At 35.3% G+C, this 69,141-nt stretch overlaps 4 protein-coding genes and 1 long non-coding RNA gene across 5 annotated transcripts; 2 read left to right on the plus strand and 3 right to left on the minus strand.

The window, feature by feature from the left end:
- The first annotated feature begins 16,229 nt into the window (after positions 1-16,229).
- On the plus strand, positions 16,230-19,712 carry LOC146943057 (uncharacterized). The gene is made up of 2 exons (XR_015032950.1): positions 16,230-17,633; positions 19,408-19,712. It is a non-coding gene; the product is annotated as an uncharacterized LOC146943057 (long non-coding RNA).
- A 7,707-nt stretch (positions 19,713-27,419) lies between these two features.
- On the plus strand, positions 27,420-33,092 carry LOC146943058 (uncharacterized). Its single transcript, XM_085757138.1, has 12 exons — positions 27,420-27,554; positions 27,630-27,849; positions 28,356-28,556; positions 28,639-28,709; positions 28,970-29,132; positions 29,749-30,342; positions 30,557-30,937; positions 31,037-31,112; positions 31,186-31,249; positions 32,229-32,364; positions 32,612-32,725; positions 32,808-33,092. The coding sequence occupies exons 1-12, from the start codon at positions 27,454-27,456 to the stop codon at positions 32,871-32,873; spliced, it is 2,187 nt and encodes a 728-aa protein (XP_085613264.1). The 5' UTR covers positions 27,420-27,453; the 3' UTR covers positions 32,874-33,092.
- A 2,979-nt stretch (positions 33,093-36,071) lies between these two features.
- ECH2 (enoyl-CoA hydratase 2) lies at positions 36,072-39,983 on the minus strand. The gene is made up of 12 exons (XM_085757139.1): positions 39,942-39,983; positions 39,755-39,820; positions 39,381-39,403; positions 39,163-39,268; positions 38,814-38,884; positions 38,559-38,631; positions 37,913-37,952; positions 37,668-37,740; positions 37,445-37,595; positions 36,959-37,029; positions 36,536-36,709; positions 36,072-36,357 (listed from the first exon to the last, which is right to left on the minus strand). Exons 2-12 carry the CDS (start codon positions 39,809-39,811, stop codon positions 36,270-36,272), a joined length of 927 nt encoding a protein of 308 aa, XP_085613265.1. The 5' UTR covers positions 39,812-39,820; positions 39,942-39,983; the 3' UTR covers positions 36,072-36,269.
- Positions 39,984-41,251: 1,268 nt separating this feature from the next.
- LOC146943060 (protein SKU5 SIMILAR 14-like) lies at positions 41,252-47,980 on the minus strand. Its single transcript, XM_085757140.1, has 8 exons — positions 47,801-47,980; positions 47,565-47,674; positions 45,965-46,235; positions 43,649-43,751; positions 43,207-43,552; positions 42,506-42,871; positions 42,130-42,208; positions 41,252-41,848 (listed from the first exon to the last, which is right to left on the minus strand). Exons 1-8 carry the CDS (start codon positions 47,945-47,947, stop codon positions 41,636-41,638), a joined length of 1,635 nt encoding a protein of 544 aa, XP_085613266.1. The 5' UTR covers positions 47,948-47,980; the 3' UTR covers positions 41,252-41,635.
- A 9,001-nt stretch (positions 47,981-56,981) lies between these two features.
- Positions 56,982-57,598, minus strand: LOC146943061 (uncharacterized). The gene has a single exon (XM_085757141.1). It carries the CDS (start codon positions 57,596-57,598, stop codon positions 57,275-57,277), a length of 324 nt encoding a protein of 107 aa, XP_085613267.1. The 3' UTR covers positions 56,982-57,274.
- Positions 57,599-69,141: the final 11,543 nt, after the last annotated feature.

Raw genomic sequence — 69,141 nt, forward strand, 5'->3', positions numbered from 1 at the left:
AATTCATGAAAAAGGGTATTTTAGTCATTTCCTGCATTCAACTCATTTTAATCTTTGAAAATTGTTTGAGTTTTTTAAATTGATTTGTATAAGTCTTTGTTTCAATCTCATGTCAAAATTCATTTCAAAAAATATCAGTTGTGTCATTTTTTTAGTCAGTTTAGCCCCTAGGGGCATTTTGGTCATTTCCCATGATAAAATCTCTTCCAATCTTTTAGAACTTGTTTGAGTCCTCTCAAATAGTTTGAATAAGTCTTCATTTCAATTCTATGTCAAAATCCATTTTTAATTTGCATTTGAAGTCATTTTGAGTCAGTTTTGCCCCTAGGGGCATTTTAGTCTTTTCATGTGTCAAAAACTCTGTTTAAATTCTAAAAATTGTCTCTGAGTCTTTTAATTCGCTTGTATAAACTCTTGCTTTAATCCCTTGTTTAAAAATCATGTTTAAAATTGCATCTGAGTCATTTTTAGTCGTTTTAGTCCCTAGGGGCGTTTTGGTCATTTCACATAAGATCTCGTATCTGCTTTGTTGTTTTTAATCGTCTCGCTTTACGTTAATTTTCGATTTACTTTTTTAATTCAATTTTAGTTTTAATTTTCATTTTAGTCCTCGCACTTTTGTTATTTACATTTTAATCCCTTTTAAGTTTGTTAGAGTCCAAGTGACATGTGTCCAAATGCTATTGGTCCTTAAGAGTTTGTTACAAGTCCAAGTCCATGTGGCATTTCCTCATTGGTCCAAGCATCCCTTACATCACCTATATAAGTCAAACTTGTGGTCAATTTTCAAGGACTAATCATTTTTTACACTAATTATTTTTCAATCATTTTCACAAAAACACAACTTTTTCTCTCAATTTTCCCTCCACCTCTAACAAACTTTAACCACCTCCATCACCACCCTAACTAACTCCAACCACCACATCCTCCAACATAACAAACTCCCTCAACCTTCAACCACTACAAATCTTCATCTACAACAACCTTCCACCATAGCCAAAAAGCTCCAAAAATCTCCATAACCAAACCTTCGACATCCACCTTCATCTTCAACCTTCAACTTCACTATCATTAACCTCCACTAATCCTCAAATTCTCATCCAAATTCTGAAATTCATCAATATCCTAAATCGAATTAATCAAATTCTTAACCAAATCCGATCCATTCATCATCACAACGTCAAGCTCAACCAATTCACACAATCGGAAGCGGAACGACGCCGATCGGAACGAAGGAGGGAATTCCAGATCGAACGAGGAAGCAAAAGAACATAGCAGAGCTGTAACGGAATCGAAGCAGGGAAGAATCAGGCCGGCTCAAGCTCCAAAGGTTCCACGCATCAGAATTGTATACAAGAGTCTCAGGTTCGTAACAGAAAGAAGAATGAAGTCGCAAACCAGAGATGAAGAAAACGTGTGGATTGCAATTCCATCTACGAACGCAAAGGATTAACCAAAGGGAATCCGAGTTCAACGAACCTGAATCCTAATTCCAATTCCAAAATCCAAGACGTCGAAGGAAGGTTTCGCCGTCGCCGTAACCACCGTGCTTCCTGCTTTATGCGACTCATGCTGCGAGATTCAAGACTCAGGCTCACAACAACAATTCTCAACGGGACAAATCCAACACGCACACAGAAGAAGAAGGCGAAGAAAGTAGCAAAGGAATCCACACCTGAGAAAGCTTCCAAACCACAAGACTCTGGTTCAATTGTGTCGCTGAAAGAGAGGACTGGTTCAAGCCAATACGAATTGCAAAATTCATCGAAGAGAAGCACAAACGGATTCCTTCAAATTTCAAAAGGTTATTGCTTCACAATTTTGAAGAAGAATGTTGCTCCTGGAAAACGTGTTAAGTTGAAAGATTCATTCAAGCCTTCATCGGCTGCCACCAAGCCAAAATCTGCTGCCGCAAAAGCCCAACTGCTATGTGTTTTGCTACTTGCACCCCCCTGTCTGAGTGTTTTTGGTAAGTTCTTGCTGTTCATACCCCCCTGTTGTGTTAGATTTTCATAGTAAAAATCCCAAATAATTTTCTATGTGTTTCTTTAACTTTTTTCTTAGTGTTTTTGTGGTTTCTTGCACGTTAAAAAAATTGTGAGGAGCACGTGAAAAATATTTTACAATGTGATCTAATACTTTTGTTTAATTTTTGTGCGAATTTTGTTAAAGGATTTCTAAATTCTTGTGAACCTTTGCTCGTGGTAATTTTGGCACTTGAAACCTGCCCTTTGGGATGTGGTTTCCTGCCAAAATTCACTTCAAGAGTATGTGCAACATTTTGATGCTTTTGGCTCACTTTCTTTTGTAATACTTTGTGTCATTTTGAAGTGATTTTGGATCTCGAATTTGATGCATAATTGTGGCTTTGGACATGCACTTTTTTGAAGTGAATTTTCCTTTGGTTGGTGTATGCTTGCTGTTTCAATATGGTCTTTTGTGAGTTTTGTGTTTAGTAAGTAATGCGAAACTATCTTGTGAAACAAGGTGTATAAAGAACTTGCAATCCTTATGATCTTTGGTATAGTTAATAATCTTAATTCTCATGTTTTTTTTTCTTCTTGAACTAAGTCACTCAAAATTTCTCTAATATCATGAGGATTTAGGCCTTTAACTATACCTTAGAATGGTTTTAAGAATGTCAAGTCTCTTTCACCACTTTTTGGCTAATTTCTCTTGTTACTTCACTCCCAAGTTACCTTTACTTTGCTATGTCTTTAGTATGTTGTTTCTATTTCACTCATGCTACTAACTTTTCTTGTTCCATGTCTCCTTTCCATAGCATTTCACACCTTATATTCATCTTTATTTTTCTTGCAATTTAATTTTTCGCCAAGATTAGAATGTAACATTTAGGATTTTTTGTAATATTTTACTTCATGCAATTTTTAATTTCTTGCAAGACCATAGAATGTATCTAGGCCAATGATGTAAAGGACAATGGACTCTAATGATGTACACCGACACAAGCACCGACACATGCACACACATCACTTTAGATATAGCTAGAATATGCATGTTTAGATGTATGTTTAGGATTGTATGTTTAGATGAATGTTTAGGCTTTAAACTTAGAAAAAACCCATTTTCCAAAAAAAAAATATGAACAAACTTCACTCAAACCATTTTCCAAATAAACCTTGGGATCCAAAATCCCATTGTATTTTCTTTTTCATTTTCTTAATCAAATTTCAATGAAAATAATCAAACTTGGACCACATTTTGCAAATGACTAATTCAACCTCACAATTTCCCAATCTCATGCCCTCGAGGCCTCTTTCTATTCTTCAAATTCCAATTTTCAAACTTAAAATCAACCAACAAAAACAAAAACATTTTTGATAGAGAACTACGGTGGATTTGATCCCTTGAACGGGTACGTAGGCAAGGAATCAAAATTCCTTCAATTCAACTAAAATAAAAATTCAAACACATCATTCTCCCTCCAATTCTTCACTTAGAGACTCTTAGGTTCAAATAATCACTTTCAAATAGCATTTAAAAATAAAGCGCGCGCGTAGAAATTAAAGACGGTTCCTATAGGATACTATAGTCGTTATGGGTGCCTAACACCTTCCCGTAGCGAAAACAACTCCCGGACCTCGATTCTCAAGGGTTTTGCTTACTTTTTCCCTTCCCAAGAAAAAATAAGATATCACCGGTTTAAAAGGTTCAAACGTAATCAATGTTTGACACCCGAAAACCAAGATAAAACAGCTGGCGACTTCACTGGGGAGATTCGAGAGTTACGCCTAGTCTTTATTTCCACGCTTGCGCTCTTTTTACTTATTTCTTTTACTTGCTTTCTTATGTGAATAAATGTTTAAATTCTTGCAAACGTGTGGGGTGAGAATATCAAAAGTCCTGCACCCGGGCTGAGTGAACTTAGGATTTAGGAGGGATATAATCGACAATTCATTCCGGGGGTTGCCTCGTGTTTTGGATTATGCGATCAATCCCACATAGCTAAGGCATTTTGGAGGTGATGTTGTCGGCGCGTGTTGTCGCGTTTAGGCACTTTACTTCTAATTGTTCTATGACGCTATGAACCGTAGATAACCGAACCCATCCATGGCCATTTTCTAGGACGTAGTGCGGAGACTAAACCGAGTATTGTCTCGAGTTTTAGTTGTCACGCGATACTACACTCAAGTTAGACCTTCCGCGGATAATCTTGGAGCGAGTGTTGTCTCGTGGCACCATGATATACGTCGGAGAGGTTGCAACTTGAGAACCTTGTTAGAACCCGATTACTATTTCCTAAAGCCCTAGATTCACCGGACACCGTGTCCACCCATGACTCCTCGACTTTGAATTTCAAACCCTCCATGTTTTCTCCGAACTTGAACATAACCATGCATTCATGCATACATGCATACATGCATAAACTTTTTTCCATGCATTTATCGGAGGACTTAGACGAGTCATCTTTTGAACATCACTGATGTGAACACCAAGTGATACCATCTCAACTAAACTTCTAGTTTTGCTCAAGATCTTCAAATAAAACGGTGTTTCTCCGTGATGTTCACAACTACTTTGATAAGTCTTCTGACAAAAAAAAAAAAGAGTCTTTTTGCATTTGCATATCATACATCATATGCATCATTCATCGGTCACAAATGGCTTCCCGTGCTCATTGTCTCCTGGTTTTTCTGCCGCAGTCTGAAAAGTGGCTCGTGCTCGCAAGATTCACCAACCAGATAGAGTTCAGCAGACAAGATGGTACAAGAGAAGAAACATGGCTAACCTTGAGGAAGAGAATGCCAGCCCCTCGGGCCAGCTCGTTGAAGAGTCTAATCTGGATGAAATTCTGAGGCTTATCAAAAAGAGTGACTATAAAATTGTTGACCAGCTGCTGCAAACTCCGTCAAAGATATCCATCTTGTCTCTGCTCTTGAGCTCAGAAGCTCACATGAAAGTGTTAATGAAAGTACTTGAGCAAGCATATGTTGATCATGAAGTCTCTGTGGATCAGTTCAATGGAATAGTGGGTAACATTACTGCTTGCAATAACTTGGGGTTTGGTGACGACGAACTCCCCGAAGCAGGGAAACACCACAATTTAGCTCTGCATATCTCGGTACACTGCAAGTCTGACATGATATCCAATGTGCTGGTGGACACTGGATCATCCTTGAATGTAATGCCCGAATCTACACTAAGATAGTTGAGTCATCATGGAATCTCTCTGAGGGGAAGCAGCTACTTGGTTAAAGCTTTTGACGGGTCTCGCAAAGATGTTCTCGGGGAAGTAGACTTGCCAATAACTATTGGTCCTGAGACATTCCAAATCACTTTCCAAGTCATGGACATCAACGCTTCGTACAGCTGTCTCCTCGGAAGACCGTGGATTCATGACGCTGGGGCAGTCACTTCTACTTTGCATCAAAAGCTCAAGTTCATGAGGAACGGTAAGATTGTCACTGTACATGGTGAAGACGCATTTCTGGTTAGCCAAGTATCATCTTTATCTTGTGTTGAAGCAGGGTCCGCTGAAGGGACATCGTTTCAAGGCTTGACCGTTGAGGGTGCAGAACCCCGGAGGGCTGGTACTAGCATGGCTTCACTAAAGGACGCCCAGAAGGCTGTTCAAGCAGGGCAAGCTGCTGGCTGGGGCAGGGTAATTCAGATTCTGGAAAACAAGCGTAAAGAGGGCCTTGGATTCTCCCCAACCTCTGGCGTTTCAACTGGAACTTTCTACAGTGCTGGGTTCATTAACGCTATTACTGAAGATGCTGCTGAAGGAAGTCACGTGCCTACATTTGTTGTACCAGGAGGCACTGTGAGAAATTGGGAGGCCATTGATGTTCCTTTAGTCATGCATGCTTCCATGTAATGTGTCTTGTTGCTCATGTTTTCTTCGTTTTCAAAATAACAATCCTTTCGCTCTGCCCAAGGCGAAAGTGATATCATTGTAAGGGCGTGTTTGTTTCGGCATTGCCGTTATCAATAAAAGTTGTCGTTTTTCTCACGACTCTTTGTTTTTTACTTTTTAGTGCCTTTTTCTTGGAAATAATGGTAATGCCAGAAAAAACCAAAACATCTGTATTTTCTTATTAATTTTAAAAATCTGCATGAAAAAAAATACATTTTTCTAAAATCATCCCAATCATATTATGCAGATTGAACCATAATAAACCCGTTGAACACAGTGACCCTACGGTTCCTCCAAATTTTGAATTCCCTGTATATGAAGCTGAAGATGAGGATGATGATGAAGAGATACCGTATGAGATCACTCGACTGCTTGAGCAAGAAAGAAGAGCCATTCAGCCTCACCAGGAAGAGATTGAGCTTATCAACCTGGGTACTGAAGAGAACAAGCGAGAGATCAAAATCGGTGCTGCACTTGAGCCAGAGGTGAAGAGGAAGATCATTCAGCTCCTCCATGATTATCCAGATGTCTTTGCATGGTCCTATGAAGATATGCCGGGTCTAGATCCCAAGATTGTGGAACACCGGATACCGACAAGGCCTGAATGTCCTCCTGTCAAACAGAAATTGAGAAGGTCTCGTTCAGACATGGCTCTTAAGATCAAGGCTGAAGTGCAGAAGCAAATTGATGCGGGTTTCCTCATGACAGCTGAATACCCTGAGTGGATTGCCAACATCGTACCAGTACCAAAGAAAGATGGGAAAGTTCGAATGTGTGTTGATTACAGAGATTTGAATAAAGCCAGTCCAAAAGATAACTTCCCATTGCCTCATATTGATGTGCTTGTTGACAGTACTGCTCAATCCAAAGTGTTCTCTTTCATGGATGGTTTCTCTGGTTATAATCAGATACGAATGTCTCCTGAAGATAGAGAAAAGACGTCCTTCATCACTCCGTGGGGAACGTTCTGTTATAAAGTGATGCCGTTCGGCTTGATAAATGCTGGTGCTACCTATCAAAGAGGTATGACAACTCTGTTTCATGATATGATTCACAAAGAGATTGAAGTATATGTTGATGATATGATTGTGAAGTCAAGTGATGAAGAGCAGCATGTTGTGTATTTGAAAAAGATGTTTGAAAGATTGAGAAAGTACAAGCTGCGGTTGAATCCTAACAAGTGTACATTTGGTGTAAGATCTGGAAAGTTGCTAGGCTTCATTGTCAGTCAAAGAGGCATTGAAGTTGATCCCGACAAAGTCCGAGCCATCAGAGAGATGCCGGCCCCTCAAACTGAGAAGCAAGTCAGAGGTTTCCTCGGACGTCTGAATTACATTTCAAGATTCATATCTCACATGACTACTACCTGTGGACCAATTTTCAAATTGCTCAGAAAGAATCAGCCTGTTGTATGGAATGATGAATGTCAGGAAGCTTTTGATAGCATTAAAGAATACCTGTTGGAGCCACCTATCCTTGTCCCACCAGTGGAAGGAAGGCCTTTGATTATGTATCTGTCAGTGCTAGATGATTCAGTGGGTTGTGTTCTCGGTCAACAAGACGAGACTGGTAAGAAAGAACATGATATCTACTATCTGAGCAAGAAGTTCACCGACTGTGAGACTCGGTATACAATGCTTGAAAAGACTTGTTGTGCTTTAGCTTGGGCTGCCAAACGCCTGCGCCATTATATGGTGAATCATACAACTTGGTTGATATCCCGAATGGATCCAATCAAGTACATCTTCGAAAAGCCTGCTGTTACTGGAAAGATCGCACGTTGGCAAATGTTGTTGTCTGAATATGATATTATGTACAAAGCTCAGAAAGCAATCAAAGGAAGTGTCCTTGCTGAACATCTTGCTTGTCAACCTCTTGATGATTACCAGCCGATTAAATTTGATTTCCCTGATGAAGAGATTATGTATCTAAAAGCAAAAGACTGTGAAGAACCACTGATCAATGAAGGGCCGGACCCCAATAGCAAATGGGGATTGGTGTTTGATGGTGCTGTTAATACTTATGGTAAAGGGATTGGGGCCATCATTGTAACTCCACAGGGGCACCACATTTCTTTCACCGCTCGAATAACTTTTGAATGCACAAACAACATAGCTGAGTATGAAGCATGCATCTTGGGCATTGAAGAAGCCCTTGATCTGAGAATCAAACACCTTGACATCTATGGAGATTCTGCACTTGTTATTAATCAGATAAAGGGTGAATGGGAGACTCATCATGAGAAGCTGATCCCTTACCGTGACTACGCAAGACGTCTGTTGACATACTTTACCAAGGTTGAGCTGCACCACATCCCTCGGGATGAAAATCAAATGGCTGATGCTCTTGCTACTCTGTCTTCCATGTTTCGTGTCAATCACTGGAATGATGTGCCCGTAATCAAAGTGCAGCGGCTTGATAGACCCGCTCATGTGTTTACTATTGAAAATATGCCAGATCAAGCCGACAAAGATGTGAATGACAAAAAGCCTTGGTATTACAACATCAAGCAATTCTTGTAGAATCGTGAATATCCACCTGGTGCTTCCAACAGGGATAAAAAGACTTTAAGAAGATGGGCTAGCAAATTCCTTCTGGATGGAGAAATCCTATACAAGAGGAACTATGACATGGTCTTGTTGAGATGTGTTGACAAACAAGAAGCTGAGAAGTTGATGCATGATGTACATGACGGTACCTTTGGGACCCATGCTTCGGGTCACACCATGTCTAGGAAACTGTTAAGAGCCGGCTATTACTGGATAACTATGGAGCGTGATTGCCACAAACATGCTAAGAGATGCCACAAGTGTCAAATTTATGCTGACAAGATTCATGTGCCTCCACACGCTCTCAATGTTATATCTTCCCCATGGCCTTTCTCTATGTGGGGAATTGACATGATCGGAAGAATTGAACCAAAAGCTTCCAATGGACACCGTTTCATCCTAGTGGCAATTGACTATTTCACCAAGTGGGTTGAAGCTGCCTCCTATGCCAATGTGACCAAGCAAGTGGTTGTCAAGTTTATCAAGAATAACATCATCTGTCGATATGGTGTTCCCAACAAAATTATCACTGACAATGGTTCCAATCTGAACAATAGTATGATGCAAGCTTTATGTGAAGAATTCAAAATTGAACATCACAACTCTTCTCCTTATAGACCTCAGATGAATGGTGCAGTTGAGGCCGCTAACAAGAACATCAAGAAGATTGTTCAAAAGATGGTCACTACTTACAAAGACTGGCATGAGATGCTACCGTTTGCCTTGCATGGTTACCGTACTACAGTGCGCAGTTCAACCGGGGCAACTCCTTTCTCTCTGGTATATGGCATGGAAGCAGTTCTCCCTCTAGAAGTGGAGATTCCATCTCTCCGAGTGATCATGGAAGCAAAGTTAACTGAGGCTGAATGGTGTCAAAGTCGGTATGATCAACTGAATCTGATTGAAGAGAAACGTATGGATGCCATGGCTCATGGACAGTTGTATCAAGTGCGTATGAAGAATGCTTTTGACAAGAAAGTCCGACCTCGAGAATTCAAGGAAGGCGAACTTGTATTGAAAAGAAGAATAAGTCAGCAACCCGACCCAAGGGGCAAGTGGACACCTAACTATGAAGGTCCTTATGTTGTCAAGAAGGCTTTCTCTGGTGGTGCTTTGATTCTTACACACATGGATGGTGTTGAACTTCCAAATCCTGTTAATGCCGATATAGTCAAGAAATACTTTGTCTAGAAAGAAAAGAACAGCGTGGTAGGTCGAAAACCCGAAAGGGCGGCCTAGGCAAAAATGCGCTTCCCGGTGGATCGAAAACCCGAAAGGGCGATCCAGGCAAAAGTTAGGGACAAAAAATGAATATGAAAGAGCTCGCTGAGATTGTACGCAACTCAGGCAAGAATGAGCGCCTCGATGAGCCGAAAACCCGAAAGGGCGGTTCATGCAAAAATGAGGTTGACAATAAAAGACAAGTAAATATATCTGGCAAATCACCATCACCCCTTGGGGCATCTGCAACTGTCAATGATCGTCTTCATCAGAGGCTTCTGTACTTGTGAATTCCAAATTTCTATGAAATGTAGTGGTCATCGTGTTCAATGTATCACCAACCAATAAAATTACCATTTTCCAAGCTTTGTAAATCCGTGAAGTCATGCCTTTGGCTGACTTTCACTCTTCTACATCAATTTGAGTCTTTCTACTGTTTGAAATTCTGTTTTCTTTCTACTTTCAATGCTATATACAAAACATTTTCTTTCTATTTGATAGTGTCAATGTCTGAAACAAACATCTTTGAAAATTGAAAAATCTTTTTCTGTCTATTTTGAAAGCAAACCTGAGCAATAAGGTACATTTCAATGAAACATGCATGAATGAATGAGTGTCAATGTCTATTTCAATACATGATTACAAGCAGGTTACTCCCCAGGATGATCTGTGGTCAATGGCAAGAATGAAAAAACAGAATGAAAATGAAAGTGAAAAAATGAAAAAATACGAATGAAAAGCTCGCTAAGTTGAAAACCCGAAAGGGCGGCTTAGGCAAAAATGAGCACCCCGCTGATTGACAACCTATGAAGGCAATTCAGGCAAAAATGGGGCAACGAAAAGAATTTTATTCCCCGGTGAATCGAAAACCCGAAAGGGCGGTTCAGGCAAAAATGGGGTTTGAAAACGAAAAATGAAAGAATGAAATATTGAAAAAGCATTGACCACAGATGCGAACATCCAATGTTTATCCAGCACTGACACGCCTAGCAACGGCGACCGGTATTCAAGAACCTTCCAAGGGTCCCTCCTTTACAAGTTTTATTGCCCTCAGCCATGGTTTTGATACGTCTCAATGACGGTATCTCCAAAGAGGCTTTCCCCTGTGAATATGTTGCAGCGCGAGCCACTACGTGCCCAATCTTCCAATGTTTCGTCTTCCTTTGTGAAATTTCTCTGTCAAACTGCCAATCAATCATGCATTTCAAGCATTCATACATGCATAATCATGCATTTTATGTGCTCATACATCCAATAACCTTGCTATACCATACATACATGCTGCATTTCCAACTTCAAATTTCAATCCAACTCAAAACCCAATTTCAATTCAATCCAAATTGCAACTGTCAAGCTCAATTTCAATCTCTATTTCAATTCCAACTGTCAAATTCAATTCAATTTCAACTGTCAAATTCGATGCAATCTCAACTTTCCAATCTCAATTCCAATCATTTCAACTGTCAAATTCGAAGCAATCTCAATTCCAATTCCAATCCAATGTCAATTCGAAGCAATCTCCAATTTCAATTCCAATTTCAATGACAATATCCAATGTCAATGTCAATGTCAATGTCAATATCCAATGTCAATGTCAATGTCAATATCCAATGCCAATGTTAATTTTCAATCCAATTTCAATCCAATTTCAATGTCAATTGCAACTCTCCAATCCAATGTCAATGTCTATGCCTCAATCCAATTCCAATTTCCAATGTCTTTTTCAATTTCAACTCTCAATCCGATGTCTATGTCTATGTCTCTGCTCAATCTCAATTCTCAACCCCTCTTTCAACGTCAACTTTCAATTCAAATCAATGTCAATTTACTCCCAATTTACTCTTGGGCCAACAAAAATGGTCATGTCTATTTGCAAATCAGGTCAATGACAATTTACCCTCAATTGGTATCTTGTTAAACCAGACTTTCAACTTGTATCTTGTTATTGGTCAAACGCCAAGTTCGATCTAAAAAGAACAGTTTGTACCCAGATTATGCTTTGTTATCGGTCAAACGGCAAGTTCGATCTAAAAAGAACAGTTTGTACCCAGATTATGCTTTGTTATCGGTCAAACGGCAAGTTCGATCTAAAAAGAACAGTTTGTACCCAGCGTATGCTTTGTTATCGGTCAAACGGCAAGTTCGATCTAAAAGAACAGTTTGCACCTACCGACATGATAAGGTGATGATCCAGCAGCAAGTTCGATCCAAAGAACAGTTTGTATCTACCCTTTTGTCTATATCTCCAGCCAAACGGCCAGTTCGATCCAAAGAACAGTTTGTGTCTGTCTGTTTGTTTGTATTTTCAATCAAGTGTCAAGTTCGATCCAAAGAACAGCTTGTATCTGCCTATATGTCTATGTTTCCGGTCAAGTGCCAAGTTCGATCCCAAGAACAGCTTGCACCTATCTCTTGCTTTGTATTCCTTGGTCAAGTGTCAAGTTCGATCCAAAGAACAACTTGTACCTTATTTTCTATCCCCTGGTTTGTCTACCCTGTCAATGTCCACCTGATTCCCCAGTGACACGACAGGCTCCATAGACTCCAGTTTGTTTGTCTTGCATTCATAATCAAAATATTGCCTGGCATTCATATTTTCAACTCTGAAAACGTATTTTTATGTCCAAAAGCAGTGCAAATGTTAATATTTAAGTATCTTCGTCCCGTCAACTCTAAGACTTCGTCTCTTGACTCTCCGGACAAAGAAACTTAAATAGGGGCAGTTGTTATACCCTAATTTTGGACCTAAAAATACTAATTCAATCCTTTTTTCTTGCATTACAAGCTATTTGAACTGTCTCTGATCAATTGCATCTTTCTCTGCATTTTATTTCAATATTGTTTGCAAAATTCATGAAAAAGGGTATTTTAGTCATTTCCTGCATTCAACTCATTTTAATCTTTGAAAATTGTTTGAGTTTTTTAAATTGATTTGTATAAGTCTTTGTTTCAATCTCATGTCAAAATTCATTTCAAAAAATATCAGTTGTGTCATTTTTTTAGTCAGTTTAGCCCCTAGGGGCATTTTGGTCATTTCCCATGATAAAATCTCTTCCAATCTTTTAGAACTTGTTTGAGTCCTCTCAAATAGTTTGAATAAGTCTTCATTTCAATTCTATGTCAAAATCCATTTTTAATTTGCATTTGAAGTCATTTTGAGTCAGTTTTGCCCCTAGGGGCATTTTAGTCTTTTCATGTGTCAAAAACTCTATTTAAATTCTAAAAATTGTCTCTGAGTCTTTTAATTCGCTTGTATAAACTCTTGCTTTAATCCCTTGTTTAAAAATCATGTTTAAAATTGCATCTGAGTCATTTTTAGACGTTTTAGTCCCTAGGGGCGTTTTGGTCATTTCACATAAGATCTCGTATCTGCTTTGTTGTTTTTAATCGTCTCGCTTTACGTTAATTTTCGATTTACTTTTTTAATTCAATTTTAGTTTTAATTTTCATTTTAGTCCTCGCACTTTTGTTATTTACATTTTAATCCCTTTTAAGTTTGTTAGAGTCCAAGTGCCATGTGTCCAAATGCTATTGGTCCTTAAGAGTTTGTTACAAGTCCAAGTCCATGTGGCATTTCCTCATTGGTCCAAGCATCCCTTACATCACCTATATAAGTCAAACTTGTGGTCAATTTTCAAGGACTAATCATTTTTTACACTAATTATTTTTCAATCATTTTCACAAAAACACAACTTTTTCTCTCAATTTTCCCTCCACCTCTAACAAACTTTAACCACCTCCATCACCACCCTAACTAACTCCAACCACCACATCCTCCAACATAACAAACTCCCTCAACCTTCAACCACTACAAATCTTCATCTACAACAACCTTCCACCATAGCCAAAAAGCTCCAAAAATCTCCATAACCAAACCTTCGACATCCACCTTCATCTTCAACCTTCAACTTCACTATCATTAACCTCCACTAATCCTCAAATTCTCATCCAAATTCTGAAATTCATCAATATCCTAAATCGAATTAATCAAATTCTTAACCAAATCCGATCCATTCATCATCACAACGTCAAGCTCAACCAATTCACACAATCGGAAGCGGAACGACGCCGATCAGAACGAAGGAGGGAATTCCAGATCGAACGAGGAAGCAAAAGAACATAGCAGAGCTGTAACGGAATCGAAGCAGGGAAGAATCAGGCCGGCTCAAGCTCCAAAGGTTCCACGCATCAGAATTGTATACAAGAGTCTCAGGTTCGTAACAGAAAGAAGAATGAAGTCGCAAACCAGAGATGAAGAAAACGTGTGGATTGCAATTCCATCTACGAACGCAAAGGATCAACCAAAGGGAATCCGAGTTCAACGAACCTGAATCCTAATTCCAATTCCAAAATCCAAGACGTCGAAGGAAGGTTTCGCCGTCGCCGTAACCACCGTGCTTCCTGCTTTATGCGACTCATGCTGCGAGATTCAAGACTCAGGCTCACAACAACAATTCTCAACGGGACAAATCCAACACGCACACAGAAGAAGAAGGCGAAGAAAGTAGCAAAGGAATCCACACCTGAGAAAGCTTCCAAACCACAAGACTCTGGTTCAATTGTGTCGCTGAAAGAGAGGACTGGTTCAAGCCAATACGAATTGCAAAATTCATCGAAGAGAAGCACAAACGGATTCCTTCAAATTTCAAAAGGTTATTGCTTCACAATTTTGAAGAAGAATGTTGCTCCTGGAAAACGTGTTAAGTTGAAAGATTCATTCAAGCCTTCATCGGCTGCCACCAAGCCAAAATCTGCTGCCGCAAAAGCCCAACTGCTATGTGTTTTGCTACTTGCACCCCCCTGTCTGAGTGTTTTTGGTAAGTTCTTGCTGTTCATACCCCCCTGTTGTGTTAGATTTTCATAGTAAAAATCCCAAATAATTTTCTATGTGTTTCTTTAACTTTTTTCTTAGTGTTTTTGTGGTTTCTTGCACGTTAAAAAAATTGTGAGGAGCACGTGAAAAATATTTTACAATGTGATCTAATACTTTTGTTTAATTTTTGTGCGAATTTTGTTAAAGGATTTCTAAATTCTTGTGAACCTTTGCTCGTGGTAATTTTGGCACTTGAAACCTGCCCTTTGGGATGTGGTTTCCTGCCAAAATTCACTTCAAGAGTATGTGCAACATTTTGATGCTTTTGGCTCACTTTCTTTTGTAATACTTTGTGTCATTTTGAAGTGATTTTGGATCTCGAATTTGATGCATAATTGTGGCTTTGGACATGCACTTTTTTGAAGTGAATTTTCCTTTGGTTGGTGTATGCTTGCTGTTTCAATATGGTCTTTTGTGAGTTTTGTGTTTAGTAAGTAATGCGAAACTATCTTGTGAAACAAGGTGTATAAAGAACTTGCAATCCTTATGATCTTTGGTATAGTTAATAATCTTAATTCTCATGTTTTTTTTTCTTCTTGAACTAAGTCACTCAAAATTTCTCTAATATCATGAGGATTTAGGCCTTTAACTATACCTTAGAATGGTTTTAAGAATGTCAAGTCTCTTTCACCACTTTTTGGCTAATTTCTCTTGTTACTTCACTCCCAAGTTACCTTTACTTTGCTATGTCTTTAGTATGTTGTTTCTATTTCACTCATGCTACTAACTTTTCTTGTTCCATGTCTCCTTTCCATAGCATTTCACACCTTATATTCATCTTTATTTTTCTTGCAATTTAATTTTTCGCCAAGATTAGAATGTAACATTTAGGATTTTTTGTAATATTTTACTTCATGCAATTTTTAATTTCTTGCAAGACCATAGAATGTATCTAGGCCAATGATGTAAAGGACAATGGACTCTAATGATGTACACCGACACAAGCACCGACACATGCACACACATCACTTTAGATATAGCTAGAATATGCATGTTTAGATGTATGTTTAGGATTGTATGTTTAGATGAATGTTTAGGCTTTAAACTTAGAAAAAACCCATTTTCCAAAAAAAAAATATGAACAAACTTCACTCAAACCATTTTCCAAATAAACCTTGGGATCCAAAATCCCATTGTATTTTCTTTTTCATTTTCTTAATCAAATTTCAATGAAAATAATCAAACTTGGACCACATTTTGCAAATGACTAATTCAACCTCACAATTTCCCAATCTCATGCCCTCGAGGCCTCTTTCTATTCTTCAAATTCCAATTTTCAAACTTAAAATCAACCAACAAAAACAAAAACATTTTTGAAAGAGAACTACAGTGGATTTGATCCCTTGAACGGGTACGTAGGCAAGGAATCAAAATTCCTTCAATTCAACTAAAATAAAAATTCAAACACATCCTTCTCCCTCCAATTCTTCACTTAGAGACTCTTAGGTTCAAATAATCACTTTCAAATAGCATTTAAAAATAAAGCGCGCGCGTAGAAATTAAAGACGGTTCCTATAGGATACTATAGTCGTTATGGGTGCCTAACACCTTCCCGTAGCGAAAACAACTCCCGGACCTCGATTCTCAAGGGTTTTGCTTACTTTTTCCCTTCCCAAGAAAAAATAAGATATCACCGGTTTAAAAGGTTCAAACGTAATCAATGTTTGACACCCGAAAACCAAGATAAAACAGGCGGCACTTGAAAGTATGTACATGTTATGGAAACGACAATGTTCATATGAAGTCAATATCAGGTAGGATACACTGAAATGTTTTAAGAATGATTGAGATATGTGCAAGTAGATTTGCTAGAAAGTTTCAAGAGCATGTGAACCACGACGGTGGTGATTAATTATCAGATGAAGTGGTGAGTTGATTTCACTTTTTCATGTCAGGCAATATGAGTTATCCCTTAGTACGGGTGATAAGATGCAATAAGATTGCAATGAGATCGAAGGTTTCCTAAGACTCGGAAAGAGATAAGTGATCTGTGGAATTGTTATATGAGTAGTACAAGTAAGAAGCATGTGTCACAAGGTACAGTAAGATTATGTATTCATGATAAGACGTATGTATGAAATATGTTTTATGTTGCAAGTAAGCACTGCAGGGCGCAAACCTGGGTTCCGGTAAGATTCCAGTTAAAAGGCAAATCCTGAGTGTACATGTTTATGATAAGACACCGTTATGAATGGTTTATGTTAAGCGGGTAAAATACGAGTCCGAGACATTACGTTTATGTGTAGCAAGGTAAGTTCTAAATCATGATGTAACAAGTTAACTCTAAATTTTGAGTGATAATAAGATTAAGAAGTCTATATGTTTACGTATGTGAAATATGAAACCAAACGAAACACAAGCAATGATGAACTTCTTGAGAATGTATGATTAGAATATGTATGGCTTAGACCATGAATAGTAAGTTTTGTCATGATGATCGATAGTCGATCTCTAAATTTCTTTAAGGGGGGTAGAGTGTAACATCCCGCTCGTCAGCTAATGGAAATTTTACCTGTTAAATGTATCAGAGGAATGATATTCATGGAAAGTAAGTTAAGGGATAATATTTTTATGAGATGTCATCTTTATACGGAAGAGTATCAGTGTCGGATTAAATGCTAAAGGCAGGGGCATAATTGTATTTTCACACGAAAGGGGTATTTATTTGGTTTTGGTACCAAAATAACTCATTTCCCATTTTCTTTCTCTCTCTAGGGTTGAGAGAAAGAGTTTTGCTCTTCCTTCCCTCTCATCTCCATCGCCCCCTTCCCTCAAACTTCCTCTCTCAAACCTTCACAATCATTTCAAGTGGTGACCAAGCATGAAATTGTTGTTCTCTTGTTCAAGAAACAAATATTGACATTGGAATCATGTTTGAGCTTCAATTCTCTTCTCCTTCATGAATCTAGGGTTTGGTTTTGATCAAGAAGCTAGGGCTTTGGGTTATTGATTTGGGAGCTCTTGATGAATATGTTACATGGGTTTACTTAGAAAGCAAGAGACAACCATGGGTTTGAAATGAAGATTGAAAGCTATTTTGGAATCAAGATCAAGAGCTAGAGTTTTGGTGGTTGGAGCTTGGGACTTGTTGATGCTTCAAGTTTGTTGATAGGTGAGTTCCATAGATAGATTACCCACCTTTGGGATTGATTAATCTTGTAGAAAATCATGATTTATGTTAGTTTAGTATTTATGGAACTTTAGTACCCCAAGCCAATCCTAGGTGATTATATGTTAAAATTGCCATGAGTTATGTTTAAATAAGTCTATATATGTTGTTGGATGTATTTGGTGCATTACAGGGTCGAATTGGACGAGTTTTGGGTCGAAAATGGCGAAAACCCGTAGCCAAAAGCACCGAAAACGCAAAAGTTCGCAGCGCTGCGCCTGTACAAGGGCGCTAGGCGCCCACACACAGGGAGCCAGCGCTAGGCGCCCCACTCCTGGCGCCAGGCGCCCCAGACAGGACAACGTCCGCGTTGTCTTGCGCTCGGGTGCTTGGGGGCAGTCGTGTGGGGGTCCGAGGCGATCGTTTCGAAGCATTCTTTGACTGTTTTCACTTATTTTTCAACTGGAACAAACTTGGCTTTATGAAATCATAGAATTTTCTAAATGGCTTAAGTCTTGGGTTTTGGCATTTTCGGTCTTTACAATTATTGGAAATTTGCACACGTCGTCCATTGATCCTTGCATCATTAGTCGTGGCAATCTTAGCATGTATTACAAGGATGGCTCAAGAAAGTTTAAGCATGATGGGGTAGCAAGTTATTCATTAAGCAAGGGAAAACTAGAGCCTCGACATAGTTGTCGAGAACTAGCTAGTTAGCATGAATTCTTAGAATGACAAGACCCGAAGTATAAACTCTTCGCTTATGTTTAAGAGTGTTTAGCAAGCATGATAAGTCGTGGGTTGATTAGTTAATCACTCCACCATGTTTAAGAATCTACAAGCATGAACAAGCAAGAGTTTACCACTAAACGGTTCGATTAAGGTTTCGAGGTAAACAATCAAGTATGTACGTGTTTAACTTATGTATACGACAAGACTATGATTAATATGTGTAGGTGACATGTCTCTTGCTATCCACATCAGGGGGATACAAGGGGTTCTCGTAATGAGAACGATTTAAGCCGTAAGGGACCCGCATGTCACTGAGTAAACAAGATGTAGGTGTTCGTGTCTCTTGATATCCACGTCAGGGGGATACAAGAGGTTCTCGACCTAAGGGGAACGATTCAAGCCGCAAGGGACCCGCACGACACCGAGGGAGTCCGATGTACGTACATCGGTCATGTATGGGATTGATCTCGGGGTTACTCCACCCGGGACTATCCGTAAAATGAATCAAGATAATAACTGTATGTTCAACGCTAACCCATGAATGAACTTAGATACGTTATGCACGATATGACTATGATTATGTTTCTTGATTATGCAAGAATGAACCTATGCACAATTATGATTAAGAACAAGAGCACTAGATGCTACATGATAAGTACAAGGCATGGATTAGAACAAGTAAAGAACATGATACCGATGACGATCTTAGGTTTCCCCTTATCGTTCGGTTTAGAAGCGTGCCATGACTATGTTATGTTTAGGCCTTGATACGTAGATCGTATTCTTGGCAATGCGGTTCTAGGTTCCCTTTCGACCGCCATGACACGTATAGGATGAGAAGCCTATAACAAGTAAGATATGATTATGACGGCTCTAGTATGCACTACCGTCTAAGAATGCAAGTCCCCACACACGTATAATCAACCGTCAGGTTGTAATGTAGACACGTGGTGACCGTAGGTTTTCCCTTGAGGTTGCCTATAGCCTAGGATTTAGGGGAACTCACTGAGACATTATGTCTCATCCCAATCCTTATTTATTTCAGATAAACAGGTTGGATTTGCAAGCTTGAAGTCGGATGGATATTTCAACAAGTATGCGTTCGTGTCGCTGCAGGATGCTTTGGAATTTAAGGATGAATTATTTATGTATGGTTGAGATGTTTATGTTATTTATGTTCGAACGCAATTTGTTGTATAAATATTCATTCGTGTGTAGTTTATGTTGTAAGTTTTACTGTATCAGTACTAATATTAACGCACGTGCTAGACTTTCTAGATACGTCTGGTATGGGTGTTACATAATGCCTAAAAATACAATAAACAACCCCTAAAAAAAATATTAAAAAAATAAGCAAGTGGGGTCGACTGTCCCCACACTCTATCCGTGCCTGCCTTTAGTTAACATATATTTTGGCAGCCTGGTTCTTTGTTAGGCTTGCCCTTTTTGCTTAAAAAAGAAAAAAAATTATTCCAATTATACCCTTAAATTCTTTAATAATAATATTGTATTGTTGATTTCATTGAAAAAATAAAATTGTATAATGTATTTTTTTTATATCGTTTGTGTGGTTTAAAAAGACAAACATGTTGTTACAATTTGAAATCGCAAACATTTATACGTATAATTTTAATTAAAAAAATTTCACGCATTACCATAATAAAAAAGAGCGGACAGACAGCACAGGGTGCCTGTATGAACTCTAGTAGCAGTAATAATAATAATAATAAAGAGAAGTTGATGCACTAGTATTTTGTTAAAAATAATAAAACTTTACATTTATTTGAACTATTTTTAAATATTGATATTTTGTTAAAAATAATAAAACTTTACATTTATTTGAGCTATTTTTAAATTTCTATATTTCATGCATCAACGCGAGGATTTTAAAAAATCTTATTTGTTGGGTGTCTGTATGAACTCTAGTAGCAGTAGTAATAATAATAATAATAATAATAATAATAATAATAATAATAATAATAATAATAATAATAATAATAATAATAATAATAATAATAATAATAATAATAATAATAATAATAATAATAATAATAATAAAGAGAAGTTGATGCACTAGTATTTTATTAAAAATAATAAAACTTTACATTTATTTGAACTATTTTTAAATATTGATATTTTGTTAAAAATAATAAAACTTTACATTTATTTGAGCTATTTTTAAATTTCTATAATTGATGCATCAACACGAGGATTTTAAAAAATCTTATTTGTAAATTTAAGTCTTTTTTTTGGTAGTGGCCGAGGTTCGAACCCCGGACATTGATGCATCAACGCGAGGATTTTAAAAAATCTTATTTGTAAATGTAATTTTTTTTTTGTAGTGGCCGAGGTTCGAACCCCGGACCTTTGCATATTTTATGCATTGTCCATACCAACTGAGTTAAGTTCACGAGGACTTGTAAATTTAAGTCTACAAATATAATATAACTATGTATATATATATGAATTGGATACAATTTTTTTCCCTCTCATTTAGTCATATCCTTAATCACAAGTAATACATTTTTATTATGTATTAGTTTTTAATGTTCAATTACTTTGTTTATTGTCCTACATACATGTGAGACCCTCGGAGAGAGCTTATGAAAAGAAAAAAAAGTATGACATGTAAATACACTATTTTCAGAAACTATGGTCAATGGAAATTGGTTCAGTGAGGGCTTGACTCGTATTCTGCAAACGTGAGTTCAACCCCCGCTTCAAACTTACTTGTTTGAGTTTATCTATTGATGCAAACATTTCTGAAATTATTTTAGAGAACTTATGAAAATATCTTTTGACATTTTCATAAGTTGTTTTCAGCTTATTTTTTTAAGTTTCCAACTTATCGATACAATGTACAACTTATATGAAAACAAGTTAACTTTTTTTAAGCAAGTGTGGTGCACGTAAGAGTGCAACATCCTAACTAGAATAAAATAAAAGTAAACGGTGCATAAAATAATTTGTTATGGATATGTTATGTTGTACAAAATATTTGATATGTGCATCTAGCTTAATAGCTTGCTATTGTGTATTTCTTTTACCTAATAATAAATAATAATAATAAGAAGAAGAAGAAGAAAAGGCCAATCTTTTGGCCCATTAAAATGTTTTTAAAATCATACTAGCTTCCCAATAGAAAGGCGGTAGTGGACGCAGGATGGTGATGAATCATAATTTGAAGCACAATTGTTTCGCTCGTGCTACAAGGACAAATGTGAAGATTTGTGAAAATATAACAATTTTAATAGATGAATATGATCATATGATAAATGACGATACAAATAAAGACTAAGAAATACTTTTGGGTGTACTTACAAGTGACAATGATGAAGTGGATGCATATTACATATCCTTGTTGGCTTAATATAATCATGTTATTGAACTTACGATGATGAAGTGGATTCAAGTTATGGATCCTTTCTGGCTACATGTGTTCCAATTACTGAAGTCGACAGTGCTAGTAATCATAGCAGTGTTTCAAACACCGACGTCGACTTTGGTAACAAAATTGGCAGTGATGAAGTGGATGCAAGTTACAAATCCTTTTTGGCTACGTATGATATGGTCATTGAAATCGACAATGTTAGTAGTCATTATGGGTGTTCAAATCCAATTTGATCTAAATTAAAACCGCAAACCGATCCAGAAACCCAAAAATCGCACAAAACTGAATATTATTGAATGTGTTTGGATGCGGTTTTGTAAAAACCACTCAGATCGGATTGGGTTTTGGATTGATTTATTTAAACTGAACCGCGTGTGTATTATTCCTAGGTTTATATGTTTTTTTTTAATTCTACTTATTAATTTAATTTATTCAATTTTTTTTACTATTTCATATGTTTGAAACACAAATGACGATTTTCATCCGTTAATATTAATTTTTAACATATTATATATTATATTTTGCATCAAACGTATTATTTACATTGTCCTTATAATATTTCAACAAAAAAATACAATTTGAAACCCGAATATCAAAAAACCGATAAAAAACACATTAAATTGGATCATTTCAAATCATATTTTTCAAACAAGTCATCCAAAATCAGAACGCGTAAAATTTCATCTTCAAAACAAATGAGTTATTGCCTTAAAACTTATCTAAATTGCACGGTGAATACCACTGGTACTGGTGGTTCAAACATTGACGTTGACTTTGGTAAGAAAAATGACATCTGATGTATTCACTTCTTTATAATGCATATGATCTATTGAAGTATTAATATTGTGTTTACTTTATGATATTTTTGTTAAAATGTTCAAATATAACTTGTTTTCTTTTTCCCTTGTGCAACAACTAATTCAATTTTAGAAGGTTCATATGCATAATATACGGCGTGGATGACTATATTTAAGTTTATTGAACTGTAATTAATGTTTATTGCATGTGTTGGTGTTGTATATATTACTTGTGATGTTAAACTGTTAATGTTGCACGCTTGATTTGCCCAAACATCGTGGTGTACGGGCTTCTAGGCATCGTCCTTGTTGGTTTTATCGAACAACATTTTTCAGACCAATGCTGCCATATTCATTTGTGTTGATACGACTGGGTATTGTTTATGTTTTAGAATGTCATTATTAGTCATGTTGTGGGTATGTTATGTTGACCAAATTTTTTTTATACATGCATTTGGATTAATATCTCGCTACTATGTATTTTCTTTATTTTTTTAATAGAAAAATAATTGGATTTATTTTCCTATGAAATATGTGAAAGCCAGGAAAAGCAAGCACAAAAAAACTCTTTGCCCAATAAAATGTTTTTAAAATACGTCTGAATCTTATATAAATTATAAAATTTTATGCATTGCAAAACTCAATTTACCTTTTGATATCTCTTTGACAACTCAACATCTTTTGGGGTAATTTTTGAAAAACAAGGGAATTTATAACACTTGACCTCTAAAATTTTGGTTAATAGCTCTACACACTACAACAACCGTCGCAAAAATCCTACTCGGACGAAGGAGTAGCACCCTATGGATATCGTGAGAAAACGTTATATTGTGTATGTGTGAGTGGGCGCGCGTGTGAAATTGTATGTATTAATTTTTTTTCCCGCAGTTTGCTATGTGTTCAATTTTCTATATTTATTTGAATATTTATGCATGTAGGGGTGTTCAAAACTGAACCAACCCAATAGAAAAACCGCAAACCAAACCAATCCAAATCGAAACCGCAAAAAACCGCACTTGGTTCGGATGAATTCGGATGACTTTTGCACTAAACCGCACGGTTCGATTCGGTTCGGTTTGCGGTTTGCATCTCAGCAACCGAACCAAACCAAACCAAACTGCAAGAATAATGAATATTACTTAAAAATGTACTAGCCCAATTACATAGCTCAAGAATAATCTCTTTTGATTCGATTTTTCCATTGTTGCACCATCAGGTTCGATTCTAATTCCTTTCCATCTCTTTCAATTCATTTCCCGTGATGAATTTGTTTTCTTTACTTCCCAATAATTTGTTTCATGCTTATGTTTCTTCTTAACTTTACCTATTTTGATATAAGTTTTACCTAATATTTTATCATATAAACAACAAAATAAAATGTCCTATGTTTATTTTGTAATAAGTTGGCAATATTATAGTTAATGTAATATTTTTTTATCTCACGATAAACCGCACAAACCGAACCAATCCAAACCGCATTGGTTTGGTTTGGATGACTTTTTAAAAATCAACCGAACCAAACCAAACCGCATGCTTTTTTATCTCGCAGTTTGGATGACTTTTATGCTCAAAACCGAACCAAACCGCACCGGGAACACCCCTATATGCATGTATAGACTTTATATTTGTGTATGTTTTGTAAACAATATATGCTTGTGATTGTGATAACTTTTATTTTAATTTGATTTTTTTAAAATAAAAATTAAAAGGTCAGAAATATATTTCTTAATGTTTTGATACAAAGAAGATTTATTTGAATTATCATCTAGTGAATAGGCAAAAAAAACCCCTGAAATTGTAACTTTTGTCAAAAACCTCCCTGATTTTTGCAAAACTTCAAAAACCCCCATGAAATTGTTAAACGTTAGTCAATTACCCCCCTCCGTCTGTTTTGGCTGTTACACCCTGTGACATGGCAGTTAACTGTACACGTGGCACCTCCATGTGGACTGAAAGTTATGCCACGTCATAGGGGGGTAATTGACTCTTTTTTTAATTTTTTATGTTGCTTTTTTTTTGGTTTAAAATCTATGTGATTATAAAAATAGGCAAATACCCCCCTTAACTTTAATACTTATGTGCAAATACCCCTCTCAACTTTAAAACTTATGTACCAATTATCCCCCTCAAATTTAACACTTACGTGCAAATACCCCCTTTAAATTTAAAAAGTATTTGCAAATTGAATTAAATATTATGTTCAAAGATTACTTCAAATGTTTAAAGACTAGTTTTAACAAAGATTTTTCAAATATGAGACTTTTTGGTATAAAATTTGTCACAAAACAATAATTCCAAACTGTGGTAGAGAACTTAAAGGTGTGAAAAATAAGGAACTCATGCCATGCCCTCCTGCTATTGAAATAGTGTTGATGAACAACCAACAAAGAAGATTCATTTCAAGAGATACAGTTTATACAATTAAAAACTTTTATACAAAATGAATTTAAAACTTTTGCAAACTGAGTTTGAAACTAAATCCCTTTACTGTATCATATATAGCATGAATTAAATCCATTTACACCAAATAAAACATAGAAAGAAAGCTATTATTCTTTTATTTTATACCAAACATCTATTTAGGCTTGGTAGATTATCATAACATTAATTAATTCATATGATATGATTACTGGCCAGCAGGAAAAGCTTCATCAGGGAAAGTCTGGTGATACCCGCAAGACTCTTGAAATGAATCTTCCCAGTTGGTTGTTCATCAACAGTATCTCAATAACAGGAGGGCATGGCATGAGTTCCTTAGCTTACATACCTTTAAGTTCTCTAGCAAAGTTTGGAATTATTGTTTTGTGACAAATCTTTGTTAAAACTAATCTTCAAATATTTGAAGTAATCTTTGCACATAAGATTTAATTCAATTTGCAAATAAGTTTTAAATTTGAAGGGGGTATTTGCATGTAATTGTTAAATTTGAGGGGGGATAATTGGCACATAAGTATTAAAGTTTAGGGGGGTATTTGCACATAAGTATTAAAGTTGAGGGGGGTATTTGTCTATTTTTATAATCACATAGATTTTAAAAAAAAGTAAAAAAAAATGAAAAAAAGAGTCAATTACCCCCCTATGACGTGGCATAACTTTCAGTCCACGTGTACAGTTAAATGCCATGTCACAGGGTGTAACAGCCAAAACAGACGGAGGGGGGTAATTGACTAACGTTTAACAATTTCAGGGGGGTTTTTGAAGTTTTGCAAAAATCAGGGGGGTTTTTGACAAAAGTTACAATTTCAGGGGGGTTTTTGCCTATTCACTCAATTATCATCCGATGGATAGACTTCCAGATTTGACGAGAACATTGAATTTCCCTCCGTGAAATCCAGACCACTAATTATTAAGAGAAATCTCCTCGATAAAGATCATAACCAACTAATCGTAAAGATTATCATAAATTAATTGGTATCTTAACTGAAATTTATCTCATTTCTTCTTGATAAACTAGCATCTAGAAATACTAACAAATGCCCCCAAAGTATTATTTAAAAATCTTAAATGATAAATTTGTATGAAATTTTTTGCATTCAATACATTGAAAATTGAATATTTGACTTTTTAAAGGATAATTCATTGATTTAAAATCCTTGAAGATTGCCCTGAAGATACTAGTAGTTAGGAAGATCCACTGACATTTATTCAAGGAAAATGATAAGGTGTGCCCCAAGGGCACATGATAAGAAATTTAAAATAGAAACAACTATCTCAAAAGTTGTTCATTCAACTTTTAAAATTCAAAATTTTGTTGTTTTCTATGAAAAGTTTCTAATTTAAATTTCCTTAACTTGTGGCCTAAGCACAAGATAACAAGAGAGGAATACATGATCCGACAATGTTGATCACAACCATTTACCTTCGAGCATCTCTTATGGTGGAATTCATTTTGGTTTTCACATAGCACCAATAAATAGCCTCACAATAATGCATCATATTTATCTAACTCATACATATTTTGCTCTAATGGTGAATAATTGTACAATTCTTAATCTTTCAAAAAAAAAATTGTACAATTCTTAAGTAATCTACATTTCTACTCAACGATGTCTCAAATTCAAGTATTACTTGATTAATTTCTACGGTATCTTGTTTAAAATACTTCAAAAATATTACAATACTCGTTTTGTCACATCAAATTTCTCAAACAAAGTGAAGAATTAAAATACAAGTTCATCAACTTACGAAATCTTCTATAACTTTTCCATTGGATATGCCATTATGCATTCAAGAATGAAAATAATTGCTACTATCAATTTAACATCTAAATTCTAAACTACAACTTTATCTTAATTTGTCTTTAAATTATATACAAATTCAATAATTAGTCTTTACAATATATACCTTTTCAATGACAAGTATTATTAGTTAGTTGTTAGATTAATAATTACTCATTTATCCGAGTTTAAACACAAAATCTTAAACTCCTTACTTCTTATTCCTTAATTCAAACTAGTTGAGGTACCATCCTCCAGCTGCAATTTTGTTGAAAACATTCCATGCCGGGTTAAAATTTGAACTCCGAATTCTTCTCTTTTCGACACTTGTAACGTACGAGTCTAACCATTAGACTATTTAAATAAAACAAAAACAAAAATAAAATCACTTAATTCAATCAATGCTATTAAGCAGTTAGAGAATAATAAATAAATTGACATACGTTTATATACATGTTGCATTGTATAAACTACTTTTTCTTAAGGAAACTTAAGAAACTATTCAAGACTCCTTCAGTCTCATTATATTATAACTGTCCAATTTGTGTCATGCGTTGTTCTTGAGAAAATATATTAACGACTTGTTTGTTACTACTACTCCTTGATAATAATTAACGAGTATTTAACCTTCTTTCACATTTCAACATCTTTTATCTCCTTTCTTCGGCATAGAACAGAACAATAGCATGGGTGCCCTAAACGAACCTCTGCAATATCCCGCGGCTCGCAGAGACGACTCTGTCATTGACGATTACCATGGCGTCAAAATCGCCGACCCTTATCGATGGTAACAACCACTAACTCAAATTCATTCAATCAATCATTCTTTTTCGTTCTTCAATTTTTCTTTTCTTTTTTGAAGGCTGGAAGATCCTGATGCTGAAGAAGTGAAAGGGTTTGTTGAGAAACAGGTTCAATTGACGAATTCGGTGATTCAGCAATGCGAAACAAGATCCAAACTTAACGAAACAATCACAAAGCTATTTGATCATCCTCGTTATGATGCTCCTTTTAGAAGAGCCGATAAGTACTTTTACTTCCATAACACTGGCCTTCAAGCACAGGACATTCTCTATGTCCAGGTTTGCTTTCACTTTTACATCATTTGTTTTTGTTGAATTGTTAATGCTATGCTTTGTTTTTTTAATTAGTCGGATTTAGGGTCTGTTTGGATTAACTTATTTACTGACATAAACACTAATGAGATTGTTTGGTTTGAGAGAACTTATGGAAACAACTTATGACATGTACATAAGTTGTTTTCAGCCAATTTATTTAACTTAAATTTTCAGAAGCTGTTCAGTATATGTTTTGAATTCATCTGATTCAGGGCCTTTTGGATAGACATATTGAGCCCATTTAGTGAAACTGTTTGAGAGAGCTTCTGGAACCGCTTATGAGTTATGACATTTCATATGTTGCTTCCGGCTTATTTTCATAAACTCTTTAGTATAGGTTATGAAAACAACTTATATGAAAATCGTTTGACATTATTTGATCATTTGTTATAGAAATAACTCATATGTAAGCACTTAATTAATTAAGTTGTTTATCCAAACAGGTTCTAAGTTATCTTTTCATTTTACAGGATAGTTTGGAGGGAGAACCACAGGTTTTGCTTGACCCAAATGCCTTGAGTGAAGATGGAACTGTATCATTGAACACATTTTCGGTGAGTGAAGATGCCAAGTACTTGGCTTATGCGCTTAGTTCCAGTGGTAGTGATTGGGCGACTATAAAAGTGTTGCGTATCGAGGACAAGAATGCTGAGCCCGATACTTTATCATGGGTGAGTATCGCCTCGTGCCTTTGCTAGAAATTAAAACAGGCATAAAAAGAGACCATTGATGATTTTTAATGTTTTGTTTCAGGTTAAATTTTCCTCCATTAGCTGGACACATGATAACAAAGGTTTCTTTTATAGCCGCTATCCAGCACCCAAGTAAGTGATGTCCTTTGCTCACATTCTTTCCGGAAAGTGCATGTTTTGCAATTGCATTTGACTTACAAATTTAACAAAGTATAAATATGGAGTGTGTGCTTTTCAATTTGATAGCTTTCATCAAAGATGATTTGAATTGGTATTATCTATATGGAGATCTTGTAGATAACTTATGTATGATTGTTCTTGGTACTGGTAGGATTATTTTTATGTTGTGTTGATATGATATATGAATTTATTATTCTGCTTTTATACTGTAGAGATGGAGAAGTGGTAGATGCTGGGACTGAAACGAACTCTAACCTTTATCATATGCTTTATTATCATTTTTTGGGCACGGATCAATCAGGAGATATTTTGTGCTGGAAAGATCATGAAAACCCTAAATATTCGTTTGGAGGAATTGTTACTGATGATGGGAAGGTGCTTTATTATTGTCGTTAATTTAGAATTATCTGATATTGTCTTTATTTTTTTATGTGCATATAAAATAAGAAAACATGCAACGGATGTCTCTGCGCTTTTAGTGATTTTACCAACGTCAATGTATTTGATGATTTGCTGTTTTATGCCCTGCCCCGTATTTGTTTTCTAGGAGGCATCTATTTAGATCTTCCTGATTGAACATTAGAATTTCTTGCTTAGTAATCTCCTATGGGATCAGTAGAGAAACTCTCTACTATATTGCTTTGCATAACTTCCATTTCAGCACTTTGGTTATTAAGTGACCGAGTTTTTTTTAGGCAAGTGACTTAGTATTATAGTACAACTTTGAAAAAATGTGTTTGGTCAATAGAATCTCCCTTTCTTGAAGTGTTGCCATAAAACCTGAATAGTTTTGAATTCTTATTCTTATGTAACAACATATCAAGGTAAGCAACTCATTGTTATGTAACTTTAGTACATCTAATTCCACGGAAGATATATTCATCACAGTATAATGTTAAATTCACGACCTTTGCAACTCACTGTTATGTAATTTTATGCATATGGTTTTAAATTTCCCATGAATCTGATTCTGTTTTTACTTGTGATGCAGTATCTCCTCCTCTATATTAGCGAAGGGTGTGATCCAGTTAACAAACTGTACTACTGTGACATGTCTGATCTTCACAGCATATTCATAAGTTTTCATAGTGCAAATTCTCCCCTCCCTTTTGTCAAACTTATTGATAATTTTGATGCAAAGTATGATTACATTGCAAATGATGACAGCGTGTTTACATTTTTAACTAATAAGGATGCTCCAAAATATAAACTAGTCCGAGTAGATTTGGAGAAACCAAACACATGGGCTGATGTTCTGCCAGAGTCTGACAAAGATGTACTTGAGTCCGCATGTGCTGTAAATGGTAACCAACTGATAGTAAGTTACTTGAGTGATGTGAAGCATCTTATACAAGTAAGAGACTTAAAATCAGGTTCCTTGTTGCATCAACTGCCAATTGACATTGGCACAGTTTATGATATTTCTGCACGGCGTGAAGATAATGTGGTTTTCATTAGCTTTACAAGCTTTCTGTCTCCCGGTATCGTCTATCAGTGCAACCTGGGAACAGGGACTCCTGATCTGAAGATATTACGTGAAATTGCAGTCCCTGGGTTTGATCGCTCCGAGTTTCAAGTCAATCAGGTACTTAAAAAATCTCCGATGCTGCATGTCCTCACTGTTAAATTGCCTGTTTTGAATTCCAGTATTTGGTATGAAAACAGGCAGCAAAGTTGTTACATTGTTAAATAGGCTGTTTTGAATTCCTTTAGTCTGCATGGGTACAGGCATGCTATTTCTTTGAGTCTGTATCATTGTTGCTTGACTTGGCCTTTTTTATGTGCTTTCCACATTTCAGGTTTTTGTCCCCAGTAAAGATGGTACCAAGATCCCAATGTTCATTGTTGCGAAAAAGGATATTGTTTTGGATGGTTCACACCCGTGTCTGTTATATGGATATGGTGGTTTTAACATCAGTATTACACCATCCTTCAGTGTTAGTCGCATTGTACTCACAAAACATTTAGGTTTTGTTTACTGCATTGCGAATATTCGTGGTGGTGGAGAATATGGGGAAGAATGGCATAAAGCAGGTTCCCTTGCTAAAAAACAGAATTGCTTTGATGACTTCATTTCTGCTGGTGAATACCTTGTGTCCACGGGTTATACCCAACCCAGAAAGTTATGCATCGAAGGTGGAAGCAATGGTGGACTTCTTGTTGGTGCTTGCATAAATCAGGTCTGGTTCATTTGCTTTGTTTTTCCATTTCTAGGCCACACTTCCCATTCAACAGCTCTCTATTTATGCTAGATTTTTTCCTTTCCTTTATCTGTACAGAGACCTGAGCTCTTTGGCTGTGCATTGGCTCATGTTGGCGTTATGGACATGCTACGGTTCCACAAATTTACCATAGGTTTGTTTAGATTCATTATGTCCAGTAGTTTGTTTAAAGAAATGTCACTTGCTGATTCTTAATTGTTACTCAGGTCATGCTTGGACCTCAGATTATGGTTGTGCAGACAAAGAGGAAGAGTTTCATTGGCTAATCAAGTGAGTTTTATCCTGGCCTGAAATATTAAGGATAAATTTCAATATGTTAGGAAAGAAGTTCTATACTTAAGTACCTTATTTTCTTTAATATATATCAGCGGAAAATTATTAGTAAGTGCTGTTAGTGGAAGCGGGATAATGGCAGGGTCCGGTTTGAACAATTCCCATATGTGGATGGACGAAAAGGTTGCTTTTCACTAGTACTTAATTGACAGACATGTGACTAGAGTTCTCATAATATAGATGCATAACAGAGAAATAGGAATTACTTATATAGTACATACCAGTAAGTGAAAATCATATCTCACATCTTAAATATCTGTGAGACAATCCCTTTGTTGGACCTTTGATTAATATCCCTTAATTGGACTATTGTTAATCACCACCATTGGTCCATGATATCATGTCCATTTTGATTTTGTTTTCTTTTCCTGGAGTTCATAAGCTACACATGCATGTTCTGGTCTGATAATCAAGTTATGATATTTACAGAAGAGATAGTGTCATTGTTGGACCAAAGTTATTTTCTTACGCCACAGTCGCATGACAATTATCATTTATCAATCAATATAATGGAGGACAATAATGAACTCTATAAATATCAAAATGATGGCGATGAATATCCTGTCTTTCATGCTTTACCTGAAGCTGAATCTCGATGTTACACGTTTCGTTACAGTTCAATAATTATTTCTTAAGGGGAATGGTTGGTTGGTGTAAACTCACATATTCTAGCAGCATAGACTGCATGGTATTCATAATTATTTCCTGGCATAAGTTGAGGATTCTCATTACCATTTTATCCTCGTATTTTGAGGTTCATCTGGAAAAAAAGTAAATAATATATATGCTTTCCTGTTGTTTCTCAACCATGTTTTGAAAGACAGATTGCTTTATGAACTCCTGTGGTTTTTATTGTTTGGATATGTTTTGGTAGGTATGTTTTGAAATATGATTCTATTATTATTTACTGCTTTAGGTACTCACCATTGCATAATGTCCGGCGACCATGGGAACAGCATCCTGACAAGTCAATTCAATACCCATCAACTATGTTGTTGACGGCAGATCATGATGATCGAGTTGTGCCACTACACTCATTGAAGCTATTGGCGGTTAGTGGGCTATACAAGCATATAAAATTTTTCATTGAAAAAACAACTTATATTGTTGAATTATGTTGCAAGTAACAGAATAAGTGGTTATAAACTAAAGAAATTAACAAATAGTTGTCACAGGGGGGGATAGGTCGTCATTCTCGTGTGACCACTGTGGGAGGAAAAACTCATTCCAGTCGTCGCAATTTACCACCCTTTTCCTTTTCTTCTCTCTATCTCTCTAACACAGTTCCAATTGTTGCAGACCATGCAGTATGTGCTATGTAGTAGCTTGGAGAAAAGTCCCCAAACAAACCCTATAATTTGTCGCATTGACTGCAAAGCTGGACATGGAGCGGGTCGTCCAACAAAGAAAATGGTAAGAATTATGGTTTCAGGCTGTTTTTCCTTTTTCTACCTTTTATATATCATGTCTGAAGTTGATTATATATGTTTGTCAGATCGATGAAACTGCTGATCGGTACAGTTTTATGGCAAAAATGTTAGAAGCACATTGGATTGAATAGAGCCCACTCGATCACAGTATATATAAGAATGGAATAAAATTTCTTTCAGGCAATGCCGGCAAACCAATTCATTTCTCTGTTGAATATGATTAAGTTACCATGCTACCATACCCAAATGAATCGTCAATCATTTATTTTGAATTATTTTCAATATAAATATTTGAAAGTTGTTATAAAAACATTGGTACTTCAGAAATTGATGCGGTAAAATTTCAATTACTTGCCTGTAAGCATTCCGGAATATTTAAAGGGTCATGCTAACTTGTGTCCTTATTGTTAACTTGTTAACTTTTAAGAAGTTGAATGCGATATGACTTTTGATACGTATATTTCTAGGGCAAATGTTAACTTTTAGGGCAAATGTTAACTTGTGTCTTAAGAGCAAAAGTTATGGCACAAGTTAAACAACCCAAAAAGAGCAACTTTGTATTAGAAAACGTAATATGTTAACTTTTAAGAAGTTGAATGCGATACGACTTTTGAAACGTATATTTCTATAATGAATTCCTTAAAATGTGCCCTCGAGTTGCCCTAAATATGGAAGGATTGTACGATAAGTAATCTTTTCTCATGCTTTCATTGGATGCTAACTGTGTCGAATGTCTAAACTGTTTTGTTATTTTGAATGCAATGGTTGGAACCTGGAACCAACAATTTCTAAAGAAAACATTTATTTTCTAAAAACAGAGAATGTGAATGACAACAGGAAGCACATCAACCTTCAAAAAAAAAAAAAAGAAAAGGAAGCACATGAAGGAAACAAATACATGTATTCCAACCCAAGGTTGCTAAAATAAAGTCTGATTGTTGTTTCTACTATATATAAGAACAAAATTGTGCTTTAGAGAGTGGTAGTTGACAACCATACAATTTAGAGAGTGGTAGTTGACAACCATACGTAACCATTTTAGAGAGTGGTAATTGACAACCATACGTAAATACATAGTTGACAACCATACGTAAATACATATTTTTTTGGTGGTGGCCGGGGTTTGAACTCCGGATCTTGCATATTTTATGCATTGTCCATACCAACTGAGCTAAGCTCACGTGGACATACGTAAATACTTATAATAATGCGTATATGAATGTCATGTTTTTTACAACTTTTTTCTGAAAAAGAATCATTTTTTAAAATAATCACCTTTGAAGCAAATAAATAGTTCTTTACAAATGAGAATATGACAAAAAAATATCTATCTGCTTCGCATGAAAATTTGTTTAGTAGCATCTCTTCAAAATAATTATCCAAAAATATATAATTTTTGAAAACGATTTTTATTACAGGAAACAAACACAATATTTGCCCCTAAAAAAACACAAGATAACTTATTTTTCTCTCTTTTTTTTTTGAGAGAATAACTTATTTTTCTCTTAAAAGTCTCTAACACAATATTTGCCCCTTAAAAAAACACAAGATAACTTATTTTTCTCTTTTTTTTTTTTTTGAAGAACTTACTTATTTTTCTCTTAAAAGTCTCTAAATAACTAAATGTCAATTTATTTATTTATATAGTTATTCGGCAGCAAACGGGTCCCAAACATGTCTAATAATTTGTAGCTGCGAAACAATGTAGTTATTGTAGATTCCTCAAAAAAAAAATGTAGTTATTGAAGATCCTTATCTCCATTGTAGGTTAGTGGATTCTGATTGTTGGTAGAGCTCAAAAAACTTCTGTTTTAACTTCAAGCAATCGGATCTTCATCCTACGATTTAAAGCGGAAAATGTTAATAGCCGAGAACAATTTTTTTGTTTATTCCGTTGATTTGAATTCTTTATTTTATGACTAACTACTTTAAGCTTAACATCAACAAAAGAGTATAATTCTTGTCAAAATTTTCTCACCCCTTTAAAAAATTTCTATAAAATACTTGCCTGAGAAAAAAATACTAATTAAAACAGAAGCTTAAAATTCTTGTCAAAATTATATACTTCAATTACTACCTTTCAAAATCATACACCAAAGTTAGAAAGTAACAATTACTTTTTAAGTAACAATTAATACCTTTCAGGGGTTAGAAAGTAACAATTACTCCAAAGTTTTCTACTTCAAACCCCAATTTCATCATATAAAATACTATACCATTTATCAAATTTTCATTATATTTCCCGGTGAAATTAAAATTGATTTTAAACAAAAATAAAAAAAAAATCTTGATTTAAAAATTAAGACTTAAAGGAAGTTAGATAAAAGAAATAGACAACCGGACCTTTTTTTTTCTTTCAATATTACCTAGCAACAAAATTTACATACCAAGTGTTGAGAAGTGAAAATTGCAGCTCTAAACTCGTGTCTCAACATATCAAGTGTTTTCAATTGGAGTTGTATTTACAAGACGACAACCAAACTCTATTCACTTGATTTTGAAAATAAAAAAACTTGATTGGCTCATAAAGTTCAAAGGACCATAATTACTTAGTCCAAATTAGAGGATTAAAAAATATAATTAAGTCAAAATTAAATTTGATACATTGAGGATTTAAACTGCAATAATAAACTCATGTTATTACTGCAAGTTTCATATAAAATTTGTATGAAAGAAATCATGTTATTACTTAGTACTGCAAGCAACTCATTATTCTATTCAAATACCTTATTTTTGTTTAACATTTATCAAACACTATAACATTAATTTAAAATCGCCATGAGTGCATTTAGGTATTATTGTAAACATAAAACTTAGGTAGTACTATTTATAAGAAACACCTGACTTTTTTGATTCATTGCATATATGATGTATTTGGTCTATATTTTTTTTTTTTGGTAAATAGACAAAATGACAAAGCCATTATAAACTCACACACACAAGTGGAGGTACCGGGGTTCGATATATTCTAGATAAGATACACTCCCTCCGTTTCAAAATACATGCCCAATTTTTGCAATGTGCACTATTCACTTGACTTACTTTGACCATAATTTTTAACTAATGTATAAATACAAATATTAGCATGTAAGATGTTTGATTTGTCTCGACAAATATTTTCAAAAGATTAAATTTTTATACTTTTTTACTTTAGATAATTAAATATATTAACGGTCAAAATTGTGCATTGGCATATGTGAAGTGGTTGACTTGGACATGTATTTTGAAATGGAGGGAGTATTAATTACACAATGAATCTAAAAAGTCAACTCTTTCTTATAAATAGGACTGGTACTGAGAAAAAAAATACTAATTAAAACAGAAACGGATAGTATAACTGTCGCCAACTATTTTAAAAGTGAGAAAAATAATTGTAACTTGAAAAAATTCTCTTTGTAACAGAAACTGTAAGAACAATACTTATGGTACTGCGTCTAAATTTAGTCCTTATTCCAAACATAAATAACTGGACGGCATAACTTGTTCATTTAGGCATTATTATCTGAGCTATATTCAACTGAACTCCTTCAGAGTGATGAGTTCAAACCACGTAGATCAACGGAACCAGAAAGGACTGTCCGTTTTCTCTCTTTCACCAATGTCCTATAAATAACCCTGCACAATTTTAAATATTCAACATATAAAATGAACCTGAATTTCCCATGCATTCAAATAGGACAGCGAGAAACTTTAGGTAACAAAAGTATGTTAGAAACTTTTAGATAACAAAAATATGATAGAAGGGAATAGTAAAAAATAATATCTTTATGAATGTATTGACCAGTGAACCTACCTCGAGCCTTCAAGCCACATCTCGGTAACGAGAGTCTCACCAGGGTAGACATGTAGAAGAAAACGGCCAGTTATGCTTTTTATCCTGTCGGGATCTCCTTTGCATATACTTTTGATAATTGCCCTTACTGCAAATCCTAACGTGCACAACCCATGCAATATTGGCTGCGAGAATCTTTGGCAATCGGTTAAAAACATTAGATTAGCCGTACAATCGAGAAAATCCATATAATAAAAAATGATCACAAAAAGAATAGTCACAAACTGATGATGTTATATCGTATTTGCTAAATAACCCCTTTGTCTATGTATTTAATTCATATGACCAATCCTCTTCAAACAAGCACACCAGTAATTTAAATGGAGTAAAAATTACAATCTAATTGAACTTCCGGCATTCAAAAGACGGGATGAGAGTACTAACCCGGCAACCTTTGCAAACAGGGGATCCGAATGCAGAGGATTGTAATCACCAGATAGTCTGTAGAGCAATGCCTGCCAAACAGAAAAGATATTCAGAGTTTGTATATCGTAAATCATAACAAAGCATGTCTAAAGCTTTCAGACAATTTGACACCTAAAAGATATACGACTCTACATTATAGTATGTCTACTAACCAAAGTTGTAAAGTATTTAAGAACATGCAAAAGCTCAACACCCCATATAGTAGGCATGATTTCATGTCTTAGAGCAAAATTTGTTACAAAGAGAGTAATAGAGAAGGCAAGGAAAATGTAAAGACTGTAAATCGCATGTAAAAGAATTATTTCATGTCTTAGATAACAATTTGTTACAAAGAGAGAAATAGAGCAAAGACAAGAAAAGGGGGAAAGGAAAAGAGAAAAAAAAAAATTCTTGTAAACGAACAAGCCAATTTATTTCAAACAGGATTGAATAGCTACAACATACCTGAGATGGGTGCGTACAATCCTCAAACACTGCAAAAGGCCTACTTTCAGGAATTTTTACAGCGGAGGTCTGGTTTGAAGGGTAATTTGAGTAAGAAAATGGTTTAGATGACTTCGAGAAGCCACCAGCACCACGTAGATAGACTGTTGTCCTGCAAGCAACTTACTAGTTACAACTAGAGTGTGATGTAACAAAACATTGAAAGGCAAGTTTTCGGTTTTACCTGTTCATGCATAATAAATCGCCAGACTCTTTCTCATAACTTTTTGTTTCGATCTCCAAAATTGCTGCTTTGCCTGAAATTTAAGCAACATCATGTCTTCAAGAAGAATTTTAAGAGTAAAAGGAATAAAAAAATTGACAACACATGCACAACAGATCGTTAAAGATGTGAACGTGAAACTGAAAACTGTACAGCCAATACACGCACAGCAGATCGTTAAGTAAAAACTCTTATGGCAATTCAACCTTTGTCATGCAATCCTGCGAGGCTGACTTTATTTTGTATCTGTAACAATAAAAGATATACTATGAGCCTATATATATGAAGATTAAGAGAAAATAATCAGATATCAACCTGAGCATGCCCACAAAAATCACTACTATTTCAGAATATCATACTTGTAAAGGTCAGGTGTGGAAATGGAGATATTTTGGGGTTGAAGAAGTTTGTTTTAAAAGAATCTATGCAAATTAGATAGACTAAATTTAGTCATACAAAATCTAATCTTTATCACTAACTTGCATCAGATCATTTTACCCGCATTTTAATTAAAAACGTAGTCGTCATCCCATTCTTCTCAAGTAAATGTGGTTTTAGTATATTTTACTTACCAAGTCATATTGAAATCTAAACGCCACAAAGAAAAGGCAACTATTTCACATATGCATAGAAACGATGATAGGTCAGATACTTGAATTTCATAAAGGTTTTCATTTCTACAAGATGGGAGCATCTATAACATAAAATTTCATTCACGTCTATTATCAATTTGATTTTCCTGGGAATTTCATTTAAAATGTTGATGTATTGAGCTAAATTTGGAACAAGAAAACATTACCGAACATTTTACTCAAGTGTCATAGAATGCCAAATATTCATTAAAAACCTTACATGGCAGCTGGAAGGAAACGGTTTGTACAGCTCTATGTATTGTTGTCCATGCAGCAGAAGGCGTGGATCATATCTGTCATACATAAAGTTCTACTTCAGATTAAATATCAGAAGAGGCAAAAAGGGACGATCACATGGACTCGATCAATACGACAGAAAACGGAGTATAAAAGTTAAAAGAATTATGCATTCATCCATAAAACAAATTCATGAAGTGTAAGCACAAACATATTGAGAGTAGTGAGCAGCACTTACTGTAAGCCCGGAATATCAAAACCACTTGGCAATGATTCAAGTGAAAGTAAAGCGGCAAACGTAGGCAAGACCTAAAGAGCAGAAAATGATGCATAAGTCAGAATTTTTTAGCAACAACACTGTCTCAGCAGGGACAACCTAAACAGAAATGAATTATTAACAATATCTTGTCATAAGTTAAGATCGAACAAGATTCTGTTACATTAACATATACCAAGAATATCTTAAAAAGCAAAGTTCTAACAAACTTATGACCATCAAAACAAGTGGACATAAAATTTATGTTACAAGAGAATAAAAGGTTTAAAGTAAAAATTCAGTACTAATATAATTTGAAAATAAACAATACCTTGATAAACTGCTGACCATTTTCATGGTAAACATATTTAAGCTCGTCTTCATCAACAGCATCCGATGCACATGCCCCTATGCCTAAAGCATAAAGTGCTACATCTCTGTTGAACATGTATTCGAAGCATGATTACTCATACATTTTCTTTTGAAACTCATTTCAACAACATTATTTTTGTTGATCTTATTGAAAGTTTGTGTTAAGGAAGGTCTTACCTTTCAGTATAAGAGTAGGTGGTCTGCAGTCCATGGTTCCATGCAATCAAAATGAAAATAAAAGTTTAGAATTGAATATAGTCTCTGTTTGGGTAAACAAGTTAATTTAGCGTTTAAGGCTGTGTTTGGCAATGCAAAATTTTTAGCTTATAGCTTATAAGCTCATATGACATGCAAAAAAAAAAAAAAAAAAAAAAAAGAATCTACATATGGAATTGGAATTGGAATATACTAGCACGTTTTATTGTTATAAATTTGGCGTTTATGATAACAGTATATGGTTTTGGTGTGTAATGTTATGAGTATGACACTTATACAAAAATTTGTGTACCAAAATCTAAGAACAAAAAGAAAGAAGAGAAAGAGATACACACATCTTGAAAGTTGTGGGAAATTGCGAGTTCAGGGTCGAAATCTGATGCACCCGCCATCAATCAAGCCTGTAAGAACGATCGATCGATCACGAAAGCAAATTAAACTAAAATGAATAATTACACTCTCAATCGAAGGTTATGATTGGGAGAAAATAAAGATGCAGATGTAAGTTGCGTGTTTACTTACCTTCGCAGGTTCAACGGGATTAGGCTTCTTCTGCAAACTGTTAGAAATGAAATGAACATCAAATTTTTTATCTATTTTTTTACAATGTTCCCTTGTTTAATGAGAAAGTGATAGTCACTATGCACTTGCCACATATGGTCGTAGTACAATGTACTTGGACAAACATTGTTTCTAGAGAGAAATGGTAAGAATATTGGCGAGTTGACAATTCAAAACAATTTTATATATATAATTAATTAAAATATTTAAAATTGTTACATCAATTAATGTTTTATGTTATAATTTGAAATATTTTAATTGATTGTCTGTATAAAGTTGGTTTGAACTCATAACCTAATCTCAATTGTATTTGTATAACCATTTTTAAAACAATTAAATGTCGTATTTCTCTTTTTATTTTATGTTTGTCCAAAAAAAAAGAAACAAAAGAGTCATCTCAACATTGTTACTTATATAAATAAAATTTGCTATTTTCTAAATAAAATAATAAATTATAAAATAATTGTCATAATTTATTCGTAACTTTCAAAAGTCCAAATAAATTATAACAATTTTGACAAGAGAAATGATATTTGAACATCCATTTAGTGACAATTTTTGCAACAACTTTCTCTCTCATACTCACATTACTTTTTACTTTATCTCTCTATTGCTATGGTTTCCGTACCAATACCACTTTTTTCTTTGTAAAATATGGTTGTCAAATAAGTTGTCACCAAATTGGTTGTTCAAATAACACTCCTCTTTTGACAAACTCCCCTAAATTAATATGCAGAGAAAAACAGAAGAGTTTTGTGCCAGACTGCCATCACCAGTTGGTTCAACTATATGAGGATCAAGATAATCGTAGTTGTTACTACTAGTCACCGTTAGTTAGTTTTGACATAGTAGCAGTGTGTTTCACAGAAAACTTTGATTTATATGATATAGTATACGCATTACACTTTGCATTACATATTTATGAGGGAGAAACCACTGCCGGAAGGTATCAAAGTTACGTTCAAATATTAAATCATATTGTTGTTTATGTCCACTATTATGTCTGCGATTATATGCCAGTGGTTACCAATACAGATTCAGTTCGGTCTCTTATGTGCTTGTTTGGGATTGAGTTTGGAAGCAAAAAAGCAAGTTTGGGGGATTTCCAAAGCAAAAATTGCCGTGATTTTTAAAAGCTAGCAATTGGAGCTTTTGAGTTAAAGTGGATTGCTACCGTGCTTTTATGAAAACGTGGGTAGAAAAACTTGGTACCAAACAGGCTCTTAAGCTTCAAAATCACAATATGCTGTTACAAAAAGACACCGCGGAAGTGAAAAGGATATGTATATTATAGCAATCGAAACTCATAGAGTTCCATATTCAATACATCAAATGAATCAGCTGCTTAGCTAAGTGTGAAATACCAACTTCTGCAATCCTTGTCACCATACTTTATAATAATACTGGTAAGATTCTAGATAATACAAAGGGAACATATATAGTATTCTTTTTCGGCTGGGAAAGAATGTGACCTCGAGCTGAGGTCTTTCAGACTCAAACGTGGTGGTCGTTCTTGATACGACAGGAGCACAACATATATATTTGAAACACTCAAAACAATAAAAATAGAAGTAGATAAGTTAACTACTTTTCACGACTCTAAAGCTAGAATGCCTTCTCAAGCATGGAATGGATGCTTTTAAACCTTTGCTAGCTCAAAGGGGGCGGGTATGTCTCCCACTTGCCCTACCACAGAGACGTGCATTCTTTGGAATAGGAAACTCGTCTCTGATTGAGGTTGATGCTGTGTAAACGCGTAAATAAAATTGTTGGCCAAGATACTGTCGTGCCCAAAACTCGGTCCTCAAGTTCCACATTCCAACGTTGTCAAGTGCAACATAAATAGCCGTCCATGAATAGGGATATACCTTTAAGAAAATTGAAAATCATATATTGCATCAGTTAGAAACAACAAAAATTGGGGAATCTCACATAACAGAAAGAAAGCCGGAAAGGTTAAATATAGAAACAAATTTTTATTCAAGAGTCTCACACACCGATTAAACACTGCTACTATGTATAGGACAGCTAGGTAGGTAGTTGTAAATCAACAAACTGAACGTGTAAGTAACTAACCAACTAGTAACTGGTCGTTTGCATTCTGAATTACTAACTCTACTCAATAACAACTATATAATATGATTCTCACCTGAGTGGTGCAACGCGCTACTGCATCTCGAAGATTGTACCCGTTTCTGCTAGAAGTTGTCCACTGTCCTCCATCCATACTACACATTGAAATAATTTAAGTCACAAAGTGATAAATTTTAGAAATACCAGAGACACAATATCAATTGAAATAATTTAAGTCACAAAGTGTTATTTTAGAAATTCCAGAGACACAATATCAGTAACATGGTAGTTTATATACTTCTTTTACAAAAGTAAAAAACATGTTACAGTTACAAATGCCAAATAAATAAGGATTGTTTAAAGAAATTGTAATATTTAAAAATATAAGTAAATAACTAATGAGCATTAAAGTGAAAGGATAAGTAGAAGTTATATATGTGCAGTGTGCTCACCCAACAACAAAGAAAGAGTAGCCATCAAGATGATAGCTCTGAACAATGTTCTCGTTGTTTTGGAAGACAATCTCAACAAAAGATCTGTAATCAGCTTGCATCACAGATGTGTCAAGGTAAAGGCCACCACCAGTGGGTCTCTCAGATATGCTTCCAACGCGAAAAACACCGGAGATTTTGAAGTAATCAGCGAGCTTAAGAGGCGTGTCTGGGACAACATAAGACACACTGTTTATTCCATATCTTTGCTTGCCATTAACCTGACCAGGAGAGCTAGCCAGAATGATTGTCTTTGTTGTGTTTATGAGACCGTAATGGTAGGATCCTTGTGGGTTAGGCCTTGGTCCACTTGCTGTAAGGTTAGTCCTGAAATTATGGATCATAGCTTGAGTCACAATAATCATTTCATGCACTGTAACTGAATCATACAAACAACATAAATATTATATGTTGTAAGGAGTAGTCATTTATTTAAAGAGTAGGAATCGAATTCGGTATCTTAGAATTTACAGCACTCATACAAACTGTGCATGAACCACTTGCACTAGACCCCCGTGGTTAAGGAGTAGTCGATATGAGCTCATAGTTGAATTTTAGATACTAAATTAATGATTCAATTAGTTAATTTTTATATTCAAACATACTTAATTTTGTAAAACAACAATGTAGATATTATTCAAAACAGCTTAAAAGTGAAATACCTGATTGAGCGGGCTTGGTTCAAAGACCAATCAACTTGGATTGTAGGTCCACCAGGGGGTGGGCCTGATACTGCGCCTGCAGAGTTGCTATAGCGAAGCACCGCAGTGGTGGTGAGAATCTTAGAGGAGAATCTTGTGGAAGCCACAATGTAGTAGTCCTGAGAAGGTTGATCAGCAGTTACTAGCACTGAGTAAGATTGTCCCACATGAACATCAAGTGAGGAGTACGTGGTTTGAAGTGTGTGTGTTCCTTCCACTTCTACCAACTTCAGTTTGTGGTTTTGAATTCGAAAGTTAAGGGAATGTTGCAATCCCACGTTTGATATCCTAAGTCTATAAGTCTTTCCTGTTGTGTACAAATGGTGATAAGCATTAAAACAAGATTATTTATTTGTGTGTTTAATACAACATTTTCTTTTTATTTAATTTAATTATTGCATACCTTGTTCAACGTTGAATGATAATCCATTAGGTCCACGACCATTGATTAGGACTCCATCAGGTATAGGAAGCTTCTTTCCCTTATCAAGATGGGCTTTCAATGTCTGCATAACATCCACATAATGTTAATAAATTCCTTACAGATTACAGAACTGGGAGAATTGAAGTTGAATCACATAATAATTTAGAATGTATTTTTTCATCCGGTTTAAATACACAAATTTGATGTGATTTTTGTTTTAAGCAACAAAAAGAAAACTTCATTTAAAATTTGATAAGATTAGAAAATTTAAGTCAAAATATAGCACTAATCCACAAAAGTTCAAGTAATTGATTTATTGTTTTCAAAGAGTATCATTTTGTTCGATATAGAGGTAGTTAGTATTAATACGTAATATGTAATAATAGTGTACTAGTATAAGTAAACTTATACTCCCTCAGTGTCCATGGGGCGGCAGCAGAGGTAGAAGTCAATAGTATTTTTTAGCCAAGAAAAGTTTTTTTAAATAATAAATTAAAAAACAGTTTTTTTTTTTTATATAAGGAATTAACAGAAGTTTTTTTTTCTGAGAGAAGGAATTTACAAAAGTTGATAGGCAAGAAGTTTTTTTTTTTTTGGCTGAAATAGTAATAAGTTACAAAAAAAATTTGCATGAATTATTTTTTGTCAGAAGAAGTAATAAGCATCACATGAAAACTCACGGACAAAATTTGAACCCGGATAACCATAGAAACTGTCTCGTTTAAAAACACATACTAGTACTAATTTATCGTATTCTAGCAACACATATTTTTTACTGTAGTAACACATTAATAAATAAATAAATACATATATAGAACATTTTTATGCTTACGATAGTAAAAATTACACTCATAAATTAACTTTAAAACACATGCACCCGGTTTTTTTGTTTTACAATAGTTGAGTTTTATAGCTTATAAATTCATATGATTAAAAAAGGCTCTATTAGTATCTGTCATTTTCTCACAAATTTATAGCTTTATTATATTATCTTATCCCATATTTTTATAAGTTAATTTAAGTATCTTAAAACTTGTAGGTTATCATTTTTCTCTCAATTTTATTCTTGTAATCTAAATCCAGAAAAATAAAATATTAATTAAATACATTATTGTATGTATTTTCATATTTATAAGTCAGTTTAGCCAAACGTTACAGATTCAATACTAGTACTAGTATAGTTGGAATATGAGCGTATAAGTTAGCTTATGAGTCATTTGCTATGTGAATATCAAATTCACAGCGTGTCTGTCGTCCCCGCTGTATTACATTGAAAGTTCAAATTCAAGAAGTCTCTAATGAGTGATCACCGCTTGGCAACTTGCTTAAGAGGCAATTAAATACGTAGTCAGATCGGATAGAAGAGGAGGGTTATCCCTTGGCACACAACTCAAAATGGAATGAAAAAACAAATGCAATTTGTCATGAACGAGTAAATGTGTTTCATTGCCGCCAATCAAATTTTGACCATTAGTAAGAATATTTGGGGGATGAAACTGTAACCACTTCGTAATTTGCCAGCAAACCAGTTTCTAGTACTCTTTTTTCTTTTCTTTTTTTTGAAAATTCAGTTTCTAGTACTTCTAAATAGTATTTGATTGTGTAACATTTTCCAATATTGAACGCGTAGTTCATTTTAAAAAATTCCTTGTAAAAAAATTCATTTTAAAAATGAAAGAAAGATGTGGTGGGAGTGGGGACTACTATATGATAGAGACTAGACCACAAAAAGTCGAGTAGTTCTTGTTTTTTACTAGCTTGCAGATCATTTGAATCCATTCCTTACTTATGTTTGAAACAATCTACGGTATATAAAGAAATGAAAATAGAACTTAATTTTTGTACCATTTCTTAAATTCGTATAAAGAAATGGAAATAGAATCCCGTGAGTTTAACTTTTTAAATTCATATAAAGAAATGAAAATAGAATCTCCATAAGTTTAACTCAACTGATAGTGATATTACATATTATATGCATCGGAGTTCGAATCCCAGACATCCCACTTCTTCACATTTAAATGTGTGAGCGCTGACTACTTGACAAAAAAATAAAAATATAATTTAATTTTTGTACCATTTTTTTTATTGTAATTTTTCTTGTTGTCAGTCAAGCGTGATCGTTTGATCGATAAAAATATTTGACTTATTTAATTTAAAAATATTTCTTCTCATTAAAATATATTATTTTAAGAAAAATTGTCTTTAAATAAATATTATTACCATATTGTTTAGTGAATGAATATATGAGAATGAAATAGCTATAAAAAGAAGGCAAGTTAATTAATTGTATCATACCGTATGGTTGGACTTGTACCAATCACCAATAAGGACAGTGTAATCTCCAGCTGGTTCAGGGAAAGGAACTGGAATTCTAGGCCTACTGAGTATCCTAATGCCTCCAAAACCGCCAGCTGCTTTCTGAAATGCTAGAGATGGAAAGTAGTAAAAGCTTCCAATTTGATCCTTCACTTGAAGTATATAAGTGAAGTTCCTCCCTGGTGGGATGGGGCATGTTGTTCCCGAAACACCATCTTCGAATGAGTTCCTTCTCTGCTGGATCCCATTCCTGCGGTTTCATTCAATTAAATCCACATTTCTTAAACGGTTCAGTTGTTGTCACATTGCCATATCTACAATTGCCCTTTGGGCTCAGGAACAAAAAATCTACCACTAAATTCATGTAATACAGTAATAAAAAAAAAATTACGTACTATTTTTACAATCATAAAAAAGTACTGTGCTTGTAAACTTTCATTAACAGATTCACCCTCACTTATCATAACTGTTTACTACTCCCTCCTTCCTATAATACTTGACACAGTTGACCTTATTACGCATGTCAATGCATAACTTTGAGCTTAAATATCTTGAATAATATATTAGAGAAAATTATGAAAATTTGATATTTTGACAATATTCATTGAGACGAATCTAACGACATCTTATATGATATTATTTATCTTTGTATATTAGTAGAAAAATACGGTCAAAGTAAGTTAGGTCAAAATTGCACATTTTCAAATGGGTCATCTATTGCGGGACGGAGGGAGTATTTAAAAAGTTTATGAAAATAATTTCTAAATTAAAAAACTTTTTTTAACAAATAATTTTAGTAACTTTTTTTAAAATTAAAACATTTAAAAAGTGGCGCATGTGATTTTGGACAAACCGAGATGGAGTAGGTGGTAAGCTATAATGGATTCCAGCAAGCTAACAGCCAACGAAAATAGTAAAAGGTTAATTGATGATGGATTATGGATGGGCCATAATGTAAAGCGTAAGTGTTGCGTTTTTTTCAACCTTACATTACATAACGACCAACTACAACAACTACTTCTGGAAACTTTACTCTCTTCAATTCAATCGGTACCTTAGGAGTAGTTTCTTCTACCACATAATTCCGACAATATGCCATAATGGTTGCTTTCTTGTTAGTCCAAAGATATGAATTAGATTATCCCTCCCAACTAGTAACATTAATACCTAATTCCATTAAGTACCATAATCATGTGCTTTTGCTCTTTTAGAAAGGAAAAAAATGTGACAAAAATAAATAAGAATGAAAAAACAAGTGAACCAGATCTGGATCCGTGTCTAGTGTCCACACATTTGATCCAGCACATGGGAGACTTTAGTGCTGCCACTATTTAGCTAGAGTCATATAACAAACATTCAAAGTGGAGAATTGCCTTTTTCATTTTGATAGATAAATCCAATCCACATCAGCATCAAACAAACATACCCTTAAGTGTGTCAACACTAATCACATGATTATTTGGTTTTAATTAACTTTTTGTGCTTTGAGTTTTATATTGTTACTTATAAATCAATTTTAAAATGGTAGATTGAAAGTGCTAATAATGTAAATATTTGAACAGAGAAAAAGAGCTTGTACCATGAGATGAGAAAGGGTTCATTCAAACTGTTGAAGACATTGATAATGAGGTTGTCGTTTGTAACAGAATGAATGTCTGGACCAGGAAATTGCCCATTGATCAATATACCCTGTAAAAATTAAATAAAAAAAAATGGAGTTAGTGTTATGAAATTGAAACATAAAATATAGGAAGAAAACAAAAGCATGAGAAAGTGAGTGAGATTGAGATTTGATTTGAAATGAAACACACGTACCCTTTGACGAACTCCAAGTGGGTAAATGTCACCGTAAGTAACATTCCAGTTGAAGAATTTATAAGGATCTTCAGCTGAAGTAATGTGAAACAAAGAAGTAGCAACACATAGAAGCAAGGCTCCAACAGCAGCTAAATTGAGAGTCATTTTGCTCCCACACACTTAACTAACAAAACTCTTGCCTCTCTACGCGGCAATGCTTACTCTAAATAGTTGTAAATGTTAATTGGGGAGAGAGAGAGAGAGAAAGAGACTTTTAAAAGAGGTGGGGGAGGGGTCAGAAATGATTAGGGAGGTGCGGTGCAAGAAGGGACTAAGGAGTGATGTGTACTGCTATCTATTAAAGTGTGAAAAATGTTAAAATAAAAGAGAGGGAAAATTGAAGGGGATTCATTTGGAAGGATATACTATTGGACAAATAATAATAATAATGTTTTTGCTTCAAAGGGTGGAAATGAAATGGGGAGTGTCGGTCGTGGGGTCCACAAAAGAAGGTTAATTATAGTGGGTTTGTCTTCCACATGGCTTTCCTTTACAACCTGCAACTGTGTGTGACTAGGTGGGGAAATGTTTTTGTTTGTTTTCATTCTTACGGGCGAGGCACGGTGATTCGCCAACACATGCGACTTCTTGTTTCAAACAACTCAAGAGAAGCCTCCAAGGTCACTTATCCGATAGATTTTCTATACTCTCGGTATATTTTACTGATATTATTTTTTAAAGAAATTTATTTAAGTTTGTAAGCAAATGACAAGCAAGTATGAATTGAGTTTGGGGACCCACAAAACTATGAAGTCTCATGTTCGAACTTGGTAAAACATGTACAACCTAACAGTCTCGAGTCTCGACAATTGAGTTGAGTGTTACAAACGATTTAGTGATCTATTGATAGTATTAAACTCGCAAATAAATATGAAAATAGGTTTTAATGTAATAATACCCATAATATCTATATTATTTTTTTAAAGGTATAATGTCTATATTTTAAAAAGGAATATTTCTAATCCTAACTCGATCTCCGTAAAACTCACTCGTAAAGTAAAGAATATCTCTAATTTTTAAACTCATTTTTAGGTCATACTTCATCCAATATCGATTTTTTAAGATATCCTTCTCACACTCAAGCCTGCACATCTAGAATGTGACTCAAGCAGATGATGATCCAATAAATATCAGCTAAGCAATATCAATATGACAACAACAATAAAGAAAAACGAGCATGAATTGAGTTTGGAGACACATAAATGTTTTGTCTTGTTCTTTGTACGAAATTGACACCAATTAGGAGCTTGTTACAAAAGCTACAACAAGGGAGTCAACAAAATTTTTTTGTAGGATAGTCAACAAATATCTACTTACAAGGGCAAAAATCAATTATCTTGAGAAAATTCGAGTGTGGTCACAAGATTCACGCTATTAGACACACACAAAAAAAATTAAATAATTTGTATTTTTTATTTTGTCGTAACTTCTCTCTTTCTATCCTGTAACCCCTCTCCCTCCCCTTTTCTCTACTCGTTCCCAAGCCACCCCCCTCCATCTAAACATGTTTAATTTCTAACAAAATAATAAATTTGCATTACTCTCGGAGTTGAGGTTTAATAGGTATATGCATTAGTAATAGAATATGAATATCAAATACTCTCTCTAATCCCTATTATACGAAAAAATTTACGTATTAAATTCATAGAATAATTAATTTATCTTAACTTATAGATCATGATACATTTTTTCACTACGATCTTGTGGTGTGTCAATCAATTAATGTATCTGAACTCCATTCAATTTATTCCTCTCTTTCTCTTTCTTATAGCTGCCTGTAAGTTTTTTTTTTTGGTCGAAAGCTGCCTGTAAGTTGTAAGGATAAGGATCCATTTACCACAAGATTGCCCAACACTTGCGAGAGGGCCATAGCATAAATTAGACCTTCTAAACACACACTACGTGCATATTTGGATCGACCGACAGTAAAATTATGCTTTGAACTTTGAAGCTTTAGAAAAAACCATGTGATCCCACCATAGTTTAATCAAACTCACTATAATTGCCTAATTGCAAACATGCAGTGATTCGTCGTTATATGTCATAAAACTTGAGTAAATAGTATTTAAATTTTTTCCACATACTGATGAATGCACATGTCCAGACCGTGTGAACAAAAATTTACAAGAGCTGACACACGTTGTCAGGAATTATTCTGTATCCAAAAACCAATGGCGACTGCTTATTACTCATTAGTCATAAGTGAAAAACAAATACAGCTAGCAATGTTCCCGTGATCTTCGCAGTCAAAGTGTCATTCATATTCATATGGTCTTCTACTTTTAATGCCACAGTCCAACCATACACATTATACAAAGGAGAAATTATATCTATACAACCATTTTTTGACAACCTTTGTGACAATTTTCTTTATCATACTCACATTATGTTTTTAATTTTTCTCTCTATTACTTTGGTTTATGTGTCAATATATCATTTTCTTTGTAAATCAATAGTTGTCTCATAAGTTCTGTTGAAATGGTTGTTCAAATAACACAACACTATACAAAGATTCATGCTAGACACCCCCACACTAATGTTTTTTTATGTTAAATTGTTTCTTGACAAATCACATTGACGATAAATTTTCTCAAAACCGCATGATAACTTTGAACTGCATAAAGTAAAACTAAGTTTGAACTTCATAAATTAAAATTACCATATTTCAAATCAAATTAAGGATAGATTCATCCTTGCTCGTGCATTATAAAAATCATATTCCTTCAAATCCAAACTTTACATGACAGGAGATTTATAGCCAGCATATTACTACCACACTGACATCTTTAATGTTCATAAAACGGTGGCATTTAACATGGGAAAGCCTAAAACTTTCTCACCATGGGAAAGTTCACTTTAGCCATTGGATTAATTGAAGAGCACAATATTATCATACACTTCCAATACTGGATTATTTCTTTTACACCTTTCACCACTTTCTCTCCTCCGGCGCCAGCAACAAACACACCCTTCTCTCTTTCACACTCTCAGCTAAAGTGAATAATTATGATGATTGTTGCAATTGTAATGAAAAAAATTCCGATTCAATTGAATTCAACCAAAATCAACTTGTGTAACAGTAACATCGAATCAAATCAGCAAAAACTGCAACAACGAAAGAAGAAAAAAAACTAATTAAAGGTTATCGATCTATCCTTATTCGTCGCTTCCGGTTGTGAAATTAAAAAATCGAAAATCTCAATTGAGTTGAATGAAGAATTCTTGTTTGAGTCAAGGGAATGAAAGCTACAATGACAGCAACGCTTCATTCTCATTTTCTATTAATAGAATAAATGGGAAAGTGATAGCATCTTCATTGGTAAAGAAAAAAATCTTAGTAGTATAGTATGAGACTTTGTTTGATTTTTCTTCATTCTGATTGAAGGAGAATTGTTGGTGGTGGTGACCGTGAAAGAGACACAGAGGAGAGAGAATTGTTGGCAAGGGAGGAGAGAAGGATAGTGGAAGGGGTAAAAGAAGAAATATGGTGTTGAGAGTGTATGATAAGATTGTACTCTTCAATTAATCTAATGGCTAAAGTGAACTTTCCCATGGTGGGAAAGTTTTAGCCTTTCCCATGTTAAATGCCACCTCATAAAACTATTTGGATAACCACAAGTCCACAACCCACAGCCTAATGTGAATGTAAAAAATGTGGGAGTAAATAGGGGTTGATATGATATGCACCTAAAGACTTGATATAAATCAGATTTTTGCTTTAAAGTGACCCTACCACAATTATCAAGGGAAAAAAAGAACAACAACAACCAAAAGCCTTATCCCACTAAGTGGGGTCAGCTATATGGATCAAATGACGCCATAGTGTTCTATCAAAGATCATATTTGGATCCAATTCATTGACCTCTAAATCTTTTCTAATGGTTTCTCTAATGATTTTCTTAGGTCTTCCTCTCCCTCTTTTAACCTGACTCTCCTCCATTTGATCTACTCTTCTTACAACGGCATCTATGGGTCTTCTCTCTACATGTCCAAACCATCTAAGCCTATTTTCTACCAACTTTTCTACTATAGGTGCTACCCCCACTCTCTCTCTCTCTAATGGTGTCATTCCTAATCCTATCCTGTCTAGTCTTATCACTCATCCAACGCAACATCCTCATCTTCGCTACGCTTACTTTACTCTCGTGTTGGCTCTTAACCGCCCAACACTCCATACCATACAACATTGCCGGTTTGACTGCTGTCCGATAGAACTTTCCTTTCAGCTTAAGTGGTACTTTCTTATCGCACAAAACACCTGAGGCTCTTCCCCATTTCAACCACCCGGCTTGAATACGATGATGTACATCAGCTTCTATTTCTCCGTCATTTTGTACTATGGACCCAAGATATCTAAACCGTGTAACTTGGGGTATGATATGATCTCCAACTTTCACCTCCAAGGTAGACCCGCTTCTCCTTTTGTTGAAGTTACATTCCATGTACTCCGTCTTGCTTCTACTCAGGCGGAAGCCATACGCTTCTAAGGCTTGCCTCCAAGTCTCTAGCTTCCCGTTTAACTCCTCCCTCGACTCACCAAGCAAGACTACATCATCTGCAAAAAGCATACATCTCGGTGCTAACTCTTGGACGTGTTCCGTCAGCACATCCAAAACTAAAGTAAAAAGATAAGGACTTAGGGTTGACCCTTGGTGCAGTCCTATTGTTATGGGAAAATCTACGGTATCCCCATCCTGCGTCCTCACACTAGTCGAAGCCCCCTCATACATATCCTGGATAGCTCTAATATAGGCAATCCTCACCCCTTTCTTCTCCAGGACTTTCCACAAAATCTCTATAGGTACTCTATCATACGCCTTCTCCAAATCAATGAAAACTAAGTGTAAGTCTTTTTTATCCGTCCGGTATCGCTCCATCACGCGTCGAAGTAAGTAAATCGCTTCCATAGTCGACCTCCCAGGCATAAAACCAAATTGGTTATCCGTAACGTGAGTCTCTTTTCTTAGTCTGCGCTCAATTACCCTTTCCCATAACTTCATGGTATGACTCATTAGCTTAATTCCCCTATAATTCGCGCAATGTTGTATATCCCCCTTGTTCTTATAGATTGGAATTAAGGTGCTTCTTCTCCACTCGTCTGGCATTTTCTTCGTCCTCATAATCTCGTTGAAAAGTTTTGTGAGCCACACAATTCCTCTATCGCCAAGACTTTTCCACACTTCGATAGGTATGTTGTCCGGCCCAACTGCCTTGCCATTACTCATCCTTTTCAACGCTTCTTTCACCTCGTGCTCCTGAATCCGACGATAATAGTTATAGTTTCGGTCCTCCTCCCTGATGTCTAACCTGTAAGAGTCTGGTAAGATCTCATATCCTACATTAAATAAGTTGTGGAAATACTTCTTCCATCTATCCTTAATATCTCTTTCTTGCACCCAAACTCTACCCTCTTCATCCTTAATACACTTCATTTGGTCCAGGTCTCTTGTCTTTCGTTCTCGTCCCTTCGCAAGCTTGTATATAGATTTCTCCCCCTCCTTGGTACCTAAAGATTTGTATAATCCTTCAAATGCTTGAGTTCTCGCTTCGCTCACCGCCTTCTTAGCCTCTTTCCTAGCTATTTTATATTTATCCCAAGTTTCGGCATTTTTACACTTAGACCAATCTTTAAAACAAACTCTCTTGATCCGAACTTTACTCTGAACACTGTCATTCCACCACCAAGATTCTTTACCCCTAGGTCCAAAACCTCTAGATTCTCCCAACGTCTCTTTTGCCACCTTCTTAATCTCATGAGCCATCCTCTCCCACATATCATTAGCGCTTCCATGCGCTTCCAAGGGAAAAAAAGAACAATTCAACATTTTTTTAATTTAGCTATTAACCTAGTGTCCAACACATACTCAAACAAACACACACGGGGATTCAACTCACCGGGAAGCGGCAATCCAGGTTCGAACACACACATGATTCCACATAAAATGTCCCCACAACCAAATCAAGACAAATCACTAAGTTGTGACAAGCCAATAATGAAATCTGAACTATAGAAATCTGATAGATTTCTATAGAAAAAAAGGTTTTACACAGCCAATGTATAGTACTTGAACTATAGAAAAAACAAATCAAAAGCAAGAGACAACATGATTTTTGTCTAAATAAAACTAAAACAGAGAGGTCAATATCTTCTTTCATTTCCCAAAAGAAATGGAAGACTCCATTTATGAGAGAGAAAGACATAAATGTGAGATTAGGAGCAAATTTTAAAACTACTTGTATACATGGGTCTCTTCAAACTTTTTGTATCTTTATCTCGTCAAATGGAGCCCTCTATTTCTTATGAGAGAGGATCCCAACCCAAAATCGAGTATAATATGTAGAATGCAAGTTTAGTACGATACACGTTAATCCTACCTTATGGGAAGAAATTCATAAACAAACAGTATAACAAGTCTTGCATTTCAAATACCTTAGATCAATCATACAAAAGTTGCGATGCAAAGATATGTCGATCCTAGTATCCAAGTAGGGTGGTTGAAGCAAAAAACTTCAATTGTAATTTGAAATATAAAAGCACCATTGTTTAAAAGAAATTTCACAACACAAAACAAATATATTGTGAAGCTAAAACTGGAGTGGCAAAGAATTAAAAAAGAAAATAAGATCAAAGTTGCAGAGATGAAAATGGTATGATAGACAGGTGTCTACACAACAGTATGTAAGAATAAGAATACAAATACTAGGGACAAAGCTGGGGTTGACTCATTGTAGAAAATATGGTAATCGTGTAACGTCATATGGGTATGTGTGCAAAATAACCAGATAAGCAGGAGTAAGGAGAGTTAAACAAGTAGATGATAGTAGTATAATAGTCAGAGATTACGGAAAACCAAAGAAAACTAAAGCCAAATTATTAAGAGATTTAGAAGTAATCAAGTAAATGATCTAATGTAATTTGTAGACATAATTCAGTACCTAATATTGTGAAAGTTGATTAATCCATGTAGTCAACCTTGCCAAATTAAAAAACATCTGATTGTTGTCTATATTTAAGAACAGACAATTAAGAATACAAATATTAGGGAGAAAGCTGGGGTGACCACCAGTAAAGAAAAGATGGTAATCGTCTTATGTGGGGTATCTATGGCGAATAACTGCATAAGCACGAGAAAGAAATAGTCTAATAGCCCGTGATAAAGGAAACCCAGTGAAAACCATGTCTAGTTTATAAAGATAAATTTAGAAGTAAACAGTCTATTTGTGAACTTAATACATGACATAATATTGCAAAGTTGATTAATCAACATAGCAAACCTCATGCAATAAAAAAAAAAGTATAAATTATTTTCCTACCAATTAAATAATTGGCATTTTTATTTTCTATGCTTTAATGAGCGTCTTACTCTAAGCGGGTCATCTCACCAAGTTTAAATTGAAATAACATCTACACCCAGACAAACACTAGTGATTAGGGGCATCCAGACAACTTTTGGATCTCAAATTGAGCTCCAAATTAGTGGATGGCAAACCTGTTACAGTTACAGTAATACACTGATACGGTATACCCAACGCTAAATAATTTATCATAACAGTTTAAACAACATTTTTATCCCTGTAACACTAGGGTATCAGTTTTGATCCTTAAAAAAAAGAATAGGTTTTGTCCCTAATTTTATAGTAATTGCTTTCAATCCCTGATCATGTGGCACCATAGAGCAAAGACTCACAAACGGATACGCCATTTTTGTTACAATTAGCAAAACTCTCCCCACCCTCCTTCCCATTCCCAATTAGTTTTTCAATAAGGATGGTTCATAACCTTAAGCCTCTGGGAAAGGTTTCCAATTGAATATTCAAAACAAAATGCATGGAATTGAAACCTCGATTCGAAAGCTCCATCATGAGTGACAAGGATAAAATTAATGCAAAAATCGACAACCAATACAAAGTGAGAGTGAAATGGCAAAGACCCACCTGAAGGGGGTTGAATAAAATTGGTTTTATTTGCCCTCCTGGTGTGAGCATGGCCTAATGCTGCGTACATGCTACAATGATAATTTATTTTAGGGAAAATTACAGAAAAATTATTGGTTGAAAAAGCTACATTTTTGTTTACTGGTAAGATACAGGCAAGGAAGGGGAAGTGGAAGAGAAGAGGAAGAGGGATGACGAGGGAGATGGGGTGGCAGGGAAGGGGGGAGGAGGGGAGGGTTTTAGCTATGTAAAAAAACTCATTGGCGTGCGTGCCTCTAGTGCCATGGGATCATGTTGAGGTGGACTTCTGTGAGCCACATCATCCTATATCAAGAAAAAACAATGATGGGGCACTAACTGTCGCCCACAAATAAATTTTAAGGATTAGAGTCAAGATACAAAGTTATTTAAGTCCTCCTAGTACTAACAAAAGAGAATTTGAGGTGAAGTGGTGTGCTATGTGTGCAACCGTGTGAGAACATATGGAAAAAGGGGCATTTATCAAGCCAAACAAATAAACTATTGGCAAAGACAGAGCAAACTGACCAAATCAAAGAGTGGAGATTTACTTGTTTATTTATGGTTTCAAGGTGCACAGAAAAAGTAGTTACAAAAGAAACCTATGATAAAGAATAAACCAAATTCAGAAACTTTGATATATATTTGAGTCAAGTATTGGTGGTTTTCACAGATGGACCGATTCATTAATGTTTCCAAATACTTAATTAAGTTCAGATATGAATGTGGATTAGGGATTCAAACTAAGGACATATATCCCAAATAAACTCAACAACTGCAAAGGTTGAAACCATGTCGCCACAGCACAAAATAAAACAAACTTGGGATTTGCAAACCTACCAATTATTGCATAATGAAGAAACTTGGTGCTGTTGATGTGCAGTGGAAACAACAATGATTTGACAACAGAAACTAAGCAGCACTAACAAGGTCACTTAGGGCCTGTTTGGATTGGTTTATTTGAGCTTATCTACTAGCATGAACGCCTGTAAGACTGTTAGGGAGAAATTACGGGAGCAGCTTTCATAAGCTGTTTTCAACTTATTTTCATAAGCTCTCCAAGATAATTTTTGAAAACATCCTTGTAGCTTATACAAAAATAATTTTATTTTATTTCATCTTTTGTTATAGAAATAACTTATACAGAGGCGCTTATCATGATAATATAAATGTAAGAAGATTTGAATGACTAAATGTAAAAATTCATGAATCTGCTAGGTTTCAGGACACCTACAACCCTCGTTTCTGTTCTTTCTTTATTCCTTCAGAAAGAAAATTACATTCAAATTGAATGCAAATTGCAGTCACGCACGCTAGTAGTACAATCATCAAGCATCCTCAACAAGAAAACTACACTATATTCCTAGCACCTAGTTTCAAAACCCTAGTTTCCATTATCAGTTACTACGACAGCAATTTAAAAGGTGGAACAGAGAAATCATGCAGCAGAGAAAGAACTCACGGGAAGAAGAATCATTGCTATTCATTGAAGAGACTACGAAGGCGAGAAGCGAAGAGACCAGTAGAATCTTGAGAAGCTTCGTGAAGCAATGAAGTCTTGATGTTTTTCATACGATCGGTGAGTGAATCATGTTCTTCCCTCAGATCATGAGTATCCTCTTGGAGTCCATGGATTCGGTACTTTTGTCCCAAAGATTTCATGCTTAAGAGAAGAATTCCAGTCATTGCGAAAAGTTGAATGAAGCTGTCTTTTCGTTTCATCGCGTTCGCAAAGAAACTTAGCTTCTTCTTCGAACCAACGGCACCGGCGGCATTCGGTCGCACTGAGGAGGAGGAAGACATGGTCACACCACTTCTTTCACTGCTCGTTGTGATTCAACGCCAGCCACAGCTCGATGAGTGAGCGTCTATATACTGTTATAGCTCCAATAAAACCTCAATATTTTTTTTTAGAGTAAATAGGCAATTTCCCCCTCAAAATTATAAGGTTTGTCAAATACCTCCTGTAGTTAACGAAACATCAATTACCCCCCTGAAATTGCATAACGTTAATCAATTTACCCCCTCCGTCAATTTTTCTGTTAACTGTTTACGGTTATGATCAATTACACCCATGAAATTTTACACTTATGTGCAAAATGCCCCCTGAACTTGAAAAATTAAAAAAAATTCTAGAAAAATATTAAAAAATTTTGGAAAAATTAAAAATCAATAAAAAAAATTGAAAAAAATATTAAAAAATTTTGGAAAATTGAAAAATTAATAAAAATGAAAAAAATCTGGAAAAATTAATAAAAATAAAAAAATCTGAAAAAATTTAAAAATTCTGGAAAAATTAAAAAAAAAATTGAAAAAATTTAAAAATTCTGAAAAAATTAATAAAAATAAAAAATGATTAAAAAAATAAAATAATCTAATAATATTAAAAATAATGAAAAAATTCTGGAAAATAAAAAATATTTTGATTAGTATATATGTCGAAATTTCGAAATTCTGGAAAAAATGTATTTTTCGAAATTCCGAAATTTTGATTAGTATATATGTCGAGCTTAGGTTTTTTCAGTGTATTTTTTCCCTTATTCTCGGTTTATAAATACACAAAAAGTTCCCGGTTTATAAATACACAAAAATTCCCGGAAAAAATACTAATAAAAATTTCGAAATTTCGAAAAATACATAAAAAAACCTAAGCTCGGTTTATAAATACACATATTTTTCATATTTTTTCCCTTATTCTCGGTTTATAAATACACAAAAATTCCCGGAAAATTTTTGAGAAATACTAATGAAAATTTCAAAAATTTCGAAAATTTTTCATTAAAATTTCTTTTTTCCAGAATTTCATTTTTATTTTCGAAAATTTAAAATTTCATTAAAATTTATTTTCCAGAATTTTTATTTTCGAGAATTTCCAGAATTTTTATTTTCCAGAATTTCATTAAAATTTTAAATTTCGAAAATTTCATTTTTCCAGAATTTTAATTTTTTTAGAAATTTAGAAATTTTATTTTTTTCTAGAATTTTTTAATCTTTTTTATTTTTTTCAGAATTTTTTCATTATTTTTCATTTTATTAGATTATTTTATTTTTATTAATTTTTTCAGATTTTTTTTATTTTTATTAATTTTTCCAGATTTTTTTCATTTTTATTAATTTTTCAATTTTCCAAAATTTTTTAATATTTTTTTTCAATTTTTTTTTTTGATTTTTCATTTTTCCAGAATTTTTTAATATTTTTCTAGAATTTTTTTTAATTTTTCAAATTCAGGGGGCATTTTGCACATACGTGTAAAATTTCAGGGGTGTAATTGATCATAACCGTAAACAGTTAACAGAAAAATTGACGGAGGGGGTAAATTGATTAACGTTATGCAATTTCAGGGGGGTAATTGATGTTTTGTTAACTACAGGGGGGTATTTGACAAACCTTGCAATTTCGGGGGGGAAATTGCCTATTTACTCTTTTTTTTTAAGGAAAAACCTTCGGTATTTTTTATAACTTCTTTTTAGGCTTCATATCTATGGATGCAAGTGGTTCGGACAAAACGAACCGAAATTCCAAACTGCAAAAGTATTGACCTTGTTTGATTCGGTTTAAATTGTCCCAACCGATATAGTTTAGCTCGGTTTTTTATTTTTAATGTGGAGGTCTAAAGAACAGATGAACCGAACCAATGCTTATCACACCCCTTCAATTTACTAGTATCATTCCTTCTTCACCTCACACACACTTCAGTGAAGTTAGGATGGTGAATAAGAATTTGGCGATTTAAGTTAAAATTGAATTGAAATTTTAGTTTGAACGTCTTTTTTAATTTAACGACAAACTTAATTTTAGGATGTTTAAATTTCAGCTTGTATGAAGTGTTGCTTTGAGTATGTTTTAATTTCTTGATGCGTTTCGGAATTTGTGTTAAATGAATGATGGATGATTGAAATATTTGAGTTTGATGAGGTTGTGTTTGATGAATGGATGAATGGATCGTGGTCGTATGAAATATTTGAGTATTGTTATTTATACAAAGTTGTTTGAAAATCAGAGAACACAAAAAAAAATGGAATACAAAGTTCGATGAAATATTTGAGTATGTTGCATGCATGAAATAGAGATTTGTGAGGATATGTATTTTTTTAATTGTATTTTCAAACGAACTGATCAACCGAACCGATCGAAACCAATTAGTTTTATTCGGTTTCAATTTTGAAAAATACTAAAAACAAAACCGATGAATATTTCATCGGTATATATAATTTTTTTTATTGAAAACTGATCCAAATCAAACAATTACACCCATGTCCATATCTCCAAATTATGTTTACACCCCTAATCTATATGTCAATAGATATCTCCCAGAGGGTTAGGGAGATAATGTTGGAACAAAATGTGTTTAACAATGAACCTTAAAGGGTTTTGATGATAACAAGGTATTAAAAATTGTAAATTGGACTAGCTAATATTTGTTCAAGTGTACAGGACCATAATTATAAAGTTACATCATCATTGGTTCTGAATGAGCAAATAAAGAGCTATGGAAACAACAAAAATTTGAAGCTTGGACGCTCCTGAAGGCAACTTGCTACTGAAGAGAAAAAGCGCTCCTGAAGTCAAGCTGCTCCTGAAGAAATAGCGCTCCTGAAGTAAGCTGCTCCTGAAGAATAGTGCTTCTGAAGACAAGAGGTCCAGAAGCCACATCATCAGAAGCTGCGTCATCAGAAGCTGCAGAAGTCATATCATCAGAAGCTGCATCATCAGAAGCTGCCTCATCAGAAGCCATTTCACCAGAAGCTGAATATCAACTGGATTTGCAAAGAATCAAGAATTGAAGAATTATCAATGCAAAAGCTGTCTATTGGATTCGAAAACACAAACAAAGGATTAGTGGAGTTTGCAACGGTCATTTCAAAGGTGTTTGAAGGCGTGTGTTTGCAATTTGGACGAAAGCGTTGACATTGTACTTTGTACGAATTGTACAACCACGTTCTCCACTACTCTGTTTTGTGTCCGCGCTACAGGACAAGAAAACAGCTCCAGAATACGGTTTCGCCTGCATAGATGTTCCTTTGGATAAGGAATGGATTTCAAATTTGTTCTTCATAGGACAACAGCCAAATCAGGCAAAAGATTATTGGTGAAAGATCAAGCTTCAACAACGACTCTTTGGTGTGCTGGCAATTTCACAACGTCTCTCTCACACCTCTATATAAAGGAGTGAAGACCTAGAGAATTGGTAATGCAAGAACGCTGAACGAAAGACTCACAAGATTTTCACAAGTACCAAACCTCTGCTGAAATTGTTCTGCATTCACTTAGAATTTCTGTGTCTCAAAGTCATATCTTAGAAATTCTTAAGTCCATTGAGTCTGTATCTGATTTGTATTGTGAGCACCTCTGATTGTATATCAAGTGTTCAACCTTAAACAATTTTCCGTGTAATTTTGTTTAGTTAGGAAGTCTCTTGCAGTTGTGCTTGAGCAGGAAGTCTCTTGATTGTGTTCTTGAGCAAAGGAAGTCTCTTGCTTGTGTGCTTGAGCATTGGAAGTCTCTTGCTTGTGTGCTTGAGCATTTGTAATCAGATATTACTCATAGTGAAATCTCCTTGGAAGTGCAAGGGGGACTGGACTACTTCCGGATTGTGGAAGGAACCAGTATAATTGCTTTGTGTCGTTCTTCTTCTCTCTCTCTCTGTTTTATTCCGCTGCATTTAGATTCTGATTATCACTTCAGAAGCTGTCTCGCTTAGCTTCTGATCAGTGTGTTCAGTTTTTAGGAGAAACGAAGAATTTTTCTAAAACACAATTCAACCCCCCTTCTTGTGTTTTTCTCACCTTCAATTGGTATCTAGAGCCTTGGTCTGTTGTGTAACACTTAACCGTGCAACAGTCAAAGATCTGAGAAAAACATGTCTACTCCTACTCCTACTGGTCCTGGTGATACTAGCTATAAACATGTCTCACATGATTATAGTGATAGTAAGAAAACCAGTATTGGAAAAGTTCCAAAGTTCAATGGAGATGCTGAAGAGTTCTCTTGGTGGAAGACCAACTTTTACAGTTACATCATGAGCCTAGATGAAGAATTATGGGATATTCTGGAAGATGGTGTTGGTGATTTAGTCCTTGATGAAGAAGGAGCTGCTGTGGATAGAAAGAAACATACTCCAGAACTGAGGAAACTTTACAAGAAGCATCATATTATCAGAGGAGCTCTTGTCACTGCCATACCCAAAGCAGAATACATGAAGATGAGTGACAAATCCACTGCTAAAGCTATGTTTGCTTCTCTCTGTTCAAATTATGAAGGGAGCAAGAAGGTCAAAGAAGCAAAGGCTCTCCTGCTTGTACATCAGTATGAGTTATTCAAAATGAAGGATGATGAAACTATTGAGGAGATGTACTCAAGGTTTCAAACCTTAGTTTCTGGTCTACAGATTCTAAAGAAGAGCTATGTTGCTTCTGATCATGTAAGCAAGATACTCAGAAGCTTACCTGCCAGATGGAGACCAAAAGTGACTGCCATTGAGGAAGCTAAAGATTTAAACACTTTAAGTGTCGAAGATCTTGTTAGTTCTCTCAAAGTTCATGAGTTAAGTCTTAATGAACATGAGTCTACTAAGAAGAGTAAATCAATAGCTCTTCCATCCAAAGGCAAGTCATCAAAAGCTCTCAAAGTGGTTGAATCTGAAGAGGAAGAACAGTCAAGTTCAGACTCTGAACCAGATGCTGCAGAAATGGCCATGCTCTCAAACAGACTTCAATATCTGGCCAAGAAGAACAGAAAGTTTCTCTCCAGAAGGGGTAACTCCAGAAGCTCAAGGAAAGAAGATCAGAAGGGATGCTTCAACTGTAAGAAGCCAGGTCACTTCATTGCTGAATGCCCTGATCTTCAAAGAGAAAAGTCAAAGGACAAGTCAAAGAGGTCTACATTCAAACCAAGCAAATTCAAGAAGCAGATTAAGCAGAGTTTAATGGCAACCTGGGATGATTTGGGTAGTGAATCTGGATCTGATAAAGAGGAAGCTGATGAAGATGCAAAGATAGCTGTTGGGTTGGTAGCAACAGCAACTTCAGAAGCTGGGTCAGATTCAGACTCAGAAGATGAAAACGAGGTATATTCCAAAATTCCCAGAGATGAACTTGTTGAGTCACTTAAAGAACTTCTTACACATTTTGAAGTAAGAACCAATGAGTTGAAGGATTTAAAAGAAAAATATGCTGATTTGGTACAACAGCAAAAATCAACTTTATTGGATCTGAAAGCTTCTGAACAAGGACTTAGGGGCTTTGACTTCATGTGTAAAACATATGAAGATCAGCTCAGGTTCTTATGTCAGAAGCTACAAGAAAAGTGTAATGAAAAACCTTTAAGTAACCATGAAATTGCTCTTGAAGATTTTATTATATCTGGCATTGACAGAAGCAGAGTGGCTTCTATGATTTATAGCATTTACAAGAACAATGGCAGAGGAATTGGTTTTCCAGAAGTGAAACTGGAGAAAACCAATCTAAAGTCTTGTTGTGAATGCATCAAGGAAGGTCTGAAAACATTCTTTGTACCAGAAGGGGCTGAGTTGGAAACTGTTGTTCAATCAGAACCTGAAGCTTCTAGTTCTAAGGCTAAGATTACTTCAAAGCCAAAGAACTCTAAGTCAAAGGCTATGATCAAATCTGATTCCAAAACTTCAAAGGTTAGGATCCTGAAAAGATCAGAACCTATTCCTCAGAGTCTGGTGAAACCAAAATCTGGGGTTCTGAAGTCTAAGTTTCAGAAGAAGACAGTTACTGCTTCTGAAGTACCAAAACCTAAGGTGATGGTTAATCAGAAGCAACCCAACTCACAGCACAAGGTACAAGAAGTCAAGAGTAAAGCCTTAAGTACTAACCTTCCAGGACCCATAGAACAATGGGTACCTAAATCTAAAAATGTCAATGATGCAGGTATGTCTAAGAGCAGTGCCAAAGCAAAGATCATGGTACCTAGACAGTGGTTGCTCAAGACACATGACAGGAGACAAGTCCATGTTCCTCAGCCTAACAATGAAAGAGGGAGGAAATGTGAAATTTGGAGGCAACCAGTCAGGCAAGATCATAGGTACAGGAACTATTGGTAACTCCTCTACCTCAATTAATAATGTATGGTTGGTAGATGGTCTTGAACATAACCTTTTGAGCATTAGTCAATTTTGTGATAATGGTTATGATGTGCTTTTTGAAAAACCCAACTGTACAGTAATCAACAAGGAAGACAAATCCATTGTGTTCAAAGGAAAGAGAGTTGACAATGTCTATAAAATCAATTTTTCTGAACTGGCTGATCAGAAGGTGATGTGCCTACTATCAGTGAATGATAAGAAATGGATGTGGCACAGAAGGTTGGGACATGCTAACTGGAGGTTAATCTCTAAGCTTAGTAAGTTACAACTTGTGAAAGGGCTACCAGACATTGACTATTATTCAGATGCACTCTGTGGTGCATGTCAGAGAGGGAAAATTGTGAAATCATCTTTTAAAACAAAAGATATTGTTTCAACCTCAAGACCTTTAGAATTACTCCATATTGATTTATTTGGACCAGTAAGTACTGCATCCTTATATGGAAGTAGATATGGATTAGTCATTGTTTATGATTACAGCAGATGGACTTGGGTGAAATTCATAAAGAGTAAAGATGTTGCGTGTGATGTATTCAGTAGCTTCTGCACTCAAATTCAATCTGAAAAAGAATCAAAAATTTTGAAAGTCAGAAGTGATCATGGTGGAGAATTTGAAAATGAGCCATTTGAAGCTTTTTGTGAAAAACATGGAATTTTCCATGAATTCTCTTCTCCTAGAACACCACAACAAAATGGGGTTGTAGAGAGAAAGAATAGAACTTTACAAGAAATGGCCAGAACCATGATTCATGAAAACAATTTACCAAAACATTTTTGGGCAGAAGTAGTGAATACAGCATGCTATGTTCAAAACAGGATCTATATTAGACCTATTTTGGAGAAAACAGCATATGAACTCTTTAAAGGAAGAAAACCCAATATCTCTTACTTTCATCAATTTGGATGTACATGTTACATTCTGAACAACAAGCTCTACCTAAAGAAATTTGATGCCAAGGCCCAAAGAGGAATCTTTTTAGGTTACTCTGAAAGGTCAAAGGCATACAGGGTGTATAATTCAGAAACACTCTGTGTTGAAGAATCTATGCACGTTAAATTTGATGACAAAGAGCTTGAAGATAAAACTTCAAAGCAAGGTGAAAGTTTTGCAGAGATACAGGTTCCTGAAGCTACTCCAGAACCTGATCAGATAGCTGAGTCTGAAGATAGTCCAGAAGCTGAACCCACATCAGAAGCACAAGATGAAGCTGCTTCTGATGAAGCACAAGATGACTCACATCAAGAAGATCCTCCCAGAAACACATTCAAACACAAGTCTTCACATCCTGAAGAGCTAATCATTGGAAACAAAGATAGTCTAAGAAGAACAAGATCACATTTCAGACAAGAAGAGTCAATGATTGGACTAATCTCAATGATTGAACCTACAACAGTTGATGAAGCACTTTCAGATGATGGATGGATCCTAGCTATGCAAGAAGAGTTGAATCAATTTCAAAGAAATGATGTGTGGGATCTGGTACCCAAACCTCAGCACAAGAACATTATTGGAACAAAATGGGTATTCAGAAACAAGCTGAATGAGCAAGGTGAAGTAACAAGAAACAAAGCCAGACTTGTTGCACAAGGGTATAGTCAACAAGAAGGCATTGATTACACTGAAACGTTTGCTCCAGTTGCAAGATTGGAAGCAATCAGGTTACTTCTTTCCTATGCAGTTAATCATGGCATAATATTATATCAGATGGATGTCAAGAGTGCATTTCTCAATGGTGTCATAGAAGAAGAAGTGTATGTTAAGCAACCTCCTGGATTTGAGGATATTAAATATCCTGACCATGTTTTTAAATTGAAGAAATCACTATATGGCTTGAAACAAGCTCCCAGAGCTTGGTATGATAGACTAAGTAATTTCTTAATCAAAAATGATTTTAAGAGAGGACAGGTTGACACTACACTCTTCAGAAGGACCCTTGGGAAAGATACTCTTGTTGTGCAAATATATGTTGATGATATAATATTTGGTTCTACTAATGCATCTCTTTGCAAGGAATTTTCTGAGTTAATGCAGGATGAATTTGAAATGAGCATGATGGGAGAGCTGAAGTTCTTCCTTGGCATTCAAATCAATCAATGCAAAGATGGAGTCTATGTTCATCAATCAAAGTACACAAAGGAGCTTCTGAAGAAGTTCAAACTTGAAGATTGTAAAGTGATGAACACTCCAATGCATCCTACGTGCAACCTGAGCAAAGAAGATGAAGGAACTAAAGTAGATCAGAAGCTGTATAGAGGTATGATTGGTTCTTTGTTATACCTCACTGCATCTAGGCCAGATATTTTATTCAGTGTATGCTTGTGTGCAAGATTCCAATCAGATCCTAGAGAATCTCATATGACTGCTGTCAAGAGAATCTTCAGGTATTTGAAAGGAACAACCAATCTTGGACTCCTTTATAGGAAATCCTTAGATTATAAGCTAATTGGATTCTGTGATGCTGATTATGCTGGTGATAGGATTGAAAGAAAGTCAACCAGTGGCAATTGTCAATTTCTGGGTGATAATCTTATATCCTGGGCTAGCAAAAGACAAACAACTATTGCTATGTCTACAGCAGAAGCAGAATACATTTCAGCTGCAAGTTGTTGTACACAACTACTTTGGATGAAACATCAGTTGGAAGATTATCAGATAACTGCTAACAGTATTCCCATTTATTGTGATAATACTGCTGCTATTTGTTTGTCTAAAAATCCAATTTTGCATTCAAGAGCGAAGCACATTGAAATCAAACACCATTTTATCAGAGATTATGTTCAAAAAGGAATTTTAGATATACAATTCATTGATACTGAAAATCAATGGGCTGATATATTTACTAAGCCTTTAACTGTTGAAAGATTTGATTTTATAAAGAAAAATTTGAACATGCACTTTGTATCTGATTAAATGCTTGCTTGCTCCTGAATAGGATTTTAGGTTCTGAAGTTAGTTCAGAAGCAGTAGTCCATCAGAAGCTCTTTATTGAGGTTCTGAGGAAAACTCGCTTCTGATGATGACGTCAGCATCTGAAGTCCAGAAGCTGGATTTATTGCTTCTGAATAGTTGAATTAGTGGAAACGTTGGAAGTTACCTTTTAAAAAGTAACTTTTGGCCCACTAACTTGGTAGTTACTCTGTGAACTTCTTACGTGGCCTGTATGTGTTGGTGTATAACTAAAAGGGCAATGATGATTTAAAAGCTTTGAAAGTACTTTTCACGCGCCCCCAATTTTGTCATTAATGTTATGTTTGTTTATCTCTTTTGAATTGCAATCGTTTTACTTTTAACACTTTGTCAATTCACACACTACTCACTCACAACAAACACATTTGCTCTCAAACCTCTTGCGAAGTAAGCGCATTCTCTCAACCTTAGAACCCTAAAATCTTCATCTTCTTCAAATCTTCGTAAATCATCAAATGGCATCATCAAGCTCAAAAGTTTCAGAATCTACATCAAACAAGCAAAGCGTATCAGAATCTGGGTCCATCTACAAAAAGAAGACTATGGATATTCCATGGGAATCCTTAATAGTTCAAGTAGAGTCACCGGTGGATTTTGCTTCACTCAAGAAGTATGAAGTAAACATGGAAGGTTTGATAGAAACTCAGATGATGTCTGAGTATTTCAAGATGCTAAATGGGCCAACATATGTGAACTTGGTCAAGGACTTTTGGTTAAAAGCTGAAGTGTACAATGAAAAGCCTGCAAAAGTCGTAAGCAAACAAGCGGGGTCAAAGAAAGGGAAAATGGTCATGGATATGAATCCTACATCATTTGATAGCTTAGAAATAAGGTCTGAAGTGATGGGCATTCCTATAACCATCACTGAGGACGTTATAGCTAAAGCTTGTAGGATGCATGCAGAGGGAAGATTCCAAGAAATAGTCAGGAAGGAAGATGTCCTGCTAAAAGGTTACTACAACTCTCTTCTGGGTGGGAAGAAAGATGCCAAGCCTTCAGAGATGGAGATTCACAACAGAATGTTGGTGAAATTCAGTAATGATTGCTTCTTTCAAAGAGCAGGAGGGTCTGACCAACCCAACAACCAACAGAAGCTAGCAATTTATTTCATGACCAATCTTGAAAAGATAAACTTCCCCAGATATGTAATGGATCATCTCTGCTGGGCCATAAACGAAAGCACTACAAGAGGAAGAAAACAAGTACCCTATGGAAGATTGCTTTCTGAAATCTTTCATCAAGGAAGGGTGCTGGAGTTCTTAAAAAGGACAAGGAGTGCTTCTGATAAATGTTTCGAAGTTTCTACTGCTGAAAGGACTATCAGTAGCAGGAGCTTATGCTCTATGAAGTTCATCAAAGAAGCCCCTAAAGATGAAAAGTGGTTAGAGATGACAACTGCTGAAACTGAGATAATCAGGGACTTTCCTCCCATCTTTAAGGAAAGTGACTCTGATTTCCTAGTTCAATCAGTAGCTGAGTACGTCTTGGAGGAAGATGCAAGGTCTCAGGAGGAAGCTGCTCTTGCTAAAGGGAAAGGCAAGAAGGCCAAGGCAGTTGCTGTGTCAGAAGCTGCTGTTTCTGAGGCACCTGAAGGGAAAAGGGCCAGAACTAGTTCTGAATCAGAAGCTGCTCCTACTAAAGGAAAGAAGGCCAGAACTAGTACTGAGTCAGAAGCTGCTAAACCTGTTTTTATCAAGGAAAAAGGAAAGATGCAGAAGGTTGGTGCTGCTTCTATTCCACAGAAGAGGAGAAAAGGTAAGGCAGACTTGGTAATCACTCAAGAGCAGCTGGATGAAGCTCTTGAAGAAATAGAGAAAGAGGAGGCTGATCCCAAGCTGAAGAAGAAGAAGGCTCCCCTTCAACTTGTGAGTCCTATGGTTGAGATGACTCGAATAAGGAAAAGGATGGCAGATGAACGTGCTGCTGATCTTATATCAGAAAGAAAGGATCAAAAAGCTCAATACATTCATCAAAGAGATGAAAAGCTCAAGGCTTTGGGATTGGAGGACTGTGATAGGTTCTACAAAGATAAACTGGCTGAAGTAAGAGCCATTGCTGGTAAACCTACTGAAGACAATGAGGAAGACGATATGATGCTCGTCTTTGAAAATGCTCCAGAAGAGGGAACTTCAGAAGCAGTTTCTCAATCTGCTGATCCACAGAAGATCACTTCTGAAGCTGACCCTGCAGATCAGGTAATCCAGATTCCAGTCACCTCTATCCCCACTTCACCCTCTTCACCATCAGCACCTGAACAAATAGAAGAC

Source organism: Medicago sativa, chromosome 3, assembly GCF_051527215.1.
Source record: "Medicago sativa cultivar Bolivia chromosome 3, Bolivia_mono, whole genome shotgun sequence".
In the NCBI taxonomy this organism is placed as follows: domain Eukaryota; kingdom Viridiplantae; phylum Streptophyta; class Magnoliopsida; order Fabales; family Fabaceae; genus Medicago; species Medicago sativa.

Coding starts and splice junctions, on each gene's coding strand:
- LOC146943060 (XM_085757140.1), bottom strand. CDS start 47,947: ATGACTCTCAATTTAGCTGCTGTTGGAGCCTTGCTTCTATGTGTTGCT. Junction 47,675..47,800: donor CACTTGGAGTTCGTCAAAGG/GTACGTGTGTTT, acceptor TAATTTTTACAG/GGTATATTGATCAATGGGCA. Junction 41,849..42,129: donor TAGCGCGTTGCACCACTCAG/GTGAGAATCATA, acceptor ATTTTCTTAAAG/GTATATCCCTATTCATGGAC.
- LOC146943061 (XM_085757141.1), bottom strand. CDS start 57,598: ATGTCTTCCTCCTCCTCAGTGCGACCGAATGCCGCCGGTGCCGTTGGT.
- LOC146943058 (XM_085757138.1), top strand. CDS start 27,454: ATGGGTGCCCTAAACGAACCTCTGCAATATCCCGCGGCTCGCAGAGAC. Junction 31,113..31,185: donor GTTCCACAAATTTACCATAG/GTTTGTTTAGAT, acceptor ATTGTTACTCAG/GTCATGCTTGGACCTCAGAT. Junction 32,726..32,807: donor GTCGTCCAACAAAGAAAATG/GTAAGAATTATG, acceptor TATGTTTGTCAG/ATCGATGAAACTGCTGATCG.
- ECH2 (XM_085757139.1), bottom strand. CDS start 39,811: ATGGCGGGTGCATCAGATTTCGACCCTGAACTCGCAATTTCCCACAAC. Junction 38,885..39,162: donor ATGGTCAGCAGTTTATCAAG/GTATTGTTTATT, acceptor TCTGCTCTTTAG/GTCTTGCCTACGTTTGCCGC. Junction 37,953..38,558: donor CGTTTCCTTCCAGCTGCCAT/GTAAGGTTTTTA, acceptor TTATTGTTACAG/ATACAAAATAAAGTCAGCCT.